General features: G+C 49.7%; 3 protein-coding genes and 1 non-coding gene across 6 annotated transcripts; 3 read left to right on the forward strand and 1 right to left on the reverse strand.

Moving 5' to 3' along the window:
* The first annotated feature begins 4,509 nt into the window (after positions 1-4,509).
* Positions 4,510-27,855, forward strand: EIF4H (eukaryotic translation initiation factor 4H). The gene is made up of 6 exons (XM_068967183.1): positions 4,510-4,616; positions 19,096-19,283; positions 21,426-21,490; positions 21,573-21,669; positions 25,718-25,855; positions 25,940-27,855. The coding sequence occupies exons 1-6, from the start codon at positions 4,558-4,560 to the stop codon at positions 26,077-26,079; spliced, it is 687 nt and encodes a 228-aa protein (XP_068823284.1). The 5' UTR covers positions 4,510-4,557; the 3' UTR covers positions 26,080-27,855.
* LOC138077315 (small nucleolar RNA SNORA32) lies at positions 20,133-20,255 on the forward strand. The gene has a single exon (XR_011144763.1). It is a non-coding gene; the product is annotated as a small nucleolar RNA SNORA32 (small nucleolar RNA).
* A 5,880-nt stretch (positions 27,856-33,735) lies between the features above and the next one.
* On the forward strand, positions 33,736-48,879 carry LAT2 (linker for activation of T cells family member 2). 2 transcript variants are annotated; one of them, XM_068968301.1, is made up of 13 exons: positions 33,736-33,860; positions 38,052-38,177; positions 38,637-38,676; positions 42,250-42,293; positions 42,476-42,527; positions 42,752-42,789; positions 43,044-43,079; positions 43,161-43,191; positions 43,749-43,804; positions 44,927-44,989; positions 45,227-45,298; positions 45,773-45,895; positions 48,205-48,879. In XM_068968301.1, the coding sequence occupies exons 2-12, from the start codon at positions 38,084-38,086 to the stop codon at positions 45,871-45,873; spliced, it is 627 nt and encodes a 208-aa protein (XP_068824402.1). In that variant the 5' UTR covers positions 33,736-33,860; positions 38,052-38,083; the 3' UTR covers positions 45,874-45,895; positions 48,205-48,879. The 2 variants fall into 2 exon arrangements, with proteins under 2 accessions (XP_068824402.1, XP_068824403.1); XM_068968302.1 differs by having other exon boundaries at positions 33,743-33,860; positions 38,060-38,177.
* A 1,805-nt stretch (positions 48,880-50,684) lies between these two features.
* On the reverse strand, positions 50,685-64,127 carry RFC2 (replication factor C subunit 2). 2 transcript variants are annotated; one of them, XM_068968343.1, is made up of 11 exons: positions 64,006-64,127; positions 60,852-60,921; positions 59,335-59,376; positions 58,913-59,019; positions 56,496-56,597; positions 55,152-55,252; positions 54,198-54,355; positions 53,877-53,942; positions 53,551-53,631; positions 51,740-51,853; positions 50,685-50,999 (listed from the first exon to the last, which is right to left on the reverse strand). In XM_068968343.1, exons 1-11 carry the CDS (start codon positions 64,110-64,112, stop codon positions 50,889-50,891), a joined length of 1,059 nt encoding a protein of 352 aa, XP_068824444.1. In that variant the 5' UTR covers positions 64,113-64,127; the 3' UTR covers positions 50,685-50,888. The 2 variants fall into 2 exon arrangements, with proteins under 2 accessions (XP_068824444.1, XP_068824445.1); XM_068968344.1 differs by lacking the exon at positions 56,496-56,597.
* Positions 64,128-69,188: the final 5,061 nt, after the last annotated feature.

Raw genomic sequence — 69,188 nt, forward strand, 5'->3', positions numbered from 1 at the left:
TCCTCCTGCCCCCAATCCCTCCCAGCATCAGAGTCTTTTCCAATGAGTCAACTCTTCGCATGACGTGGCCAAAGTACTGGAGTTTCAGCTTTAGCATCATTCCTTCCAAAGAAATCCCAGGGTTGATCTCCTTGCAGTCCAAGGGACTCTCAAGAGTCTTCTCCAACATCACAGTTCAAACGCATCAATCCTTCGACGCTCAGCCTTCTTCACAGTCCAACTCTCACATCCATACATGACCACAGGAAAAACCATAGCCTTGACTAGACGGACCTTAGTCGGCAAAGTAATGTCTCTGCTTTTCAATATACTATCTAGGTTGGTCATAACTTTTCTTCCAAGGAGCAAGCGTCTTTTAATTTCATGGCTGCAGTCACCATCTGCAGTGATTTTGGAGCCCCAAAAAATAAAGTTTGACACTGTTTCTACTGTTTCCCCATCTGTTTCCCATGAAGTGATGGGACCAGATGCCATGATCTTTGTTTTTTGAATGTTGAGCTTTAAGCCAACTTTTTCACTCTCCTCTTTCACTTTCAAGAGGCTTTTTAGCTCCTCTTCACTTTCTGCCATAAGGGTGGTGTTATCTGCATATCTGAGGTTATTGATATTTCTCCCGGCAGTCTTGATTCCAGCTTGTGTTTCTTCCAGTCCAGCGTTTCTCATGATGTACTCTGCATAGAAGTTAAATAAGCAGGGTGACAATATACAGCCTTGACATACTCTTTTTCCTATTTGGAACCAGTCTGTTGTTCCATGTCCAGTTCTAACTGTTGCTTCCTGAGCTGCATACAGATTTCTCAAGAGGCAGGTTAGGCTGGTCTCTAACTCTGGGGTAAGATATGGGGAGTTAAGGCTAAGGAGAGCAGTTTCTTCTGGGTATTGCAAATGTTCTGAAATTGATTGTGTTTATGGTTGCACAACTCCGTGATTATACTACAAACCACTGAATTACACACTTTAAATGGGTGAATGGCACGGTATATAAATGATATCTCAATAAAATTATTAAAAATAATACTAGTAAAGCACATGAATGGTGCCATCATTGAATTACAGGGTGTTTTTGTCTACAGAGCACCAGCAGTGGCTGAAGAAGCTCTCTGCAATACTACCCCAGTGGAGGGATGGGAGGAAATGGGATGATGAAGAAAGGGTCTTAGTCAAACTCCAAATATTTTCATTTGATACCCAGTTTTCATAGAAGCAACTGGTATTTATTGAACTTCCTCTGTGAATCAGGCCCTGCTTTCAGGTGCCAAGACTTCATCTGCCAGCAAAACAAACTCCCCACCCTCAGGGAAGATGGACTTTAGATAAGAAAATGACAAACAAGTAAGAAGTCAGGTTAGACAAGTTAGGAAAAAGAACCAGCAGGGCAGTAAAGAGATAACTGGTATTGGGTTGGCCAGAAAGTTGGTCCAAGCTTTTCTGTACCATCTTATGGAAAAACCCAAATGAACGTTCTGGCCAACCCAATATTTTGCATACAGGTTAAGAAGGCTCCTTTGAGCAGAGGCCCGAAGGAAGCAGTGGTGGGCGCTGTGTGGGCATCAGGGGGCAGGAAAAGCAAAGTCTTGGAGTGGGAAGGTGATCAGGGTGTTAGAGGGACAAGAAAGAAACTGGTGGCTGGGTGGATGAGTGCTGGGAGAGACAGGGAGGAGGGGTTGGGAGGGTGAGCAGACAGAAGGACCTCTGGCTCCTTCCCAGGAAGATGGTGGGGTCCCGAGCGTCCTGACTTAGGTTTTAGAAGAAACATGACCGCTTTATGGAAAATGGACCAAAGGGCCCGAGTTGAAGCATCCTTCTTCTCCAAATAGTTTCACCTCTTATTCAATAGATTTGAGATCTTTCTGAATGGTTTTTTTTTGTTTCTTTGCAAAGTCTGCACACTTTTAGCGCCACTAAGCTATGGTTTTGGTTAAAAAGAAAACATATTCAGAATTTTTTATTTTCATCATGTATAGATGGTGGTGTCATTTTTTCTCATATCCATTCACTTGTTTGGAAAGTCTTTGACCTGTGAGTAACACTCAGGCTTGTAACAGAAGCTTGGCAGTAGCTCACGACAGATGCTTATTGAGATTCACATGGGCGGATCTGCATAGGTTTATACAGTACATGTCTTTTCACATCAATTGGCTAAGTCATTGATCTTAGTCTCAACATAAAAATAATTCACATTTAAGATTTAGATAAGTTAACAGCATTTCACAAAGAAAACACCAACATTTCAGAACTCAAAAATAGCTGAATATTGACTATTGTTCTTTTACAGGCAAAGAATTGACAGATTAAAACCACTTCTGGAGATCACATAACTAGTAGTTTAACTGGTGTGGCCAGGATTTAAACACAGGCAGTTTAAAATGCAAACCACAAAGGACTTTCCTGGTGGTCCAGTGGTTAAGACTCCGAGTTTCCAATGCAGGGAGCATGGTTCAATCCCTGGTCGGGAAACTAAAATCCTACACGCACTGTGCAGTCAAAAAATAAGTAAAATGCAACTCATAAACTTCACCGCTACACTAAAGGCACCTCCCAGAAAGAGACATCTGAGTTGGGCCTTCTAGCAGGTTGCACCTCTCCACCCCCAGGATTAGGGGGAACTGGCGAAGGCTGGAATATCCATTCTGGGGAAGGAGTTAGGGGACAAATGAGGATCCCAGCTCACCAGGACAACCTCAGGAGAGGCTCAGCATCTTGTTTGACCATGGAGGCAGTCAGTGCCTTTATGGAAATTTCTAGGGTTGCCCTCAATCCTCCAGACCCTGTGTGGGGTGGAAGCTGTGTGGCTGGAGATTAAGGGAGGGGAAATGTCCTAGACAGTAAGGTCTTGGAAGATAGTGAGGATCAGGAGATTGGCAGTGGGTGTTGGCTAAGAAGAGAAAGGACGATTAAGCCTGGTGGGAGTTGGGTGGCCCTTGGATGGTCCTGGTGCTGGGAGAGCCCCAGCCATAGGCCTTCCTACAAATCCTCTCTCCTTTTACTTCATTCATGATAAATCACACTCTTCTCCCTCACACGGGGCCCTGTGGGAGATGACAACTCTCTCAACAAAGGCTCCCGTCCTTCAGGAATCTCACCTTGAGGTGGTTGTGGGCTGGGAGACTTTGGTATAAAAAACTTCTCGTTTAATCTTTCCAATCTGAGGAGGTGGCTGGTATCTTCCACCTTAGGATAAAATGATAAAACTGGGAACTTAAAGAAGCTAAGTGACTTGCTTGAGATCACACAGCTAGTAACAGGCAGAGCCCGGGCTACCTGAGTTAAAAGCTGCTCTGTCAATGCTAGCACTGGGAGAAAGTAGCAGAAAATGCTTAAATATCCCAAGAACCGACACAAAAGTGAAAAAAGTGGAAGTGTTAATTGCTCAGTCTTGTCCCCACTCTGCGACCCCTGGGGACTGTAGTCTGCCAGGTTCCTCTGTGCCTGGAATTCTCCAGGCAAACATACTGGCGTGCGTAGCCATTCCCTTCTCCAGGAGATCTTCCCAGCCCAGGGATCCAACTCGGGTCTCCTGCATTGCAGGCAAATTCTTTACCATTTGAGCCACCATTGCAAAAATTCTATGAGGTTTTCAACTTTTCCTAGACACGGACGGGTTTAAGAGCATCCGCTATTACCACAATCTCAATCACAAACCTGAGAAATTACCAGCGTAATAAATTTCCATTGCCTTTCTATTCTGTGCTATTGCTAGACGGAATTCACTCAAGATAGAATTCTTTTCCAAAAGCAAGATGCAACAACTCTCTGCTTCAAGGACAACTTACACTCCAATCACAACACCCCTTCCCCAAGACCGATACCTAGCTGGCAGTTAGAGCCTCGGCGGCAGGACTCATCCCCATTGCCTCGCACGCTCAGATCCTGACCCCAATCTCCACCTTCCAGGCCCTTCGCCCCTGTGCATTCTCAACGGAATGCTCAGCTCAATGTGGCGGGGGTGGGGGGGTGGGGGCGTAGGAGTGGGGGTGTGGGGGTGTGTGTGTTCTCCATCCTGGGGGAGGCAGCCCTTTGGTGTTAGCGAGCGACACCCTGGCCGGGTAGATGTAGGAGTAGGACCAAGTAGAGGAGAGCTCTGGGGTCACTGCTAGGTCTGGTGTTCGGAAATCTTAGACCAGAGAGCACCGCTGGCCCGGCGCAGATTCCAAGGACAGCCCGGCGAGGAGCCCTCGCTGCGCGCTGCAGCAGCCAGCGGAAAGGTTCGGGAGGTCAGGCCAGGCTTACGTCCACTGGCGGGGCGGGGCGGGGGCCGGAGGCGGCCGCGGGTGAAGCCCTGGTTGCGAGGGGCTAGCACACAATGGGCCGGAGCGCACGGCAGGGCGCGCAGCCAACGCGCCGCCGCACCACGTGGGCCGCAAAGCGCGCTGGGGCCACCAGAGGCCCGTCGGCCCAGGCCGGGCGCGGGGCGGCGTACGTGCGCGCACGCGCGCGTGCGTGCGTGCGATTTGCGATCAGGCGGCGCGGCGGACAGCCCGGGCGGCGGGGCGGGGGGAGTTATATTGCGAGGTCCTTCCTCGCTCACCCTGGTTCCTCTCGGAGCGGAGACGGCAAATGGCGGACTTCGATACCTACGACGATCGGGCCTACAGCAGCTTCGGCGGCGGCAGGGGGTGAGGCGAGCGTGCGCGGGCCCCGGCTGGGCGCGGGAGGCGGACGGGAGTCTGAGGTGGCGGGGTGGGGGGTGGCCCATGGGCGGCGGCCTTCCCGCGCTCACACCGGGAGCGGCGAGCCGTAGGGGCCCGGCTGGGCCGGCGGAGGCCGCGTAGAGGCGCCTGGAGGACCGGGGCCTGGAAATGGCGCGCTCGGGGAGGGTGCGGCGGCGGTTAGGCTCCCAGGGGCTTGCTCGAGGGACAGACCCCTCCTTGTGTCTCCTCCGCCGCCCGCGACGTGTCTTTCCTCTTCCTCGGTCGCAGGGCCGGGCTGCCGTGGCGCTGAGGGCCCGGTACGACGGGCTCCCGCTTCCAGCCCCATCCCCCAGGACGGCAGGGCCAGCGCGGGGCTCTGCTGCAGAGCGGGGGTGGGGGCCCGCTGCCTGCCCGGCCCCAGCCATGTCCCGGCCGCGGCTTCCTGTTGTCAGCCCGCGCTGCAAGTGTGCTGGGCCCGTTTGGCCATGAGACCAGCGGGCTGTGTCGGGTCGGAAGGCCGAGAGAGAGGTGATTCCCTTCCGTTTTCGGGTGAGGCTGGGATTTGGCAGCTGGAGCCCAAGACCAACCAAAACAAACACACACGGTAGCATTTTCCTTTTATCCTTCCTTAGATCAGAGTGCCTTACTGACAAGTGCTACGTGCTTACTGGCAGATAAATGTTATGACCTGGAGAAGGAATCGCATTTAGCTTCGTTCTGATTCTGGTCATGCACAGACTATATGTGCACCTTGTTTAAAGGAAAAATCCGTGTCTAGTTAATTAAAAGCTTATGGTGCTTAATTCCAGGGACCCGCTCTGCATTTTTTTTTTTTATACACGAGTAACCTCATACAGAATTTAGGAGATAGGCTATGAACATCTTGATATTTGTCAAGGGCACACTTTGCCTTTGTGTGATTTGCAGGAAGGATTACTTTCCCAGGAAAACACCACAATAGTACCTACTGAGGTGTCCAGTCTCCTGAGTTTCAATCCCAAAAGTATCTTTGTTTGGTGAAGAATGACCTTTTAATACTTCGGTTTGGGAATGGCTCAAATAAAAGCTTGTTTGGGTGCCTGAGTGCACCAAGTATCATTCATGACTGTAGAACATGGAAGTTGGGGGAGGTGGAGCTACCTGTTATTTCAAAGAATACTTTATTTGCTAATAAAAAGAAATAGATGTTGGATTACATGTACAATTACTGCCTTTGGGGTAGGTTTCTAGACATCAAATTTGTAGTTAAGTCATCTTGAAATTTAATAACTAGTATTTTTTCCTTTCTCCTAGTTTCAAAAAACATTTGGAAGTACCCAGGAAAACTTAAACAGTAGTTCAGATTAAGACAGATCCAAGGAATTTTAGTTGGTTTGGGACTACAATGTTAGTTGTATTATACAAAACCTGGGGATTTTTTTTTTTTTAATTCTTGCTTTTGACAAATGTACCAGATGTTTTGGTGACTTGAGGTGTTTGAGTTAGTCTTCCTGTGTGTATCAAGTTTTGACAGTTGGACTGCCTTAATAACAAGTTGATCAAAAGTAAAATTCTCGTTTAAGATGCTGTTTATCAGAATAGTAGAAAAGAGAAAAGACAGTGTTAGCCATTTGCCCAGATGCACTCCAAAAACCGATGTGAGAGTATTAGTTGGCACAATACATTTCCTAAGCTTTTTAACAAAAAATCCTTTTGCATTAAGCACTTTCTATAAATGACCTTGGAATTTTCCACTTGACTTCATCTTCATATAAAATACATAGGAGATATTGCTCAGGTAGCTAAAAAGTAGTTTTAAAAAATCTGTTGGTGAATTTGTGTGTTATTTTTTAAGGCAGTGTCTGGAGTGGGTCCAGAAACTTCTCAGAGGACCAGACATGTAGTGGTGTGATCTGTGCCAAAACTTTCTTGTTCCAGATGGTTAATGTTAACTTCATCAAGTCGGAAGTTATCAGTTATTGGGATCCTGGAAATTTAACAAAATGATAGGATCAGATGATCTTCAGTGATCGAGTTATGTTCACATCAGTACTTGTCTCAGGGCTTCCCGAGTGGCTCAACAGTAAAGAATCTGCCTGCCAATGCAGGAGCCACAGGTTCCACCCCTAGGTTCAGAAGATCCTCTGGTGAAGAAATGGCAGCCCACTCCGATATTCTTGTCTGGAAAATTCCATGGACAGAGGAGCCTGACGGGCTACAGTCCTTGGGGTCGCAAAGAGACATGACTGAGCATGTGTGCACAATACACATCTCGGTGCTGTTTACATTCAGATACAGCGCCTAACCATTACAGATGATTACCACCTATGGAATGGTCCTGTGTTGTTTCATGCTTGTTTCTTTTTTTTTTGGCTTCACCCTGTGTCATGTGAATCTTTGTAATTAGTCCCCCTACCAGGTATCAAACCCACGCTCCCTGCAGTGGGAGCACAAAGTCTTAAGCACTGGACTGCCAGGGGAGTCTGTGTTTGCCACTTTTGTAAAGCACCTTGTTTCTGGTCTGGGCTTCCCTGATCGCTCAGTTGGTAAAGAATCCACTTGCAATGCAGGAGACCCTGGTTCAATTCCTTAGTTGGAAAGATCCGCTGGAGAAGAGATAGGCTACCCACTCCAGGATTCTTGGGCTTCCTTCAATGGCTTAGCTGGTACAGAATCCTCCTGCAATGCGGGAGACCTGGGTTTGATCCCTGAGTTGGGAAGATCCCCTGGAGAAGAAAAAGGCTACCCACTCCAGTATTCTGGCCTAGAGAATTCCATGGACTGAATAGTCTGTGGAGTCACAAAGAGTTGACACAACTGAGTGACTTTCATTCACTCACTTCTCTCATCTAAAACACCTTAGATAGGATGTCTTAACTCTATAATCAACTTGGGTCACAGGTGAAGGGGATGGCAGGTTTGTCAAAATCTAAAAACTTGGGTTTTAATAATAATTATACATTCCCTGTAAGTTTATTCTGTAGTTGTGTGTAATAACCAGTATGGTGGTCAGGAAGCAATGTTGAACTACTGCTTTATTTCCCTAGCCTCTAAAGGCATGTTCCCAGCAGCAGAGGGGAGAACCAGGGACTGCATTGTTGCTCAGAAATCGAGTCAAAACAGAATTCCAAATTATCAGTTGATTGTACCAGATCTTGAGTGTATTTTTGTTTTGCACTTTGCTAACCTAGCTTTCTGAGGTTCTCATTTTTCATTTGCCTTTGGCAATAACGTGCCATTGACACTAATTTTACATTTCTAACTACAAAAGGCCTTTTGAGTGCTGAACCTAAAAGGAGCATCGATCCTGAGAGTTCAGTTGGAACTTAGAATTAACAATAATTGATATTGCTGGAATGGTACCTGCTAAAAATGAATTAAACTACAAAGTTAAATATTCTTTATTAAATTCCAGCGGGGGGAGGTTAGAATTCTGATCTTTGAGTCTTATAGGACTTAACCTTGGCATCTGTGTTTAAATGTCTGTTTATTTTTAAGTCTTATGATGCAGAAGAAAGTGTATGAAAGCTAACTAGTTTCACTGACGACAGGATCTGTAAAGGTGTTGAAAGGCATATTGTGAAAACCTATCAAATGGCAAATTGCTTAGGTTTACTGTCATCCTGCTCTCCCCTCCTTAGTCTCCCGGTGCTTGATTCCAAGTCATTGTTCTCTTCAAATACTTGGTTTTACCAAGAGGTCTTTGAGATGTCAGAGATGTTCGGGCAGAAGCCATGGCATTAGAATGAGTCAGACAAGAGCTCAAGTGTTCTCTCTTTCAGCTGTGTATTAGCTGTGTGGTCTAGACAAGTTCCTTAACCTCTTTAAGCCTCATTTCCCCCACATATAAGATAGAAACTCCTCTGTAGAGCTGTTGGAATATTAAATGAGATGTTAAACTGCAGCGCGGTATCTGGAACATAAATGCTTAATAATTGATAGCTGTTGATTTATAATTTTTTAATTCTTAAAATATTTCCTTTGGAGTTAGTAAGAATGGGGAAGTTTCTATTGAGAGTTAGCTGGAATGAGTTATTGTTTTCCTGGGTATATTTCTAAAGTCAGTTAAGGGAATGCTATTCATTTTATAGGCATAAAACATTTATAATAAGCATATATAATAAGTATCATAAATTAGTATCAAGTAATTCGTTCTTGTACATTATTGGTTTGTAACAGTTCATGTTGGACTATTAAAATGCTTCTGAGATTTCTTTTAAAAAAATCCTTATATGCTTTTAAAATTTATATTTCTATTTGAAATTACCCTTAGTGTTCTAGAAAGACTTCACACAGAATCAAGGCATCTTCCCAGAAACTTGGAATGTACAGAGCAGAATGTTTGGCTGAGGGGGTCGGGGCATCAGGGAGTCAGTCCTGGATCATATCCAGCTTTCCCTGGGAATAGGAGAGTGTTGGGCAGGAGACCATGCCTGGCTCTTTGCCTTTGCATCATTTGGACAGGTGGTTATACTTGCACGCTCAGGGCACAAGTGACCAGCTGATTTTGATGGGACTTCATAGCTGTAATGTCTAAGTTGTGTTTGTGAATCATTGAATATCCTTGGATTTTTTAAGTTTGCCAAGCATATCATAGTTTTTTTTAATGTTCTTGAAAGGACCCTCGGGATGTGTTCACGTATACTGATACTCTGTTGAAAACATGGCACCTCCATTGTACTCCAGCACAGGGTAGATGGAGCTGGTGATCCCCCCCTTGTTCCACATGCTGTTCTTCTATAATTGGAATAATCAGTTGCATTTTTGGAGGGAGCCCCCTGATTTTTTTGGCCAAGCCCCACAGCCTGTGGGATGGTAGTTCCCTGACCAGGAGTTAACCCTGGGCCCTCTGCAGTGAATGTGCAGAGTCGTAACCAATGGACCACCAGGGAATTCCCTGGAACCTTTTGAATATCTAGCTTAGTAGAAGACAGCTGGTTTCTCATAGCTGTTTCTGTATTCACTCTTAAGGTAGGTTGCTTGACATTAAGACAATCCAGCCTTACAGAGATAAACAGTTAGAAGTGGGAGGATTGTTTTAATGGCCTTTTTAGATTAATTGTAGGTACTCTTAATTTTTACCTACTAAAACTTGCCAGGTGGTAATTTCCATAAAGGTGAATTGTAACAATAAACATCTCTTACATTAAAATCCATATAGATTTATCTTATATTTTGAGTGTATCTTTTACCTGTGCATTTTTTTTGGTAACATGATATATTGGTCCTTTGGAAAATACCAGTTCACTGAGTTAATGCAGAGCTTCCAAAAGTTGACATATTTCACTATACAGTATCAAAAATCATGTTCATTAATGTCCCCATCCAGTTCATCAGAAAAATTTCAGGAATTGGGAGACTGTCAAGTGTATGTTGATAGATACAAGTTTTCTAAAATTCTGGGTTTTGCTTGAAAGCCTGCATTTTATCATTGGCAGCAGATAGTACTGTTAGTTTCCTGAAAGGGACAAGACTCGCTTCATTTACATGAAAGTGCCTGACACCCAAGTCTGGACCACAGTTGGTTAGTTCTTTCAGGTAAAAGTGTTGTTCCGTGAAATGAATAGCTGGTTCAGCTTGTAACTCACTCGCAGGAGGGCTTTTCCTCAAGCTAACCACGTACTTCTGTAAGCAGCAGAGTGCTTCATTCCCATTTGGTAACAGGATATTTTAAAAGTGGGTAGTATTTAATAAAGTTAATCATTTTGACCACTTTATCAAAAAAATTCTTTGCTAAGGATGGCTTTTTATTTTTTGTGTGAACCACTCACTCATGGGATCTTAACTTAGTTCCTCGACCAGGGTTTGAACCCAGGCCCTTGGAAGTGAAAGCGTGGAGTCCTGACCAACCACTGGACTGCCAGGGAATTCCTCCCTCCCCTTTTCCCCCTATTTTTAAATTTAAATATTTAAAAAATCGTTTACAATACTGTGTTGGTTTCCGCCATACAGCAGTGCAGATCAGCACATTTATACATACCCCTCCTCCCTTTCCCCTCCTCCAGCCCCTCCCTCTGCCGGCACGGAGCGCCAGCCTGGGCTCCCTGTGCCGCGCACGACCTCTCACCAGCTCTCTGGCCTACACCTGATAGTGTGCGTTTGTTGATACTTCTCCATTCGTCCCACACTCCCTCCCCTGTGTCTGTGTCCACGAGTTCCATTCTCTACATCTGCGTCTCTATTCCTTCCCTGCAAATAGGTTGTGGTACATACATACAATGGAATAGTATTCAGCCATTAAAAAACACATTTGAGTCAGTTCTAGTGAAGTGGATGAACCTAGAACCTGCTGGACGCAGTGAAGTCAGAAAGAGGAAAACAAATATAGTATGTTAGTGCATATATATGGACTCTAGACAAATGGTATTTGATGAACTGTTTTCTTTTTTTAAATACTGCAAGTGCACGAGTAATGGTACAGTGTGGTGCCCCGTCTTGACTTACATGGCGGCCGACAGCAAGATCTGTGGAGGTCTCTGCACGGTTTGGTTTAACAGGACTACTGCAGCTGGTTAGCCCATGGAACTGTTAAATGGAAGAAAGGTTTGCCTCTGGGGAGACAGAGCCAGAACCAAATAAAGGATCCTGTAATGTTCTTTTCGAGGCCATCTGAAAATCTAAATGAGTACCCATCATGGTGAAAGAGGTTACTTGCAATCCTGAAGTAGTTGGCAGGCTTGTGGCTTCATTCCTTCTACCCTGATAAGGAGCAGATACTGTGGCAGTTTTGGAGATAAAGAAGTGAACAAGAGTTCCTGCCTCAGAAGGTTGCAGTTCTGCATTGCTTTTTGTATCTTCCAGATGTGACTGAATTACGAAGCTCCCATTCACAGCAGAGAGAGCCCCTTGAAATAGGGCTCACTGAAGAGCTCACCCCAGACACTGCCCCCCACACCACCTCCAGTGTTCACCAGAAACTTGGAGAGGCTTTCATGCACATCCTGTAGTAATGATAGTTGTCAGGATAAAAGGATTTAATTTTGAGTGCTAACTGAAGGCCTTGGGAAATCCATACTTAGAGAAAGATCTACTTGGGAGTGCAGTGTCTTCAGTCGGTCCATGGGCTTGGTTTTTAAAATCTAAGCTCAAATTGAAATGTAATGTGACATCTTGGATGGGATCCTGGGACGTGAAAATGACAGACAGTAGGTGAAAGCTAAGAAAACCTGAATAAACTGAGCTTTAGTTGGTAAATGTATTGATGTTGGTTCAGTGGTTGTAATCAGTGTGTCTTACTAAAGTAAGATGTTAATAGGTAAGGGGGCTGGTAAGATGTTAATGAAATAAGGGGCTGGCTTTTGACAGCCTTACCTTTTTTGCTTATTGTCTCGAAATGAAGTAAATTACACATTTTGACCTTTCTTTGCACACTCAGAGGATTTTGTCTTTGTTGCTTCCTTGCATTTTATTCTCAGAAAGGCAGCCTTACTGGGATTTTATATAGGATCTAGGAAGAGTGCCTCATGCCACGTGATATATGCTAGTAAGTGTTTGTGGATGGCAACGTGAAAGACCAAAGCTATTGATCAGCCCTACTGGAGCCATGGGGTTCTCAAGGCAAGAATACTGAAAGATGATGCTGTGAAAGTGCTGCACTCAATATGCCAGCAAATTTGGAAAACTCAGCAGTGGCCACAGGACTGGAAAAGGTCAGTTTTCATTCCAATCCCAAAGAAAGGAAGTGCAAACGAATGCTCAAACTACCGCACAATTGCACTCGTCTCACATGCTAGTAAAGTAATGCTCAAAATTCTCCAAGCCAGGCTTCAGCAATACGTGAACCATGAACTCCCTGGTGTTCAAGCTGGTTTTAGAAAAGGCAGAGGAACCAGAGATCAAATTGCCAACATCTGTTGGATCATGGAAAAAGCAAGAGAGTTCCAGAAAAACATCTGTTTCTGCTTTCTTGACTATGCCAAAGCCTTTGACTGTGTGGATCACAATAAACTGTGGAAAATTCTGAAAGAGATGGGAATACCAGACCACCTGACCAGCCTCTTGAGAAATCTGTATGCAGGTCAGGAAGCAACAGTTAGAACTGGACATGGAACAACAGACTGGTTCCAAATAGGAAAAGGAGTACATCAAGGCTGTATATTGTCACCCTGCTTATTTAACTTCTATGCAGAGTACATCATGAGAAACGCTGGACTGGAAGAAGCACAAGCTGGAATCAAGATTGCTGGGAGAAATATCAATAACCTCAGATATGCAGATGACACCACCCTTCTGGCAGAAAGTGAAGAGGAGCTTAAAAAGCCTCCTGATGAAAGTGAAAGAGGAGAGTGAAAAAGTTGGCTTAAAGCTCAACATTCAGAAAACGAAGATCATGGCATCTGGTCCCATCACTTCATGGGAAGTAGATGGGGAAACAGTAGAAACAGTGTCAGACTTTATCTTGGGGGGCTCCAAAATCACTGCAGATGGTGATTACAGCCATGAAATTAAAAGACACTTCCTCCTTGGAAGAAAAGTTATGACCAACCTAGATAGCATATTCAAAAGCAGAGACATTACTTTGCCAACTAAGGTCCGTCTAGTCAAGGCTATGGTTTTTCCTGTGGTCATGTATGGATGTGAGAGTTGGACTGTGAAGAAGGCTGAGCGCCGAAGAATTGATGCTTTTGAACTGTGGTGTTGGAGAAGACTCTTGAGAGTCCCTTGGACTGCAAGGAGATCCAACCAGTCCATCCTAAAGGAGATCAGCCCTGGGATTTCTTCGGAAGGAATGATGCTGAAGCTGAAACTCCAGTACTTTGGCCACCTCATCAGAAGAGTTCAGTTCAGTTCAGTTCAGTCGCTCAGTCGTGTCCGACTCTTTGCGACCCCATGAATCGCAGCACGCCAGGCCTCCCTGTCCATCACCATCACCCGGAGTTCACTCGGACTCACATCCATCGAGTCCGTGATGCCATCCAGCCATCTCATCCTCGGTCGTCCCCTTCTCCTCCTGCCCCCAATCCCTCCCAGCATCAGAGTCTTTTCCAATGAGTCAACTCTTCGCATGAGGTGGCCAGAGTACTGGAGTTTCAGCTTTAGCATCATTCCTTCCAAAGAAATCCCAGGGTTGATCTCCTTCAGAATGGACTGGTTGGATCTCCTTGCAGTCCAAGGGACTCTCAAGAGTCTTCTCCAACACCACAGTTCAAAAGCATCAATTCTTCGGCGCTCAGCCTTCTTCACAGTCCAACTCTCACATCCATACATGACCACAGGAAAAGCCATAGCCTTGACTAGACGGACCTTAGTTGGCAAAGTAATGTCTCTGCTTTTCAATATGCTGTCTAGGTTGGTCATAACTTTTCTTACAAGGAGTAAGTGTCTTTTAATTTCATGGCTGTAATCACCATCTGCAGTGATTTTGGAGCCCTAAAAAATAAAGTCTGACACTGTTTCCACTGTTTCCACATCTGTTTCCCATGAAGTGATGGGACCAGATGCCATGATCTTCGTTTTCTGAATGTTGAGCTTTAAGCCAACTTTTTCACTCTCCTCTTTCACTTTCATCAAGAGGCTGTTTAGCTCCTCTTCACTTTCTGCCAGAAGGGTGGTGTCATCTGCATATCTGAGGTTATTGATATTTCTCCCGGCAGAGTTGACTCATTGGAAAAGACTCTGATGCTGGGAGGGATTGGGGGCAGGAGGAGAAGGGGACGACCGAGGATGAGATGGCTGGATGGCATCACAGACTCGATGGACGTGAGTCTGAGTGAACTCCGGGTGATGGTGATGAACAGGGAGGCCTGGCGTGCTGCGATTCATGGGGTCGCAAAGAGTTGGACACGACTGAGCGACTGAACTGAACTGGAGCCAACCCAGTTATCACCTAGAAGTACTAGAGGCAGAGAACACATGATGTTCCAGTTAGCCCAGAGGTTAATACTTGGTCTTAAATGACAGCAACAAGACAAGATTCTGTATAGTTGTTTTTTGTTCATTTTTGACTGTGCTGGGTCTTCACCGCTGCACCTAGGCTTTCTCTAGCTGTGGCGAGTGGGGGCTACTCTCCAGTTGCAGTGGGTTAGCTTCTTGTTGCAGTGGCTTCTCTTGCTGCGGAGCACGGGCTCTGGGGCACATGACTCGGCAGTTGTGGCGCACGGGTTTAGTTGCTCCACAGCATATGGGATCTTCCCGGACCAGGGATCGGACCCGTGTCCCCTGCATTGATTGACACGCGGCTTCCTATCCGTGCCCCACCAGGGATGTCTTGTTTAGTTTCTGATTCACTTAGAAGTCTTTGTAAAATTCTTCCCCAGAAAGAACAGCATGTGTCCTTCATTATTTATTATCTTACATACTTTGGAATTTTGTTTCATCCACTTGCTGATTGTAATCCCTGTCCTATTAATCTCTTCTCTTCTTTTTTCTTACAGTCACCCTTCCTCCGGTCTCCTCTCCTCTTTATCTTCGCTTATTCACATTATCATGTTGAGTTCAGTGTTTTGTCTGCTGTCTGGAAAATAGAGTTCAAGTGGCTTTTGCGCCACCCTGCAGAGATGGTGCTCATTACTGTCTCCTGAATTTTCCGTCGTCTTTTACTTGGGATGTGATTTCTTCTTTGTCCAGATGCCTGGACCCCCGTAGCTGAATTACCAGCTGCTTGCTGGTCGGAACTGAGTCTTAGGTTTGTGCCCTTTATATGGTGCTCTGTATTTAATAGACATTCAGATACTTTGTTGACTTGAGTGAAGAAACGTGATCTGTCATAGGATTATGGTCACACATGGAGTTGAAAGTTGGCTTTCTGAAATGACTGAGGATGTAATTATTACTTTAAAACTTTCATATATATATATATATATTTTATCAATAGGCTGTCCCTGTCGGCAGCAGGCATGAGTGGGCAGGACCCTTGCTCGATGGGGGCAGGTGATGGGGGCTGGGAGCGCAGCACAGACCTTCAGCTCTGTCTTTGAATTGTAGCATCGCCTTGTCTGTTGCCTGTTTTACGTCCACAGCTGCTAGTCAGCCTGCTTCTGCATGAGCAGCGTATCCCGCAGGGTGTTTAATCTACCCATAACACTTCAGAATTGTTACTAAACTTTTATAAAGCAATCAGTCTTGTAAAGTATCTTTATGGTCAGTCTCAAGCTCCTCTATAACATAAAAATTTGAATATTTATAAAATAACATGCAAAAATGGAGGTACAGAGGTGATTTAGAGAAGGTCTTTTACCAAGCTAAGGTGCCAGATGAGTCTTCTGTGTTTTAACCTATTTTAGAAAGTGCTTATTAACATAGCTTATTTAGAATAATAGTTCCCTCTAAACTTAAGTATCTCCTAAGAATTTTAGCTCAAAGGCTTTCTGACACTTGACTTTTCATTTGATTGGTTGCTGACCGCGTGCATCATTTTATTACTTGCATGCGTTTGCTCTGGGGTTTGTCTCAAGTTGCTGGCGCACTGTAGGCTCCTGGTAGAGGAAATACACTGAAATCTGTCCGGCTGCAGCCCCATTGCCCTGTAGTGTCTTCAGTGAACTACTCAGTGAAAAGCTAAAAACCACTCAAGTCCTGTAGAGCTGAGGGCATCAGGTAGGGCAGTATTTAGGACTGCCTCTGTAATTCTTGAAAAAAATCTATAGTGTTAAACCGCTGGCAGTTGTGTGAGGCTAGGGTGAAACGAGAGGGTTCATGGGTCTGAGTTGGCTCTTTCCACAGCTCCTGCTCTTAAAGTACTGCTTGCCTGAAGTGGGGTTCTTCAGGCTTCCTCTTCCCAAAGCCAGAGCTGGCATCTGACCATCCTGCGTTCTTGCTAGTCACGATCCTTATCAAGGCTCATGAGGCTCTGACCGCACTCAGTCAGAGGTCGGTCCACCCTGTCTCTTCAGTCCTCTGTCCAGCACCCCACAGAAGTTCTCACATGCCCTTTTAGCAAGTCTTTCTCCCTCCTGTTTTCTTGGGTCATTAAATGTACCCCTGCCAAATTTACCATTCTTTGATCCTCACCTTCTCACCTTCTCATTGATTTTTTTTTAAGATCATTTTAGCCCTTTGCCTTTTTTATGTATCTATGTAAATATATACACAAGCATGTGTGTATGCATTTACAGTTATTTTTGTTTTATTTGTGCTATTCAGACATAAGCTACTTGAGAGCAAGGGGCTGTTTTCCACCAGGTGTTACTTTAAGTGTTTTAAATTATAGTTGGTTCTCTGTTTTGACAGTTTTCTGAGTGTTTGTACTGTTTTTATACATTCAGTACCCAGTCCCAAGGAGTATCTTCCTGAAAATGTTTTAGGTTTTATGGTTATTGAAATGCAAAATAAGCCACATTCACTTGTAAGTCTGTTTTTCTCTTATTCAAGTGTTGTCTTAAAGGTATTTATTATCAAACATTTGAGGTATCTAGAATTCATGTCAGGCAAGTTGTGGAATTTCTTTCATGATATTTCTAGCACTGTGTGAATTTTAAAAGTCAAGTTACTTTCCAAGACCTGGTATTAATATTATACCTTACAGAAAAAAGGGAAGATTGCCTTTGGGCAGACCTTTGAGTCATGTGAGGAGACTCATTTGCTTTAAGTGTCTCTTAAAAGTGGCACCTCCCTCTTTTAAATTTTTTTCCTCTAAACATTTTATTTTGAAATCTTTCAGGTCTGCAGTAAAGTTGAAAGAGCATGATACAGTGGACTGTAGTAGATTCGCAAGTTTCACAGTTGTCTGTCTTTATAGATTCATGCACACACACATGACGTTTGTGCCAAACCCTTTGGAAACAAATGCTGTCCTGACACTTCATTCCTAAGTAAGTTTGTCTTCCTGAGAGCAGAGGCATCCTGCTAACTGTAGTACCGATTATCACGCCTATGAGATTTAATGCTACAACAATATTTATACACACCAGTTTCAAATTTCTCCATCTGCTTTTTCTCTTATGGCTGCTTGTTCTGGGATCCAAAGGTCATACATAGTTATTTCATTAGTCTCCCTGCCTTAGAAAAGTCTTTCATGACTTCTGTGCATTTGAAGAGTCTGTGCTCAAATAGAGGGCATGTCATTTAAATTTGTCCCATTACTGGAGATACGAAGTTCAGTTACCTGTTACAGTGGTAACTGAGCCTTGCCTGAATCAGTCACTACTGTGTTGGTGTGGTTTTCTAATTACATGATTCCTCCTGCATTTTGTAGCTGACATCATTATTAATGTAAAGAAGAGCTCCCCTCCCTTTCATTAGTTTAGCAGACTAGTGTAGGTTCAGAGCAGAATTGGTGAGAAAGTCCAGAGTTCCCGTGGCCCCTGCCCCACAGAGGCGCAGCGTCCCTGCTGTGGACATCGGCATTGCCGCGGCACAGTAGCCCGGTCAGCAAGCCTGCCTGACAGTGTGCAGGGGGGTTCCCTCCTGACGGGGTGCGTTCCACTCTGTGGGTTGGGCAAATGTATAATGGCCCCACTTATTTTAAAATTACCCATAAAGCATTGTAAATCTCAGGTTGTAGATGGCCGTGATGGTGGTCGCTGTCATTCTACTCGTATGCACTGTGTGTCAAGCTGTGTACGCAGCAGCATATGTAATTTCTCAGTAATTCAGTGTCTTTTTTAGTATTGACACAGTTTTCCAAATAAAGCTTAGAAAAATTGAGTAACTCCTCCAGGTAAATATCGGTAGAGCTGGGATTTAAACCACTGCCTCTCACATTAGCAATGATGTGATGGAGTCAAGGTCCTGCCGCTTGTAAGCTCTGTGAAAGGGAAAGTCGCTCAGTCGTGTCCAACTCCTTGCGACCCCATGGACTGTAGCCTGCCAGGCTTATCTTGTCTGTCCATGGGATTTTCCAGGCCAGAATACTAGAGTGAGTAGCCATTCCCTTCTCCGGGAGATCTTCCCAACCCAGGGATCAAACCCAGGTCTCCCGCATTGCAGGCGGATTCTTGACTGACCGAGCCAGCATGGACAAGTAAACGCCTCTTGTCTCAGCCGAGGAAATTGCATTGAGGCTTAAGCGAATTAGTCACATGCATGTATATTTGAGGACCCAGCGAGGCAGTGCGTGGCAGAATGGAGAGTATGTATGTACATAGTACTTGCACAAAAATCTGTATGAGAGCAAATTATCCATCAGACAGTAGCAAGAGACAGTTATATTGTGAATGAGTTAAACTTCAGCTTCAGGACAGGAAGTTGGACAGTTCATTTCTGTATGTGTTAGTATTATTGGGTGTGAGGGAGGGCATTAGCTTAGGTTCTGTTCTCCTATTCTTATTTAGGGAATAGGAGAACCCCTTTTCTGTAGGAGGATGTTCTGTTTGGATTTGATTCTCTAGGGAAATCTATGTTTACACAGATTCTGTATTTCTGGACGTTTTTGTCATCCAAAAATAGGCATGTTTTCCATAAATGAATTTTGGAATACTTGGTCACTTCAGGACAATGTAGCTGGGTTTATTTCACCAAGGTGGGGTGGCTGAGTGGGAGACGTTTTCCTTGGCCCTCCGGGGCAAGCCTGCTCGGGCAGACTTGAGTCCTGTCTTTTCCCCCCTAGGTCCCGTGGCAGTGCTGGCGGCCATGGTTCCCGCAGCCAGAAGGAGCTGCCCACAGAGCCGCCCTACACAGCATATGTGGGCAATCTACCTTTTAATACAGTTCAGGGCGACATCGACGCTATCTTCAAGGATCTCAGCATAAGGAGTGTACGGCTAGTCAGAGACAAAGACACAGACAAATTCAAAGGTGAGTTCAGGGGCGTTTTACTGTGTTATTGTAAGGGGGAGAGTGGGTCTGACGCGGAGGGCTCTAGTTAGGAAAGTGTTGGAACATTTGCCTAGTCCAGGTAGTTGAAATAAACATAGCCCTTTAACTCATAGGCCTTCAGTTCTACGTGGCAGGGAGGGGAGGTATTTATAATTTAGTTTGTAGAAAATGGGGCACACGCCGAAGTAAATCTGGAGTGTGCCTAGCCTGTGTAGCGATTCTGTCTCTGCCAGAGGAGTTCCCAGGAACGAAATGAACAAATGGAACTCGGGACTTTTCAGGTGTACATCAGCTTGGCTGACTCGTGCATTTGGGGGTGGTTTTCCTGTGAAGTCCAAAAAGTAACCTAGTACTTGTCAGTGTACATTTGTGACTTCAGCACGTGTGTTTGGGGAAGTGATGGGGTCAAATTTCAGATCAAGTTAGTGTCTGTGGATTAGTCTCTTTAGGGCTCTTGAGCAGAGAAGGGCTGGGAATGGGGAATCAAATGGCATTGGCATCTAGCTGAATGGAGGGGGCTGTGCCTGTATTTAGTGCGTGATGCAGGGTCCAAGGGCATTTGGTTTGCTTTGTTGACGCAGAAATGCACCCATGAAGAGCGCAGAGAGGCTGCGGTGGGCTGGGGGCTGCACAGGAAGCGGCGGTGCTGCTCAGCAGAGTGCTTCTCTGTTTCTGTCGTTTTGAAAGCTTTCTCACCTAAGAACCTAGACCCTTTGATCGTAAGTGATCAAATAATGAAAACCTGTGTACCTGTTAAGCTTGTAGAAGTAAGTCACACTGCGAGGAAGCATTAAGAATTCAAATTTAAGATACAGATATGTGGGTGAATGGTCATTACCAAGGCATTTAGAATACAGCTTCTCATTTGCTGTGGACATGACCATAAAAAATGATTCCCACTAGGTTTTCTTTCTGCCGCTTTGTTAGCATTCAGCCTATTTGGGAATATTTTATCTGAGGGGAATACAAATGTGGGGGTGAAGCCAGCCTCAGGGCCAAGCCAGTGGCAGCATTTTAAGAGTTTGTCTCATACAAGTGCATCTTTGGCAGCTCTACTGTGAGGCAAGTGTGAGCTCTAGAGGGACCAGGCGGCTGTTGCCTGTTTGAGTTTGGAAGTGGTTTTCTCAGTTTCTCTGAACATTGAATCCACGTGGGAGAGGCATGGATACGGAGGTGCAGTCCCAGCTGGGGATGGGGGCTCTCCAGCTGTTCTTTGTGTGAGCAGATGGTGAACAGGAAAAGTTAGGACCCAGGCTGTAGTGCTTGCTGTCCCAGTAGGGTTTGAGGGTGAATTGTAATCATACAGGAGGGGGAGGGGAGGGGGTAATACAGGGGGCAGTGTGAGCACAGGGGCAGTGGGGGAGGGGTCTTAACCCAGATTTAACCCAAGGGGCAAGGAGAGGGCATGGACTAGAGTGTGGAAATGCTAGTAGAAGGAAAGTAGAAGGAAAGGCTTATTCAGAGGTTTAAGCGGGGAGAGAGGGGGTGTGGTTTCCTCTGCCAGGAGTGTCCTCTGTTTACAGGCCTGTGTCAGAATGGAGCATCAAGGACTCAGGTTGTCAATAAAGCACCCAGACTAGCTGTCTTTAATTAATTAGCCTTCTGAAGAGGATGTGATTGTTGCTGAGGGTGTGTTTTTTAGCCTTGTAAAACAGATTTTATACCAACTACCTGAGCGGTAAGTAATAGGCACCTTCAATGTAGTGTTCCTTCAAAGCGTGTTTAGTATCCAGTTTGAAATCTGTGTCTTAAAGCCCCGTTAGATTTATTCAGAAGTTATTCAGAAGTTAGACGTCATTCAGAAGTCAGAACTAACAGCTCTTCAATGACCCAAGCAAGGTTTTAATGTTATGGTTAAAAGTTAAAGCTTTATAAAAATAGCTACTATTTCAATACCCAAATAGGTTAGCACTTTCTGATAGAATATAGTTAGGAGGAAGGACGTCCAGGCAAATTCTGTTTATTAGAAAGTAGAATATGCACTTTCAGGTTCTGCACGTCCGTGGCCATCTAGGCGCAACAGCAGTGGTGGTTGTGAGGTAGGAAGTGGTGCAGGCAGGATCCTGCTGTACCTTTAGCCTGGAGTTCCTGGAGGAAGTCAGGGTTTGTGTTCTCTTGCAGGATTCTGCTATGTAGAGTTTGATGAAGTGGATTCCCTGAAGGAAGCCTTGACATACGATGGTGCAGTAAGTATATTCGGGTCTTCTCTGTGGTGGTAGTCGCTGGATTTTTGTCTTGCCAGTACTTACCGTATTTTCCCCTTATTAGCTCTTGGGTGACCGGTCACTTCGTGTGGACATTGCAGAAGGCAGAAAACAAGATAAAGGCGGCTTTGGCTTCAGGAAAGGTGGACCAGATGACAGAGGTGATTGGTTCTTCTACAGCTGAACATAAAAGTTGTTCTATGCCCACTGATTACAAGTCTTGTAGGTTGTAGTAGACCTCTTATCTCGTGGGTCTAATTAGGTATTTATGAGCTTTTAAGAACGTGTAAAATCTTATAAAGAATGGGTGATGCTTCTGCAAGCCTGGGTTTTTTTCTTCTTCCTTTTGGCAGCAAAAAACTTTTCTAAAATTTCAGTGAGGTTCCCATCACATGAGTTGTACGTCTTACATGTTTGTGCAGCAAGGTAATGATCAACCTCAACTTTACCTTTTTTGTGTATTCTCAGGAATGGGCGGCTCTTGAGAATCTCATGGTAGATGGGATTTCCGGTATCAGTATTTAAAGTGTCACCACTTACCCTTTTTGGTGGCCTTGCTGCCGTTGTATGGTTCTTGTGAGTAGCCCGCCTGGCCGGACTACTGCCTTAGATCCTCTCACAAAAGAAACTTTCCTGAAAGGTACCCAGGCACGCATTAAGCCTCTATTAGAGCCTCAGTGTTTTGGGGTAGGACGTGAAAGCTGCTACGTCGAGACCAAGTTGAACTGATCCACCTTGTTTTGTTACCATTTCTTTGCCTACTGCTCTTAAAACATGCCTGTATCTCACAGTGAGTCTTTCTCCTTGGTGGGGTCTAGTGTGTACGGCACGAATAGATGAGTGTTACTTCTAGAAGTAGTGTGGAGGTTCTAGAAGCTTACAGAAAGCCTCATACTAGTGGTTCCTGGTGGCTCCCTCCTAGATAGTAAGAAGCAGTCCTGTTGACCTCTTTGTTTCTTAAAGGTGGACGTAGTCCTCGATAATTGCTTTTCTCAACTCATCGAAGCAGACTTGTGGGTACCTCCTTGTGTCGATTCAAGAGGTCAGTTTGCATGCCAGGCTTTGAAGAGTTGATGTCCTAAACATTTCTCATCTCTCTCTCTCTCTTTTTTTTTTTAATGATGAAAGTAGTTAATATTTGGTCAGAATGTCCATTGTAACCATAAGGTAGAAAATGAAACACAGGTCGTTTCTTTCCTGTAAACTGGAGCTCATCTGCACTGGCCACCTTGTGAGAGGAGAGCATTAGTGCCTCCCCCTAACCCTGTCGTCCCCCAGAGCAAAACTCTGTAGAAGGCAGCTGGTGGGTGTGGGAAGAACTGGTCTTGGAAGTCAAAATTTTCTTAAAGAATTTATTTCCAGTACTGCTTTAGCTAAACAGACGGCTACTTATATCTCTTGGATAATTTAATTACCCCAAGTCCTGTAGCCAATCAGAAATGAGCTTATTTATAAAAGTACAATATAATCCAGTAAACCTGTAATTTTATGTATAAGTTAGTCTCTGATTGAAAAATGCAGCAGACGTCATCTCAGAGCCAGGTCAGGTGTAGTCAGTGACTCAGTGGGTGGTGGCCGCCCGTCTGCAAGCTCTGCATTCCCTGGTACTGAGGAAATAGCAGAGCGAGTTCGCAGCTCTGGAGGTTACCGGAGGAACTAATACCTTTCTGCTGTCTGCCTAGCTTGGGTTTTTGTGACTCTGAAGCAAGACATACAGTGACTGTAGCCAGAAAAAGTGCCTTGCGACCAACCAGTGTAGACTATACTGTATCTAAAACCAGCAGTGCCCAGGAGGCGGAGTACAGCCTGTGCAGGTTATCTGTGCAGGTAGACTCTCTGACTCTAACGATGTCTGGTTTTGACACACACTCCTTATTAAAAAAAAAAAATACGAGCAGTACAAAAAATACGAAGAAGAAAGCAAATAAGGTCCCTGTCAACCAGAAATAGACAGTTTGTTAAACTAAACTTTGCAAAGGAAGCTCAGAAGTTTCTCCTGGATAGTGTGCCTCCTGGAAATCTGCCGTCACTCTTGATGGGAAGACGGTTGTCAGTGTCAGGCCATCCTCTTTATTCCCCATTGCTCATGTCAGGAGAGATGCTGAAGCGAGGGTGTCACTCGAGGCTAAGGAACGCTGGCTTGTTTTCTTTCCCCTGCTGTGCTTTTGTCTCATGATCCTGGACGGAGTACTGATAGCAGTTGTGTGTATGTGCCTTGTCAGTGTATGTGTGAGCTGATTTGTTTTATGCTAAACCCTGAAGCAAAAATTAATCTCGTTAAAGGGGAATTTACTTTCATACTTGGTGAGGAAAGGTACACTTCACAGTTTAGGTGGGGAAAATGTCAGGTGAATTGTTTGAGTACTGATTAAGCTTCTTTAATGAATGGTGAATGCTCTGGTTGTTAAAAGTGATTTCACAAAGAACCTTAGACTTGATTATATGTGTCCAAATTAGGTTTTCCCCCAGAGCAGTGCTCCTGCTGGTCTAAGTCTTTTTACAGTTGTTTTCATTACTTGTTTTGTTAAAAACGGAATTGTTCAAACAAGTAGTCTTTGAACTGAGTTTCAGATAACTTTATCAACTTAAAGATTCCTTGCTACCTTTAAAGACCAAAAAAATTAAAACCTTACCTACCAATCAAGGTAGTTGATTCTCTGTATTCACAATGTTAGGTTCTTGCAAACACCCGGTTAGCAGATCCTGAGCCGTTGTTCCTAGGGAAATACTCGCCATAGTGAGGCTCAGTCTTGTGAGCCTTTGGTCATATTTCTGTCAGCCAGTTGATACATCACCGTTGTTTAATATGTACGTAGTTGATTGGTTAACGGTGAGCTCACAGGTGACAGCGCTGTAACCCCTGCCTGAGAAAGGCTTCTCTGACCAGGCACACCCAGCCGTCTTGGTCTTCGGAGCACTAGCCAGCACTCTAAATAGCAGAGTCGCTCCCAAAGAGCGCAGAAAGTGCAGCGTTAAATCGGTTGTGAAAAGGGCACTCGTATTTGAGCCGAGGCTTGTTCGTAACTCAATTGGGAATATATGTGTCAGGTGACAAGTCTTTCCCTGCCCTGTGCATGTCAGAATGACAGCAGAAGGCCCCAAGTATTGATTTCGGGATTACAAATCAGTTTTAGTGAGTAGACAGATTGGCAAACATGAAATCAGTGAATAAGGGGGACCAACTAATGTATCAGAAGACTGTTCCTCAAGCTCAGGATCCTTCTTCAGGTATAAGTTCCTACAAAGCTTTGAGCTGTGACACCATCCTTGGAGTGAATAAAAGTAGTCACCTGCAGGAGCTTAAACATAGAGGGCAAGCGCATTTGTTTAATTATAATCTTAAATTTTTATTGAAAGCGAAAGGTTGTACTGTTAAAAGGTTATCTTAAAACAATTCGCCCCCCTCCCCAGTGACTTTCAGTTAAATACAAAACAGAGTAAGGCTTAAGGTTCTTAAAAGTCCATTGAGAAAATGTTTTTCACACTGAAGACAATGGCAGCTTACTCTAATTTTAAATGAGATGCAGTTCACTTGTGTTGGTAATTATTTTAGCGGATGCACAGAGGACTTGGGGGGAAGCCCTTTGCAGCTGTAAGAGGTGTGGGTTGGATGTGTGGTTCCTGCTCTCTGACTCCCTCTTTGGGAAGGGAGTGGGCCTGATGAGAGCTTTGGTTACACAGAGGTGCTTTGCTTTTAGAATGATCCACACCTCAATGGCAGCAGAAACTGGAAAAAGGGGAGTGGTCACCCAGGGGTGACTTGGTGTTTTTATTTTGTCTTCAAATCTAGCTGTGTGTGTGTTTTTGCATTCTAAATTGTAACTTCTAAATTTCAGGTTTTTCTTTTTTTTAACAACTATAGATTATAATCAGAAACAATAAAATGTGCTTTGAGTTTTGTTTTAAGCCTTGTTAGGATACAATCTTACTGGCTTCTCCTACAAACTTAAGAATTTAAACAGCTCATTTAATTTTTCTCTCCTAAGATTCTTTTTTTTTAATCTTCTACGATTAAAAAAGTCTGTCAGTGTTGAAATTGCCCAGCAGATTCACATTTAAACCCGTTTTGAGTGCACTTGATCTCGGAAAAATTTCTGATGCTGGACAAACTAAGGAATTTTAAATGGAGCGCAAACAGTTCACACAGCTGTATAATCAGCTTTGAGACGGGAGTATAAAAAATCCTTTGTGGTTCTCTTCCTTCCACAGGTTTCAGGGATGACTTCTTAGGAGGCCGGGGAGGGAGTCGCCCAGGTGACCGGCGAACAGGCCCCCCAATGGGAAGTCGTTTCAGAGATGGCCCTCCCCTTCGAGGGTCCAATATGGATTTCAGAGAACCCACAGAAGGTATGATGGTGACGTGTAAACGGGCGGCTGGAGGGCGCCTTCTCGCGATGCCTTGGTAAACCACGCTGTGTTTCCCTCCCCCAGAGGAACGAGCACAGAGACCACGGCTCCAGCTCAAACCTCGAACAGTCGCAACGCCCCTCAATCAAGTAGCCAACCCCAACTCTGCCATCTTTGGGGGAGCCAGGCCCAGAGAGGAAGTCGTTCACAAGGAGCAAGAATGAGCTTGTGGTGGGGAGGGAATGGGGTGTGGGGGGCGTTCGCGCGAGACCACAGCCTGGCTCGCCCCCCGGACCGGCAGTCCTGCAGTTACCATTCCTGCGCCTGACCTTTGTCCTCCTTACAACGGAAACACAGAGCTTGTGAGTGCATGTCAGCAGTTAACAAGTGGTTTTTAGTACATTCTTGGCTTTGCTGTATCTGCCTAGTGCCTGTTTTGTGCTTTTTTTCTTCCCTGCCACTCCTTTCCCCTTTCCCTTCTGTCCTTCTCCCTCCCCGCTCCTTGTCTCCTTCCAGCACGCGAGTTTCTCTGGAGGGGCAGAGGCGGCCGCCCTGCCGGAGCTCTTTGGGTTGGAGTGCTGCGTTTCTCTCCATTGCTTTCGCCTTTTCCTTCTGCCGCACTGGCCTTTTCCTTTGCCTTTTCTCAGTGCTTCTCTTCTGACCTGCATGTCGAGTTCTGTATTGCTGTGGCTTCCGAGGAAGAAAGCAAGTCCCACGTTGGATAGCCCCTTGTTTTTAGTCAGCTGGGATCAACAGACAGCCTTTGGGACACCTTGCTTTCAAAACAAGGATAAAGTATCTGTTGATCTCTGCAGATTCCTTCCTATAACTATTTATAGGTAGTCCTGACTCCACTACCCGCTTCCCAGATGGGCTGTTCACGCGGAAGAGGCTCACGTTTCAAACAGCAGAACCTGAGAGAATGGTGTGAACTGTCGGTGGGGCGTGCACGCAGGAGGCAGACTCAGTGCCCTGCTGCGCTCGCGTGTTTTTATCACTCTTCCAGCACTGTGTCCAGGCTGGTCTCCCTCGGGCGCCAGCCGTCCTAGAGGCCCCTCTGTGGCTGGATGTGGTGAAATGCCGTCCAGCTTCCTCCCCGCTGGGCACAGAGGTGCTTTGGGGGCCGCAGGGGGCGGCGCTGTGCTGGGCTCACCCCTGTGTGGACGCGGCTCCCTCTCAAGACCCCCACTGTGTGTCCTGCCTCACTCTGTGCTTCTCTGTCCCCCAGCATTAAGTCACAGTGAGAGCCTGTGCTTCCCACCGTCCCTTAATTTTGGAATGAAAATGGGCCTAGGATCTGGCACTTTACTCTCTGACTTGATGAACTGAGAATTTGACTATGCAGAGCTGTCAGGTAACAGGGAGGTGGCCCAAGGTCACCAGGTCTCAGCTTCAGGACGTTCACTCCCACATAGAGTGTTCAGCTCGCACCCAGGGCCGGGCAGCTAGGCAGCAGCTTTTGAGCTCAGACACCTATGTGTGAACACATTTTTCAGCACCCGAATCCCAGTTCATCCCACTGGGAGCAGTCCGGGCTCGGCTAGAGCCCCGGAAAAGAGAGACCCTCACCAGCAAGACTGGAGGGCCGGGGCAGCCGGGCCTGGGCGGCGCACTTAGGAAACAGCTCCTCGTTAGCTGCCGCCCTCGGCTTCTCCCTGTCCCCAGGTCTCAGCAATTCACAGAACTCTGCCTCCTATCCTTCCTTCCACCTGTCATCTTTGCTTCTGAGATAAGAACCATTTGTGTAACACCAATACTTACCTAAAGAAAGACATGCATTATGTGGTTGTAATCAAACCTGATGCTTTCAGATGACCTACTTACATCTTCAATGTGGAAAAGATTAAGAACAAAACAAATTCATCTAAACTTCTGGGCAATCCAGTTGACTTTTAAATGTAAGAATGGAATTCCAAACACTTAACACATTCAGCTATATGACGACAGAAAGTAAATCTATGGATATGGTATTTTGTGAATGATCTTTTAAATAAAAGAAAACCTTACGTAATATTTAATGCTTGTCTTTATTTTTTTGAGTGTTTTAGCTGTTCGTAAAACTAACAATTTTACATTTGGAAAGTCATGTCCAAATTTAGTAGGATGTCCTGTTCAGTGGGCAAAGCCTTTTGCTTTCAGAAGTTACAAGATTTGTGAGCTTATTTTAGAAGCTTGTAATGATTAGAAATGGGATGCCAGGGTTTGGTTGGGTAATCCTGGGTGCGCCCTCATGTCAGTGCTGGGTGCTGCTTCTCGGCAAGCAGATCGTATGCTGAGGAGGTGCCGCTGGGTAGTTTGCTGGCTTCTGTGGCCCAGTGGGCAAGGTGTAGGGCTGCAGACTCTGTTTGGGAGAGGCCCGACTGCTGGGGAAGGGGGTGAATCGGCTTACCTTGCGGTCGGAGCCTGACTGCAACTTAATCTGGAGAAATGAGCGGGGAGGGTGGGTGTGTGTGCCACCAAGTGCCTGAGCGACTGTTGACTTCAGTTGCTCCCCAGCAAGAGGACTTGATTTCAACTGGTGTTTTCGTTCAGAGGGGAGCGGGAGCATCTCTGAGGCTGAAAACCCCCTGCCCAGAGTTAAGCAGGTGGGACTTGGTCTCCTGGAGGGGTTTCCTGGAACTGGTGGGCAGAGGCTTGAAAACCAACTCTCATGATGAGAAGCCTTCCCACGGATTCCGTCTTTGCAGGCCTGTGGACCTCGGAAGGGTCCTCTAGGTCTCCAGTCGTTCAGAGGTTTCTTGTAATTGAAATGAGACTGCAGCTGACTCTGCCTCCCCCAGATGTGGCTGTCACTGCAGTGGTCGCTTCTTCACAAGCACCATTTTTAGAGACCACGGGAATCATTTTAGTACCTGCATTGAAGGTATGTCTTTCCCCCAAATAAGCACCTGAGTAAATAGGGTCAGTTTTGCAAATATCTGTACTAACTATGTGAATGTTCCACAGGTCGTTCAGACGGATCGTTGACATCTGGTTTCTCTCTGCTATTCTTGAACTGGCTTCAGAGAAACCAATTTTAGTAGAGTGCCAATTGAGGCCCTTTTAATAAGGGGTTCGGGTTTCTAAGAATGTTCTTACCCTGGAGTCCATTTTGTCAAGAGGCCGAACTGTTTCTCCAGGTCCCGGGAGAGGACAGGTTTCCACAGCAGGCATCCAGAGGCCTGAGTTCCCCATCCTGTCTCATATTCCTTCAGGGAGGCCCCGGTGAGCGGGGAGCAAGAGGGCAGTGTCAGGAGGCCTGTATGTAGAAGGAAGGTGTCGGGAAGTTGTTACCTAGCGTTCCCTCTCAATTTGTGATTGCTAAGGATTAGCCTGGTTCTCTCCGTGAAGGAAATTTCTTGGTGGAGATTAAGTCTAGAAGAAGAACTGATTCACTTGAGCTTTGTAAAGCCACTCTGTGCTAGAAACAGCGTTTCTTTGCTGTGTCAGGAGATGGTGCAGTGCAACCTCTAGAGACTATGCCTGTTTTTTTGTTTTGTTTTGTTTTTTTAAACAACCCTACTGTAATTAATCTCTTGTCACAAGTTGCACTTTGAGTACGCTTTGGCTTCCCTTCAGTCCTCAAATTCCAAATGGCTGTTGAGGTTGTGCAGGGTCACTTGCACCACGACAGGGCTCGCTGTTCAAAATGATAGCCTCACTAGGACCTGACGGCCTCCTGGAGGATGGAGTCAGCGAGCTGTTTCCGGCTCAGCTTGCCACATGCTGTCTGCAGAGCAGGACTCCTCACCAGCGCTTTTGTAGGGCCATCAGGGAGGGAGACCGACAGAGCACATCTCGAGCTTTCTGATGTCACTGATGGTTCTCCTGGTTCTCACCACCCTCCCCAAACAGTTTGCTCAGCCTGTAGGGCAGTGAATCACCCTAAAAGGTTCCCCTGAGGGGAGGCTAGGTGGACAGCAGGCTACTCTCGGCCCCTGGGCCTGGCCACTTCTGCCCTTATTGGTGAGGAGCTTTGCTCTGTCTTTCACATTTTCTTGGCCAATCTTTAACGCCATTGAGATGTTTGCGTTGCTTTTTATTTGAGGATTGGAAAAGACTTTGATGCTGGGAGGGATTGAGGGCAGGAGGAGAAGGGGACGACAGAGGATGAGATGGCTGGATGGCATCACTGACTCTATGGACATGAATCTGAGTGAACTCTGGGAGTTGGTGATGGACAGGGAGGCCTGGCGTGCTGCAATTCATGGGGTCGCAGAGAGTCGGACATGACTGAGCAGCTGAACTGAACTGAACTGAATAGGCTTAAAAACACAACTAGTATCTAAGAGTTTTCCTTTTGCAGCTTTTTGTCATGAGAATGAGTCAGAATAGTGAAAGACTGTTTATTTAATTATAACCTACGACTAATCTCTTCCCACATCTGTAACCACACTCTAACTGTAAAATATTAAATATACAAACAAAAGCATGCTCCTTTGCTGTGGTGGGCTCTTTGGTTTTCAGTTCAGGAACTTAGAGAAAATGTTTCCTGTACCTGTTCACCGTGGGACAGAGGGCAATAAAATCATTACTGGCCTGGAAACTTATCTTTTCTAAGCGGGATAGGGAGGCAGGGAGATCAGAGATGCTTTCCAGGTCACCAAAGGGTTCTGTAAGTAGCACCAGGATTCCTCGGAATTACTCTTGAAATACAGAATATGCTCACCAGATTTTTTTAAGTAATGTTTCAAAATATAAATGAAGATGCTACAAACTAAAAACACATGAAGTATATGAAGATTTCCTGCAAATTGGTAAGAGAAAAAGAACTCGGTGGAAAACTAAGCAACAATGAACAGGCATTTCACAGAAGAGGAAATAAAGTGCTCAACCTCCGTAGTCAAGGACCTGCATCAGGACTACAAAGAAAATACTATTTTACACCCATCCAAACAGCAAAGATCGAGAAGCCTGACAAACCAGTTGCTGCTAAGTTTGTGGGTCTTCACATGTTACAAATGAGAGTCAGTGAGTACAGCCACTGTGGGAATTAATTTGAAATGAGCGTTAGCCTGAAAATTGAATGGTCCCACACTCTAGCCCAGCGGTTCCTCTCCCAGAGATGCACCCAAGAGAAATAGCCCCACAGCTTGTGTTAATTTTATACACACACACACACACAAACACTTTACAAATACCTATATCCAGAATAGAAAACAGTTTTTTAACTATGTATAGCACAGGGAACTATATTGAGTATCCTATGATGAACCATAATGGAAAAGGATTTTTTTTTCTTTTTTAGAAATGTGTATGTATAACTGAATCACTTTGCTGTGCAGCAGAAAGTTATATAACACTGTAAGTCAACTATACTTCAATTTTTTTAAAGTACTTTGAAGGCTAAAAAAAATACACATAGATGACAGAAACATCACTTAGTTACGAGGGAGGCAGAAGAATGAAGGAATATTCTTGGTTCTGCTGGGTAGTGAGCTTAGGACCAAAGAGAAATGTCATAAATGCCTGGGCGTGAAGGGGGGCAAGAGTGATTCTCATTTGCATCATAAAGGTTGAGAGTGGCAGCAGCTTTATAGACAGACTCCAGGGGCTTCGAGAATGTTGTATATGCTTCTCAATGTGCATATATCTGAAGAAAATCCATCACTTCCCATCAGCCTTGAAAGGATGCCCCAGAAGATTCTCAGCGTTAGAACTTCAGATCTTAGAACTGCTGTGTTACTACTTAGCTTGCTTCTGTAACAATTGTGCACACAACTGACACTCAGCTGTGAGCTGAAAAGCCGGACAGTCCTGTTTGGAGTGATGAAGACAAGACGGTGGTGATGGCTGTACGGAGCTGTGAATAATTAATGCCTCTGAGGTGCCCACTTAGAAGTGGTAAAAATGGCAAATTTTATGTTACATGTATTTTGTCACAAAAAAAATACCAGAAACCACTGAATTGAAAAAAGAGTTGGGGGCACTAGTATTTATATAACGACACAAAATGGCTAATGTGGAGAGGGGTTGAAATGTCTAGTTTTTTAAAGCTTATCTTCTAACTCACATCTGAATGATCTATAAATAGAACTTGGAGGAATTAGAATTGCCTACAAGGGGGCAGTGGAGCCTCCTGGATTCAGGAGTGGATTCAGATTGAGTGGCTCCTCCTCCCACTCAATTTCAAAAAGCGTCTTTGGGTTGAGAGACCCTTGTTTCTTATAGATGGAAAATGGGCTCAGAGAGGATCCTGGGTGCCACTGTGGAAGGACCCTGCGACTTTGCTGGCAGTCAGCAGTCGACTCCGCATCCTCCATAAATAAGAAGGCCCTTGACAGAAGCCAGCATGTGAAACAGAGCTCCATTCCCACTAGACACGTTGGACCTCCTGTCCGTCTCTGCAGATAGAGAAACCTGGGCAAGCACACAGCCCAACGTTGGATGGAAACCAACACAGACTTGTCCCAGTGGGTGAGGAGGGGCCAGGCAGGCGGTCCCAGCGAGCCCCTGAACCCACGAGTGGTGAAAAGACAACAGGCTTTGGGGTCTGGGTTGAAATCCAGCTTAGCCTCTCAGCCTCCAGCCAGCTTGCCTAAGAAAACGAAGGTCTTCTTGCAAGAGTTGCCAAGGGACTTACACATAGCGCTGCCCCCACATGGAATGAGGGAGGCACCCGCGGTTCTCAGGCGCAGGTTTGGAACTCAGGTGAGGTTGGCTTTAGCCCTGCTGACCCCACTTGCAGGGGTGAGGACAACCAGCACTCGGGGCCCACGAGGTAGCCCAGGTCCCCGCGCCACCCTTCTCCCCCACAGGGTGGCAGCAGTGAGCACCCAGCCCTGGCGGTTTTGGTCTGCTTCCCACTGGGCCTCCCGGCAGCATTCCTAGCCTCACCTGGCAGGGCTGGACTGGGACCAGAAGAGAAACCCCGTCCCAGCAGAGAGGGGCCCAGAGCTGGGGAGCTCAGGCTCTGAGATGCCAGACAGATGGGGGGTTGAGGTGCGACCCCTGTGGGCTTACCTGGGGCCCCTAGCAAGTGGGGTAAGAGTCCAGTGGCCTTGGGCAAGTTGTTCGGTGACCACTAACAGGAGGTGCTGGGGGACCCGGCCACCTGTCCAGCACCTCCTCACCTCTACAGCTGGATGCTGGGGCAGCAAGTGGAGAGAGTGGCCGGCTCTGCACCTCTATGAGCCTCATCTGGAAAATGGAAGTAAGGGGGCCCCCGGGTCTGGAGGAGCGGCCATGCGTGTCCCTCCTTCTGCCCTTCACCTGGGTCTCCCTTCCTCTGGTGCCGGTGTCTGTCCACTCCGTCCATCTGTCTTTGCCTCTAGCCGTTCGTTACGTCTGCCCTGGCATGTGTGTTTGTGTGTCTGTGTTTCTCTTTCTCATTCTTTAGCACGTGTATCTCTTTCTTTGTGTGTGTGTGTGTCTCTAGTGTGTCCGTGTCTTACTCTCTGGCTGCCTGTGTGTGTCTGTGTTTCTCATTCTTTAGCATGTGTATCTCTTTCTTTGTGTGTGTGTGTGTGTGTGTGTCTAGTGTGTCCGTGTCTCACTCTCTGGCTCCCTGTGTATGTCTGTGTTTCTCTTTCTCATTCTTTAGCACGTGTATCTCTTTATTTGTGTGTGTGTGTGTCTCTCTCTCTGGTTTTCTTCGTGTGTGTGTGTTTTGGTGTGGGCGTGTATTTCTGTGTGTGTGTGTGTGTCTAGTGTGTCCGTGTCTTACTCTCTGGCTGCCTGTGTGTGTCTGTGCAAGCACCCCCATTTCATTCTTCATTGCCTTTCTCCTGTCTCTCTGTGTGTCTCTTCCTCCCTGAGACGGGGTTTCACGTGTGTGTATTCAGCGTGCATGTTGCGTGAGTTTGTGTTTCCACGTCTCTCTCTGTCTCTGGGTCTCCCCGCCTCCGTCTATTGCAAGCAGGGCCTGTCCGGCAGAGCAGCGGATGTGTGAAGGCTGATTCAGTGGCTGACAGGAAGCCCGCCGCCCTGCCTGCTGCCCGCCAGTGTCTGTGGCGTTGGCATCGGCTCGGGCAGGTGTGCGTGCTCAGGATGAGGTGGCCACGGTGAGGAGGCCCCCCGCTCTCAGGTAAGCCTTTCCCAGGGGTACCTGGAGCCTGGGCCTGAGGCCAGGGTCCTGAGGCTGCCCTCTGACACCCCAGGGGGATGGGAGAGGCCCTGTTGTCCTGGCAGGAGCATCTGGTTGCCTGTTGGGTGGGCCGGGAAGAAACCAGGACGCCCCACACCTCCTGTCCTGGTGCCCCCCGGCTAGGGGCCCCTTGCCCCACCCCCTGCAGCACCCCGAGGGCAGTTGTTTCTGGGGCTCCGGCCCCTCTCCTGCCCTCACCTTCCCCGGCCCAGCCTGCACAGCCCTGGGAAGCACCCAGGGTGGTCCCATCACTTCCAGAGACTGCTGAGGGGCCAGGACAGGGTTCCCGGGGGGGCTCAGGAGCTTTGGTTTCTTCATCTGTAAAATGGGACTGTAACGACCCTGCTGTGGAGCTACGGGTTGATGGGAGAGGCGCTCCAGGCGAGGAGGCCGAGGTCCTGCCCCAGGCCTGGAGGAAGAGCTGCCCCGGCCGCCCCCACCCAGCCCCCAGCCTGGCCACCAGGTCCCTGCTTGGGGGGCTGTCGAGAAGATACAGGCCCTGGCGTGCTCCCAGGGCTCTGCTCTGTCAACGGGAGGCCATGGCCTTCCCCTTCGCCTGCCCAGAACAGGAGCTTCCCTGGGGCCCTGCACCAGGCACCTGAGCATCAGGCACCTCCATTAGAGACCTCTGGTGAGCCTCATCTGAAGGCCAAGGTTCTTTGGGGAAACAGAGCAAAGCCCAGCAGATAAAGCCTTCCAAGGGCTGGGATGGGAACCTCTTGACTCCATCCCTACCCTGCAGCCTGCCCTTTGGCCCCGGCGGGCCTCAGTTTCCCCATCCACAGCAAGAGGAGGGCTGGGGGGCTGGGCAGGAGGGACGCCAAGGGCCTTTGGGGGCGGGAGGCTGGGTGCTGGGGCCGCTCAGCCCAACCCTGAGAGCTCTTCCGCCGTGGGCTTGTTGCAAACCTTGTTCATCTGAAAACTGCCCACTTCCCTTTCTGCTATTTTGGCCTGCAGGCCTGGGGCTGCGGTGGCCTCCTCTCCCCTCCCCACTCCACCCCGGGCGGCCTGGCCCCCGGGGGCCCTCCTGGCGCTGCGGGGGCCCAGCCCCTCTCCTTTCCCCCGCTGCCACCCCACCTGTTCTCAGACCTGGGTGGGAAAACAAGCAGAGAAGACAAGTTGAGTCCGTCTTGGTCTCGGGGAAGAGGCAGTCCTAGTTTCTTCCTCAAATGGATCTTTTTTTTTTTTTTCAAATGAATCTTTTAAAAACCATATTGTAAAAAAAAAAAAACCATATTGTGTAAGTCTTTTTAAAAAATGTAATTTAAGAAAGGATTTACAGTAAGGAGTGTAGGCCTAGAGTCCACCTGCCCTGAGTACAGGTCTTGGCTCTGACTGCTCAGCTGTGTGACCTTGGGCAGAGTACTCACCTCTCTGGGCCGCCCTCTCCTCCCTTGGAGAAGAAAGGAGCCGACCTCTCCGAGGGGATGCCGTGTGGCTCTGTGACAACTGTGGGGCTGGGTGCAACAGCCACGCTCGCCTTCAGATCCCAGGGTCTCCCAGGGTCCCAGCACGACGCCCCTCCTGGGGCAGGCTCAGGCCTGTGTGTCTGGGGGAGCAGGCAGGGAGGGCTTCAGGCAGGGTTGCCCCACGCTGTCCAGTGCAGGCCAGCCAGCCAGGATGCAGCTAACCCCTTCCCATCCTGCGGGGACCGTGATGATGACAAGTCACGGTGGGCACAGCCAACTGTGCCCCACACCAGCCATCAGCAGCGCCTCCAGGTGTCATCTCAGCACTGGGCCTCCTATGATGAACCCGAGGGTTGTGTCATTTTTTCCCTCCATTAACAGGGTGACCGGTGGCATTGGGACTCAGCTGCTGGGGCAGAATTTGTGTTCTCATGCCCTGCCCCCTTCCCTCACACAGTGCCAGGCGGGGGGAAGATGGACCAGGGCTAGGAGCATGCCTGACTGTGGCTCATCCCAGAACAGCAGAGCCAGGAAGCAAGAGGGCTTTCTGGTGGTTGGGGGTCCTCGGGGAGGGAGGGCAGCAGAGCTCAGCAGCCCAGATCCTCAGCTTGAATGCCAAGCTGAGTGTGTGGACTTGCCCCTGGGGTCTCAAGCAGACCCCAAGCGTGGCCAGTGCTGGACCCTTGTCCCACGGGAGTAACCCGCCGTGGGTCTACCCCCAAACCTCCTTGGGGGCAGAAAGAGCCTTCATCTCGACCCAAAGATAAACGTGTCAAGGGTGGGCACTCGAGGGAACTGTCCAAACCAGCTGGCCGGAAGTGTGACACTCAGCAAGTTTCTCTTCCTGAAACCCTGACTGTGGTCCAGGCTGGATGTGTGTGTACTCTCCACAACTGTTGGAGGAAGGCCCTGGTCGATCCCAGTTTTACAGATGAGAAAAGTGAGGCCAAGAGACCCTGAGATACAGGTAGGGGTCCCCCTGTCCAAGACCAGGGGCTCCCAACCTCACCAGCCCTGGATGGACTTGGGCCTTGGCTGGAGGCCCAAGAGGGAGGCGGCCCTGGACCAGAGGGAGGTCTGGGGAGGGCGGAGGGTATGCGGCCTGGGAAGACGGTGCCCCAGCTCCTAGAGGACAGGTTGCTGAGGTCCCCTGGAACGATATCCCGGGGGTGACCGGTCCATCCTCTCTCCTTATATGGAGGCCACTGGGTCCCGAGGTCTGGGAATGGTGGTGTTCCCACAGACTCACTTGGCATTTGCGGGAAGGAGAGGTAACTTCTGCATGACGGGCCGCTGACAGAGGCTGAGCCCTGCACGGAGATTTCCTGTCAGCTTTGAAACGGGGATTCAGGAAGCTTGGGGTGGTGAGCGGGGCCACAGGGTATGGTGCAGGCCTCTGGGGGAGCCAGAAAGAAGGGGGAGGCCTGCACAAAGCTCGGGTCTCCTTCAGCCTTGCCTCCCGCAGCTGTGAAGCGAGAAGCCTCCTCCCAGGTGGCCGAGGCGGGAGGCACAGGTGTTCACAGAGGGGATGCTCCATAGCATGGGGTCCACGTGCCCACTGTGGGGCACAGGCCCCGCAGGACCCCTGCTGCCCTGTGCCCACTGTCACTTTGCAAAGGAGGCTGAGTCTCTTTAGAGTTGCAACAAATCTCCCTGGAGGGCCCCTCAAGAGGGCTGAACTTGCACTCAGCAGGCCTTACTAGGTGGCTGCCTGCAGCTTCACTGAGGCCCCGAGGCTGGAACCGGCCACTGACCACAGAGTGGCCTCTTAACCCCATCTCCCAGCACATTCCTCTACCAGCCACCAAAGTCCCTCCGCCCAGGCGCCCTTCCCCCCTTCCTGGTCTCAGGCCCACCTCCTCCGAGAAGCCTTCCTGACCTTCCTCCCAGCTCCAAGGACAGGAGGAGCCAGAGCATCTGGGTAGACAGGCATTTTAGGAATGGAAAACGCACCCCTAGCTTCCCCGGGAGGCCTTGGGTGGGAGCAGAGAATCACCCTAGGGTGGATGGGGGCTCTGGTGTAGAAGGGGCAGTGGACTCTGAGCTTGGGGAACAGCGCTGGGTTCGCAGGAGGTTTTATCACAGGATGAAAGAACAGAACAAGCATTAGGGTCTGGAGTCCTTGCATGCGTGCTGGGTCACTTCAGTCATGTCTGACTCCTTGCGAAACTGTGTGGACTGCAGCCCACCGGGCTTCTCTGTCTATGGGATTCTCCAGGCAAGAATACTGGAGTGGGCTGCCATGCCTTCCTCCAGGGGATCTTCCTGACCCAGGGATCGAACCCTCATCTCTTATGTCTCCTGCACTGGCAGGCAGGTTCTTTACCACTAGCGCCTCTGGGAAGCCCCTAGGGTCTGGAGGCCGGCATTCAAATCCCGCCTTTCCCCTTTGCAGCTGTGGAATTTGAGGCTTCCGTTTCTCTGTTTACGAAATGGCTCTAGCCTCCCCCTCGCTCGGTGGCTGGGTGGACTAAGCAAAGGTGTGCGTGGGAGTGTGCGCTTACAGGCAGGTTTCCAGAACCTTCCAGCACTTGATGATGGCCCTGGGGGACCCGAGGTGCGGGTCTGGGGTCAGATGAGCGGACAGGGCTGGTTCTGACCCGTCTGGTCCCAGAGCAGGGAGGGTAGGGGACGCTGGGCTGTCAGGGGACAGTTGGGGGAGGGTTCCTAGCAGGGGCAGCCCTGTGGCCCCCACCCTGGCTCACAGTGCCCCCTGTCGCAGCCCTGCAGGAAGAAGAGCGCCCCGGAGTGGACATGAGCACGGACACAGAACTGCTGTGGCCGGGGGCGGCTCTGCTGCTGCTGCTGGGGGCAGCGGCCGGCCTGTGTGTGCGCTGTTCCCGCCCAGGTAAAGCCTGGGGGTCGTGGGCCTGTGGGAGGAGTGCGCGGTGTCCCCAGAGAGCCGCTCAGGCCCAGACCCGGCTGCTCGGAAGGGGCAGTCAGATAAGCCTGGGGGCGCAGAAGTGAAACCCAGGGACACGGCCCCTGATCGTTCTCTGAAGACCACTGGTCTGACTGAATGGGAGTGTTGGTTCTCCCAAAGGCATCTGTCTGCGCATGGATTGTGCCGGACAAGGGAGGGGAGAGGGGGCTGGGCTGTCTGCCTTCACGGTCCACTCTCCTAAGTAAATGGTGAGCAGACCTCGCCAGGGTCAGGTGGCCCCCAGCGATGAGTGGCTCAGCCCCCACGTCTGGTCTGAGGCCTGCCCAGGGCAACAGGGGAGATGGTTGGGCCTCGGATCTCAGCTCCCACCTGGCCCCGGGGGGCGGGATCAGGGAACTGGCTAATCTGGTCCTGCTCTTGCAGGTGCAAAGAAGTCTGAGAAAATCTATGAGCAGCGGAGTCTGTGAGTGTCTCCCCAGCCCAGTGATGCTGTGTGTGCTGCCTGGGCGGGGGCCGTCCCTGTGGGCCTCCCCTCAGGCACCTCGCCCCCACCCCTCACCCCTTCACTTTCACCTCCTCCATGCCGGGCTCCAGTGGGTCCTCAGCACTTAGGGGAGGATGAGGGGGTGCCCAGGGACCGCCCAAACCCTGCCCCAGACTAGTTGGGGAGGGTGGGAGGCACGCTCCAGTGAGCCCAGGAGCGTCTCCAGAAATCCCCGCCGTGACCCCACCCCAGTGGGAACTAGGCTGTGCTGGGGGGTTGACAGAGGAATCCCGCCCTCCCGTTGCCGGGACAGGGACCAGGGACCAGGTGCTGGGTCCGAGACAGCATGTGGGCATGAAACTGGGGGGGATCACGGAAGGCCTCCTGGAGGAGGCAGGAAGAATCTGAAGAGACAGAAGGGAAAAGGGGGACATTCCAGAGAGAGAGGGAACAGTGTGGGCAATCACTGACTTCAGGCCGGGGTGGACACTGCCTCGGGTTTGATGCAGCTGGACTGAACATGTCTTGAGAGTAGTGAGCTGAATTCAGAGGAAGGAGAGTCTTGACCTTGGCCAGAGGCCTTGGCCTTTGTCCAAAGGGCCAAGGGGAGTCGCGGGAGAGCCGGAAGCAGGGCAGTGGTCAGGGGAGATGAAACATGAAACGCTGGCACTGACCCCAGAGCGTCAGGACCCCGGCAGGAGGGCTGCGGCCAGCGGTGTGCTGGTGGAGGGCTCCGAGGCCTGCGTGCACACACGTGCACAGGCCTGCACGCCCACGCACACCCGCTGGCTCCCCCGGCGCTCATTCATGCATGCACTTCTCACACACACGCAGGGCCTGCTTGCACGCCTGGGCAGGCACTCACATACAAACTCGCTCACACACCCTCTTCTCATTTCCTTTTGCAACTGAAAAACCACAGTGAGATTTGAAAATAGAATTTTCCCATCCATGCCCACTCCAAGGGCTGGGGCTGGACCTTCCCAGCCTTTTGGGGTCCCTTGGTCCTCTGGCTCGCCAGCCCACAACCTCCACCAGGGGCGTGGACTGGACTACCCTGGTGCCCTCCCCACTGGCCACACCCCTGCCCCAAGGCAAGTTCCTCAGTATCTTCCCTCTCCCCTCCTCCCTTAGCCCCTGCCCACTCCAGTCCCCCGATTAATCTTATACCTGAAGATCCTCAGAGGCACAAGCTAAACCTCCCCATGTGGGAGGTGGAGAAAGAGGCCTGAGTGGGAGGAGATCAGAGGGGAGACTTGGGCTCTCCCCGCCTCACTTGGGTTCAGTCCTACCAGCCTGTGCCAGGCCCAGCTCCTGTCTCATTTCCTCTGGGAAGCCAGGCCAGACTCTCTTCTGTGGATTTAGGGCCTTGTTCCTAAATCAGATCACTTTCACCCCTCAGGAGCTCCTGGAAGACTGGACCAGGTCGCCATTCTGGTCCATGGAAGAAACCCAAGAGGCTTTTATAATTAGCTAATCTGCTCCACTATCCTTAGTGGTGGCATTCATTCCCAAAGGCACTTCATGGGCCAAAATGTCAGCTAAAGCTCCAGCCCTCGTCTCTGCATTCCATGCAGCAGTAAGAATGAAGAAGGAAGACAAAAAGGGTGCATCCCAGTTGGGAGTGCCTCCTTATTTAGGTTTCACATGTAGAATATTTAATTTCTATTTCTGTATACCCTATATCAAGCGTACCAAGGAACATTTAATTTCCATCTGTCATCACACAGTTCATCCCCTTTACCAATTTTGCCCTCTCAACTTTGGTAAACACTACTCTTCTCTCTGTACCCACAAGTTAGTTTTTGTTTGGTTTGTTCATTTATTTTGTTTGTTTTTTATATTTCATATACGAGTGAAATCATACAGAATTTTTCCTTCTCTAACTTATTTCACTTAGCATAATACCCTCAAAGTCCAACCACATTGTCACAAATAGCAAGATTTTGTCTTTTTATGGGTAAATAGTATTCCGTGGTATATATACGCCACATCCTCTTTACTCACTCATCTATGTGTTGATGGACACTTAGATTGTCTCCGTGTCTTGGCTATTGTAAATAGTGCTGCAACAAACATAGGGGCACGTATCTTGTTGTTGTTCAGTTGCTAAGTCGTGTCAGACTCTGCAACGCCATGGCTTGCTGCATGCCAGGCTCCTCTGTCCTTCACTATGTCTCAGAGTTTGCTCAGATTCAAGTCCATTGAGTCAGTGATGCCATCCACCCATCTCATCTTGTGCCTCCTCCTTCTCCTCCTGCCCTCAATCTTTCCCAGCATCAGGGTGTTTTCCAGTGAGTCAGTTCTTCGCATCAGGTGGCCAGAGTATTGGTGCTTCAGCATCAGTCCTTCCAATGAGTATTCAGGGTTGATTTCCTGTAGGATTGACTGGTTTAATCTCTTTGCTGTTCAAGGGACTCTCAAGAGTCTTCTGCAGCATTGTATACAGCTTTTCAAATTAGTTATTTCATATTCTTTAGGTAAATACCCAGAAGTGGGATTGCTGGATTATATGGTAGTTTTATCCTTAGTATTTTGGGGCATCTCCATATTGAATTTATAGTGACTATACTAATTTATATTCCCCCCCAATAGCACACAAGAGTTTCCTTTCCTCTACATCCTTACCAACACTTTTTATTTCTTGCCTTTTTGATAATATTGTTGTTCTATCAGGTCTAAGGTGAAACTTCACCATGGTTTTGATTTGCATTTATTTCCTTCATAATTAGTGATGTTGAACATCTTTTCATATCTGTTGGCCATTTATAAGTCTTCTTTAGAAAAATGTCTATTGAGCTCCTCTGCCCAGTTTGTTAATCAGGTTGTTTTTTGGTTGTTATGAGTTGTTTATATATTATATTATAAGGGACATTAAGCCCTTATCAGATATATCATTTGCAAATAGCTTCTCCTGCTTGGCAGACGGTCTTTTGGTTTCATCGATGACTTCCTTGGCTGAGCAGAAGGTTTTTAGTTTGATGTCGTACATTTATTGGGAAATAGAGCCTTATAGATGGGTGTGTGATTGTCTAAATATAAATCAGGTTCTGTTTGAAAGGAAGAAAGTGATAGTTAGATATCTAGCTGTGTTTGCTAAGCCCTGAAGTTGCCTCTAAGCCCTGAAGTTGCCTCATCCGTTACTGGGGAATAAATGGCATGTTTGAACATCTCCAGGACACCGTGCTCTCAAAGGAATCTTAAACATTCCTGGGGTGGTAGGTGGTGGGGGCAGCCTCTTTGTTGCTCCTGGTTGAAGTCATCGCCAGATCCCTGAGCAGCTCTCCCAGCCCTGCCCACAGACCTTCCTGACCATCTACGTGTCTGGTTGGCTCCAGCCCAGGCCCGTGTGAGAAGGGTGGGCACCAGTGGGCAGGCAGGGGGGCTGTATGGATGAGGAGACCATCAGGAAACCCAGGATCTGAGTCGTGGAGGGCTGGCAGCACCCCCTCACTCTCGCCGTGGTCTGTCCATCCCTGTCCGTCTGTTCTCTCTGTCCCTGGGGCTGTGGGAAGCCAGGCCCTGACTCAGCACAGCTCTGTGTGTTTCCAGGCAAGAGAATCAGCAGAGCTTTGCAGTGGCCCGGACCTACACCCGTGAGTCCCCTGGCAGACGGGTCCCAGGCTGGGCTCAGGGTTGGGGGTGTCAGCCTCAAAGTCCCTTTCATCCTCATTGTTCTAAGGCTGTGGCCAGGCCTGATCGGGCTGGGTGATGGGGTGAAGGGACTACACCAGCCAGCTGGTCTGGGGCCCGGCCAATACCCCCTCATCCTTTGCAGTGGTCAGGGAGGCCTGGCCCGGGGACACGGCCTCCAACATGGAGTTGACAAGGTAGGAATGAGCCCCCAAACCCACACCCAAGGGAGGTGATGAGGAGGGCCCTGGGGAGTCCCCACCTGGCAGAGCCCAGGCCAAGACCCTGCTCCTTCCTCAGACTTCAGAGCCCCAGTTCTGATTCTGAGGGCACTACCAGGGGGGCTGTGGGCTCCAGACTCCCAGGAACCCCAGGGGCCTCCTCCCAGCCCCTTCTCAGCCCTGCCCCCGCTCCCATGCAGGAAGGACAAGCTGTTGCGGTTCTCGCCCAGCCTCGAGGGTGAGTGACCTGGGACACAGGGGTGGGGGCTGGGGCAAGATGGGACGGAGACAGGTGAATACCTGGTGGGACAGGTACTAAGCACGAGGCCTTCCCAGAGGAGAGACATGCCAGCTGGGCTGGGAGGCCTGATGGCTGGCCCAGTGGGGCAAGGGGACAGAGAGCAGGTGTGAAGGTGTGAAGACTGGGAAACACCTGGAGGGGCCCAGGCTGGGGAACCAGCATTGAGCCAATGGGCGTGGACTTTCTTCCAGATTCTTCATCCCCCAGGTACCAGTACTTCAGCAAAGGTAGGTGGGTTCTGGGCAGGAGGGGGCTGCTGTGCGGGCCCACAGCCCCTGCCGCAGCCTGATTCTCGCTCCCTCCCGCAGGAAGCAGACCCAGATCAGAGGAATCCTACATGTGAGCGGCCTTCTGTGGGCCCTGGCCACCTCCGCCCCGCCCTCAGCTTCCTTCCGCGAGAACGGCCTCCTGCCCTGGAAACCCGTGGGCCCGGACAGGCTCCCTGCAGCACCGTGGTCCCTCAGAGGGCCTTGGCTTCGTGGGGACGAGGCCGGGGCACGGCCGCGGCCGGGGCAGGGCCGCAGCCCTGCTCGGGGGCGGGGCCGTCTGGAGTGGGCGGGGCCGCCTGAGTGGGCGGGGCTCACCCTGCGTCGGCTGACCCTCCGGAGGAAGGGCCCCCCAGGACATCTCCTCCTGGGCTCCCTGTTGGGCAAACAGGTTCCGGGGCGGGAGGCGACTTGCGTGAAGTCACCCGGCGCGGTGGCTGGAGCCAGGCCACCACGCTGTCAGCCCCAAGGTGGCTCAGGGGTGAGACCCTGGCTGAGCCCCGCACGGGCTCCGGGAGCAGTGACGACGGGGGAGGGGGGCAGCCGTGGTCTCACCGCCCCCACGTGAAGCCCGCATCCCCACCACGGGCCTGCCCCGCAGCTGGTGCTGTGTCTGTGTTTTCTTGTCAGAGACCCCACCTCCACGGACTATTACAATTGCGATCCGTTCCAGAAGCCCGTGGAAGGTGAGGCAGAGGAGGCAGCGAGGGCACATCAGCTTCAGAGGCCACACCCTCGGGGCTGGGCCAGAGAGGGTTCGGAGGACCCGGGAGGATGGAGAGGACTGGGGAGGATCTGGGAGGATCCGGGAGGACTGCGGAAGACGAGGAGGACCTAGGAGGATCTGGGAGGATCTAGGAGGACCGAGGAGGCCTGGGGGAGGATCGAGGAGAATCTGGGAGGACCTGGGAGGATTGAGGAGGCTGGCACTGCGGGCAGGAGCTGAGATCCAGAGGAGGGCAGGGATGGGAGGGAGCAAGAGTCAGGGAGCAGAAGGGGAGCTGAGGGCAGGGACCAGGGTCAGGCTGGTCCCCTTGTCATTCAGGGCCCCCCTCAAGGCTGGGGACACATGGGTCCTTGGAGGGAGGCCCTGGAAGGGGCAGACTTGCTTGAAGGATGCCAAGCCCTGCTAGCCCTGAGGGTGCTGGAACCCTGGGCTCTTTACACCTTGGCTTTACAGAACAAGAGGGTGGGCAGTGCCTGCTGAAAGGGGCATAGGCCTGGACCCCCGCCTAGGCCGAGCTAGAGTGGGAGTGAAGGTCTTCTCCCCCACTGCGCTCCTATATTGGGGGGGAAAGCCCTCACTTCTCAGAGCCTCTTCAACAAAGATGGAAGCTGGGTGGGGTGGTGTTTAGAGCTTAGCTTCCTCGTTGGGGTGTGGGGGTGGGGTGCAAAGCCAGGGTACCAGGCTCTGATATGCCACACCCAGCCTAGGCCCTGGGCAGAGGATCCTCAGTCTGCCCCCACTGCCTGAAGGGTTAGGCAGGTCCCTGTCTCCTGTGCCCCCAGTGGTTCTGCCTGCCCCTCTTGCCTGCAGAGAGATGGGTCTCCCTTCTCTTTAACTATCCACGCTGGGCCTGCCCCTCCCCAGAGCGTTCAGGGGTAGCTTTGAAAGACAGAAGGAGCCCAGGGTGGAAGCCACGGAGCCAGGCCTGTGCCCATTAAGACGCTTGTCCAGGAGAATGTTCGAGGCCCTGCGGGACCCAGAGGGGGATTGATGAGACAGAGGGAGGGAGGAAGAGCCAGGCTTGCAGGCTTGTCAGGCAGGACCCACCAGCACCCCCCACCCTCTCCCCTCTCCCTGGCAGATGACGATGACACCAATTCCTATGAGAACGTGCTCATTTGCAAGCCAAAGAGAATGGACTCGGGTAAGTTTGCGCTGCTGGGGTCTGGAGCTCCCGCTGCAGGGTTCACCATGACCAGACCTTGTGTCCCGGGAGGAGGCCCCGTCAGTCCCTGGATCTCCCTCCCTCCCTCGAGGGTCTGCCAAGTGCATGAAGGATGCAGGCTGCCCCTCTAGAGGGGCGGCCACAGCACCTCGCTGGCCTGAGGAATGGCCCTGGTGGCTGTCCCTTCCTCAGCCCGTCCTGGTGCTCTCCCTGCAGGGGACGAGGGGTCTGAGGATTATCAGAACTCGGCATCCATCCAGCAGTGGCAAGAGTCCAAGAGAGTCGTGGGTATGTGGCCGGAGCCCAGGCATTCCCAAATGGTTGCCTTCAGCTGGCTTGCACTGGAGGAGGGCTGCCCTAGCCTGGGACACACAGTCAGGGGGAGGGGGAGAGAGGGGCGCTTAGGGGATCTGGGAGGACGAGGCCAGGTGGGCTCCCCCGAGGCCCATCCAGCTGATCCCACGGCAAAGCTTCTGGTGCATCAGCAGCTACAGCGGCTCAGCCATGGCAGGACCTCCTTTGGCAGCACCGTGGCCTCTGAGGTTGGGTCCTCCTGGCCTGCTGCCCCGTCCAGCAGCTTGGATGGAATCGCACCTGCCCTGCTCCGGGCGGGACAGAGTGCCGGCAGATCCCAGAGGGGATGGGACGGACACACTGCCCAGTGTAGCCTTTCCCGTGCGCTGCTTGGTGCCATCTGCGGAGACAGGGCCGGGCTGAGTGTGTCCGTGTGAACCCTCTGACCATCTGCCCGCGGATCCGCAGAGCCAGCCCCACGGGAAGCGCCGCTTTCCCTGGCAGGAAGCCCAGACGAGGACGGGGAGCCCGATTATGTGAACGGGGATGTGGCGGCCACCGAAGCTTAGGGAAGAAGGTGCCTGGAGGAAGGTATGGTCCCGGCTGGCGGGCTGCATGAGGGGGACCACACCCCCAGGGCGAGGCAGAGCACCGGGGCTGGAGGAGCCACAGCGGGGGCTGTGGACAGCACTCATGGGTGCTGACGTGGGGTCGTTTCTTGGGGCACTGGACCTCCCGACAAGTCCCTGCCCACCCCCAACTCTTGTGGCTGGTGTGGTGAGGTAACATATTTACGTCGGACACAAAGTCTCAGCCCCGGGGGTATCAGGCAGGGCAGGCTGGTGAGTCTGGGTGGGCCTCTGCAACCTTGGAGGGTGATTTAACCTCCCGTGACCCACTTCCTCCCTTGCAACGTGGAGCTACTGGGACCTGCGTCTTAGATGGGACACGCAAGACCCTCACAGAAAGCAGGGCCAAGGACTTCCCAGGTAGCCTGGTGGTTAGGATTCCGCGCTGCCGCTGCAAAGAACATGGGTTTGATCCCTGGTCGAGGAACTAAGATCCTGCATGCCACGTGGTGTAGCAGCAACACCCCCCCCCCAAAAAAAAAAGAAGCCGCAGGACCAGGATGACTTGCCCATGTTGGACTCAGGAATGGCGTGGGATGGGGGGCTGGTGATGGTGCCAAGTGCTCACACACCACCCCTTGGCGCCCCCCAAGGCACAGAGAGGACAAGCCACCTGCCGAGGTCCCCACTTAGAGTGCGTGGAGAAGGGGATGGACACAGGAGCACGAAGATGTAGGAGCCCGGGCCCTGCCTCCGGAAGGGAGGGAGTCTATCTGAGGGTCCTGCAAAGGCTGCCTGAAGTCCTGATCTGGGGGACACGGGCAAGCCTGTCACACTGGGGGCAGGCCTGGGCCGTTTGAGAAACCAGCAATAGTATCAGCCACAGGCGTTTAAGCTCAAAGGGCAGAGCCCGTGGTTCATTCATTCACCCCGCATCTAGGGGGCACCTGCCAGGGGCAAGTTCTGCCTTAGGGGCTAGGGACACAGTGATAAAGAGAAGATACACAAATCCCTGTCCACTGAGAACTTCCATTCTGATGGGAGAGAGGAACAAGAGAACTAGCTGGAAGAGGAGAGGGGAGAAGAGGGAAGGGAGGAGAGGGGAGGGGAGAAAGGAAATTGAGCAGTTAGGATGTTAGAGGTGGGGAGAGGCAGGAGGAATGCGGTGGGGCAGGGGAGGGTGCCGTCATTTAAGCTGGGAGGCAGTCTTTCAGAGCTCCCCTCCTCACTCTTCTAGGGGAGGGAAGGACCCCCGACAGGAGCCTGATTCCTACAACAGGAGGGGAACAGAACAGAGCGATGGGGGAGTGGCAGAGGTGGAGGGCAGGGCCAGCAGCTGGGTTTTTTCTGAGATGGGGATGTGCTCGGCAGGGGAAGAGCAACTTGCTGTTTCTCGGGTATCAATGCCCACCATTGTGTAGAGACGTGAATACAGGGGAAGAGGAGGCAGGGAGGCCAGTGCCTTCGGGCAGGAACCCGGGAGGCCGCGGTGGAGGCAGACCGTTTGTGCAGCTGAAGGGGCTCCCTGACGCGCCGCGTGTCAGCTGCCAGGTGGAGTGAGGATTGAAGAGGCCTGGGGGTTTTGCCCGAGTCAAAAGAGAGGGCATCACTATCTGCAGCTGAGATCAGGGAGGTGACCAGCAGAGCGGGTTTTGTGGGCAAGGCTGGTTTATGTCTGGGCCTGCTAAGTTGGAGATACCGTGCAGGAGGTTGTACGAAGTGGGGAGTTAAGAGCCCTGCATCTGGATTCAGGGAGAGGGCAGGAGCAAAGAGGCTGTGCAGGCTCCTAAGAGGAAAGAAATTAGAGTACGCTGTCTGACACACAATACGGGGAGCCTTAAGTTTGGGGTCGGACTCTGGCTGGCTGGAATTTACACCCTCGACCTTGCACACAAGAAGGTCTGAACTGCACAAGCTGGTGTCCAAAGTGGCCTGACAAGACTGGAAAGGCCTAATCCCCGTGTTCAAGTAAGTGAAAGGGCCACCAGGCAAGGCTGGGGGCAGAGTGGAGTTAGGGCCTGGCACCTCTAGTCAAGTCCCTTCAGGAATTCAAACAAAAAGCAGGCACCTCCCTGGTGGTCCAGTGGTTCGGACTCCGAGCTTCCATGGGGATTCATTCCCTGACTGGGGAACTAAGATCCCCAGCCTCTCACCTAAAAAAAGAAAAAAAACGGCAGCTCCTGGCTCCTGGAAGAAGAAACACGCTCGTTTGATGGGCAGGTTCTCTGCTCACTGACCATCACTGTGTATCCTCCTGGGGCCAAGGGGACAAAGCATCAGGCCAGGCAAACCTTTCCCTCTTTTAACAAATACCTTTCCTCTTCATTGAAGGAGCCAGGGAACCATTTATCGCCTCCCCAGGACCCCTTCTCCAGAGCCGCTCAACTTCTACACTCCCTACTGCACTCCTGGGAGGGGCGTCAACGTGTCCTGAGGACCAGCCGGCTGGCCACAGGGCACCCAGCCCGGGAAGGGACAGTTATATGGAGCCAACCTCTGACCGGCTCCCACGGGCAAGGCAGGAGCCTGGGGGGCCCGAGCCCAGAACTGGGGGCAGCCGCATCCCCCTACCTGCATTGAAAACATCGTACTACATGGGTGTTCGTGTCCTTTTTTTTCTGCTTTGGATTTTGATCCCAAATTGCTTACTAACGTTGGTTGCCGGGATTTCATGATGGATAAGCTTGTACAGTTAATTTATGCAGGTGGAGTCGTATTTAATATTTTGCGTTTCTGGGTAGAGGTTGTGTAGTAACCTGTCTCCTTTAAGCATTACGTGTACTTCATTTCGACAGTTGGGGGTGCCCTGGCGCTCCTTTCTCTGGGCCTTGGTTGACTGAAGCAGAGATGAAGCCGCAGCTAACTTCGTGAACCTCTCGTGGGAGCATCCGCTGCGGGCAGACTGCGGAAGGGGCAGGCGGGGAGGAGTGGCCGGGGCCCCGGCTGACTGGGCAGAAACACGACCGTCTCATGGGACGGGCGGGAGCCTGAGGGACCTTCTGCCTCAGAAAAGCCAGAGTCAGGGAGACAAAGCGCCTCCTCCAACGGAAACGTCTCAATAAACATTTCCAGTTTAAGAGCAGTGATGTTCCTGTCTGCTTTCCCCGCCTCACTGGAGCCTTCTAAGGCGATGAAGGTCAGGCTTGTTTCATACAAAGGGGCCCTGAGGGATGTCCCAGGTGGTCCAGTGGCAGACTCTGTGTTCCCAATGCAGGGGGCCTGGGTTCCATCCCTGCGGTCAGGGATCCCCCAGGCCGCAACTAAGAGTTCGCAGGTCGCAGCTGAAGAAGTGCCCAATGCCACAAAGAAGATGGATGATCCGGCATGCCGCGACCTGACGCAGCCAAAGAAATACTTAGAACAACCCCAAAACTCTGAGATCTGGAGAGAGAGCTGGGGCCAAGAACCTCTTTCCAGATGTCTCATCAGACATGAGACTGTTCTTTCCATGAGACATTAATGCTGCAAGTTTGGAAATTAGAGGAAAAAAACACCTAGGACATAGCTGTTGGCCACCCGTCCCTTCACGCCCTGCAGCCCAGCCTCACCTGCAGGGAGGACAGCTTAGTCCTGAGCACAGGTGCGGCGGGGCTGCGGTGAGGCTCCAGCAGGAAGGGTCCTGCCACATCATTGAGTGTGGGAAGCTGGGGTGTCACAAAAAAATGGGCCCAGGCATCCCTTTGCTTCCCAAGGATCCCAGAGCTCCAGACAAAAAGTAAGACTGAGGAGGCAGGCAGCTCTCTCATGCTCAGCATTTTCACTGCAGGGGCCTGGGTTCAACCCTTGGTCAGGGAACTAAGATCCTGCAAGCCACGCGGTGCGGCCAAAAAATTCATAATAAATAAATAAAATTGAGAAGATGCGCTGAAGTATTTTGGAAAATTTCTGCTTGCAGTTTTTGAGGACCTTCATTTTTTTTTTCCCCCCTCTTAATCAAAACCCTAACCCAAAGATCCAGTGACTTTGGAGACTTTCCTGTGACCATTCAGCAGCAACGTGGTCTTGAAGCATTTCTAACCCCACCTGGGGATTTGCTTCAGAACAGTCTGGGAGTGGGGTGGTAGGGTTGCTGGGCGGGAATACAGAAAGAACAAGACGGGGACGTGTTGGTAAATTGTTAAGATGAGTTATGTGAAAGTTCACCATATCATTCTCTATATTATCTATAATGATTATTTTCCATAATTTTTAAACATGGGGAAAAAACCCAGCATTTTGCCGACAAACAAACAAAAAAGCAATTCTACAAAATTCACTGGGAAATTCTAAAGGAACAGATTCACCCAGCTACACAGAAAAGGTGACCTGGAGGGAGGTTCCTCCGGGTCTATCTGTACTACTCTCCTAGGTGACTTTTTTTTCCCCCAATTTATTTATTTATTTTTTTGAATTTTCTGGCTGCCCCTCAAAGCATGCTGGATCTTAGTTCCCCGATCAGGAATCAAATCTGTGCCCCTTGCAGTGTTAAGTCCAAAGTCTCCACCACTGGACCGCCAGAGATGCCCTCCTCGGTGGTTCTTGCCAAGCCCTTTCTGAAGGGCTCAGGGCCCCGGGCTGTTCTGACAGGCTGGTAAATTATAGCAAACTCTGCCTCACCCTGTGGGATTGTCCTTATGGCTTCCAGAAAAACTGAGATTAGCCTGTCCAATCTATGATGAAAACCACCTCTCTACCTGCAGGACGCTAGGCGTATACATGGGAGATAGGAGGCTGCTTTTCCTTGTGGCCTGGCACTGCCACCTTTCTGCTACAAAACTGTAAAGTTTTATTAGTAAAATGCCAACACAAGCACAGACGGGGGGCCATGTCCTGGAGGATCTCCTCCCACCCTCTCACCCCATCGTGAGTCTGAGGCTGAGTCTGAACACTCCACGAGCAGGGGAGATGTGCTGGAAGCAAGGTGAAGACCAGGAAGATGCGCTCCAGGGTTGGTCCAGGGCATCACTTTTCCCAAAGCAAAGGCTGTGACTCTCAGCAATAAGGACTCTCGTAACCCAGCAAGAGAGGCTCCTGCTCTAACTGGCCACTGGGGCCATTGTCTTCTGACACAGCCTGGCCAGGAGCCCTGCCATCTGCAGAAGGGAGTTCACACCTTCCGCTATTTTCATATGCGTGTATCCAATTTCCTGGGGGGAAAAAAATCCAACTTATATCTGGTTAATAAGTGAGGGAAGAGTTTTAATTTTTAAAACCTGAACATCTGAACCAAAGGTTTGCTCAAAATCGATGCAGGGAACTCAAACTCCAGCTGGAAAATGAACTCTGAGAAGTCTACCTTGTTCCCTAAAAATACTGATAGTTCTTTAATGGGTGCAAGCGCGCTCAGTCGCTCAGTCATATCTGACTCTTTGCAACTCTATGGACTGTGGCCCGCCAGGCTCTTCTGTCCATGGGATTATCTAGGCAAGAGTACTGGAATGGGTTGCCATTTACTCCTCCAGGAGATCTTCCCTACCCAGGGATCAAATCTGTGTCTCCTGCATGGACAGACAGATTCTTTACTACTAGTCACCTGGGAAGCTCTTTGATGGGTACTGCTAAGAAAATGAAAAAAAAAAAAAAAAAAAAAGCCAGATTGCATTTGTCAACAGAATGCACCCAGGAGGTTGAATTTTACTCTTATTTAAACTACATCTCAATTAATCTCATTTACATGACAAGTAAATAAATACCTCTCTCATGAACACAGCCATCCCAAGGAACATCAGGTCACTGCCTGGCAGGACTGGCGTAAACAAGCCCCCAGCCCCCAGGACGACACCTGCCATTGACTGAGCATCTTCCAGGCGCCTGGCCTGTGAGTGAAACAAAACCTCAGCGTGGCCCACATTCTCGGGGAGAGAGGCACTGCTCTACTCTCACTGACCTTGATAAACTCCAGTTTCAAGTATTCTGCCATCTGGAAGGTTTTACACACTCGAAAAATGTTGCTGATGATGTCTTCTGGGGAATAGCCAAGATGCCACAGGTGAGCAAGGATCTGGACAAAAGAAAAGACACGGAGGCCGTGCAACTGTGGACGACGAGGGTACGGGCGGGCGCGGCTAAACCCGAACCAGGGTCGGCCCGTCACACAGCACAGGTGCTTCTGAGAATCGGCCCCACGGGGCAACCCGGCTCAAGGGCCATGCCCTTTAGGTCCTGGAGGGTGGGGTGATCCATGTTCCCAGCGGGCAGACAGAGCCCTGCAAATGTTCTAAACCATACTGAAAGACGAGTCCACCACTGTGCCCTGTGACGTCTTAATCCAAGGCTCTTACTTTTTTCTTTCCTTGTGTTTACTATTTTTTTAATTGCAGGACAATTGCTTTACCATGTTGTTGGTTTCTGCCATACAACAATGAGAATCAGCCCTAAGTATACATACGTCCCCTCCCTCCAAGGCTCTTAAAACGCCTTATTAATCATCCCAGGAAGCACCCTGGAGTGACTGAGCTGTGCTGAGCTGTCACTCGTGACACATACTCACGGCACAGTTAGGCCTGAACAAACCCTGACCAGGGCAGAGATGACGACAGAGGTCACAGCCTCCTGCCTTCTCAACCCCAGGCCCCAGTTCCAACCCCAACCCCATCCCACCCAGCTGCAGGGTGGAATCAGTTGCCTTGGCTCCCTGGGTGCATTCAAGGGTTGGGGAAGCTCTGCGTCCATAAATCTGACGGCTCCCTTCAGTGCCTGGGAGTCTGCCTCAGTCTCCCGGCCTTGTGCTCCAGTTTCACGAGAGGTCTGCGTGTGTGTGTCCAACTCTTTCTGACCACATGGACCGTAGCCCGCCAGGCCCCTCTGTCCGTGGGGATTCTCTAGGCAAGAATGCTGGAGTGGGTTGCCACTTCCTCCTCCAGGGGATCTTCCCAGCCCAGGGATAGAGCCCAAGTCTCCTGCAATGGCAGGTGAATTTCTGACCACTGAGGTCTAGCCCTGTCCTAAGTCCAGTCAATTTCTAGCTTGGTTTGGTGGCAGTAGGAAGAAGGAACCCAGCTGCCATCAGACCAATGACCTCAGATCACACCATGACCCCATGTGGATCTGAGGGCCACCCGAACTTCAACGATGCCCTCTGGAATTGGCTCCCAGGACCAGGCTCCGGGTCCCTGGATGTCCATTCCCAGGCTCTTCCGAAGACAGAGAGGCACAGCTCCCCTCCACTGAGACAAAGATGGCTTCTCTACAAAGCAAGGAGTTGGGGACTTCCCTGGTGGTTCAGTGGTAAGAATCCTCCTTGCAATGCAGGGGAGGCGGGCTCGACCCTTGGTCAGGGAACTAAGATCCCACATACCTCGGAGCAACTAAGCCTGCGTGTCACAACTAAGATACAATGCAGCCAAATAAATAAATATTAAAAAAAAAAAATAGGCAAGGAGTTGGGCTGTTCTTTCCTCACGTCCTTGGTGGACAAATTCCTCTCATAGAAAATCTAATTAGAGCAGAAAGGCATGATGCTGAATTCCAGGTGGATTACTTTTAAGCTATGTGATTGACAGTAAGGAGTCTAGCTTCTGAGCCAGTTTTCTCACCTGTAGAGGGTACCCAACTCTTAGCATCAGTTAGAGGATACTCAACTCCTAGCATCAGTTAAGAATGAGATGGAGTAAAGCACCCAGCCCAGGGAGCACCCCCTCTGCCCTTCTCAAGGAGCCAGAGGTTTCCCCTGAGTCAGGAAAGGGCGAGGAGACCCACCTTGTAGGCCTCGTCGATGTCGGCACTCACACAATGCTGGATCATCTCCTTTACCAGCAAGGGGTGGGGCTCATCACAGACCTGCCCAAACCAGAAAGAAAGGCCCATCAGGGGTGGACAGGGCCCGTCCAAGGGGGAGCCCTGGTAGAGCCATGTCTGGGCACCCTAGGTAACCCAGGTCTTCACTTGCTCTCTGCACTGTCTCCAGCAAGCAGAACCAGGTTTGGGACTGTCTCTCTCACGACCCAAGTAAAAGCTGGGCAGTTCCACCGGCCCCGACAGGTAAATGCCGCCCTGTCGACTGTGACGGCCACACCGGCTCTTACCTTGAACACATTCTCACTGTTGATGAAGCCAAATCCCGAGTAAGTAGACTGCAAGTTGTTCAACGCCTGCCGAGGAGCAGAAACACGGCCAGGGAGATTATTCAGTCTCTGCCCGCCCCCCTCTCTCCTCTTGAGAGTCTGCGTTTAACCCGTTCCTTGCAGGCCTGCTCCCCCGAAGCCCGAGGCAACCCCACCACCAGTGTGTCCGGTCAATGTCCCCTGGTCTGGCTATGTTCATCCCCCGTGCAGCAGTCACCTCCTTCTCCCTGTAAAGCGAGGGGTGTGGCCAGTCCAGGAAGCCGGGGCGGCAGCTGCACGCACCTGCCTCATGTCGCCTTGGGCGGTGAAGATGATGGCTTCCAGGCCGTCGTCCGTGTACCGGACCTTCTCCTTCTCAATGACGCTCAGGAGCCTGGCAAGAATCTGCGCGTCGGTCAGCTTCGTGTAGCGGAGGACGGCACACCGGGACTGAATGGGCTCTGGACCAGGCGGGAAGAGAGTCAGGCTCCAGGGCAACGCACAGTGGGACCGCCGGTCCTTTAGTTACTGGGAAGCAGCCGCACGATGCCCGTGGCCCAGCCCTGCGGGCAGCACTCCCCCGCCACCCAGCAGGTGCTTAAGGGGAACTCAGCAATCAGGGCTCGACTTTAATCATCAACCGATAAAGGCCCCAGCCTGCACCGCCTGGGCTGACCTTGGCTGACCTTCCCCAGAAGCAGAAAAGATCTTCGAGGATAGAGACACGCATGAGCCACAGCCCACAGGAGGGTCACTGCCGGCCCACCTGGGCTCCGGAACCACCGTGTACACTGTGTGTGGGGGCCCTTCTGGGCAGGCCACCACCCAGCCAGGCGGAGGTGAGAACAGGGCACCTGCCTGGCTTCTTTAAGCTTCCCTGGAAGACTCGATGCATGTGAAAACCACCAGGTGGACGAATGCGGAATTCTGGGAGCTGTCCCTGAACGCGAGTTCAGACTGTGACAACGGCGACTCCATGATCGCAAAGCCCTGGGTGGGTTTCTCTCTCTGATCGATCCAGTTCTGCTGCCCCACTGGCTTTCCTCAAAACGTTCTGGCCTGCCCAGGCAAACCTTTTGGCCACCCCCTGAGGTCACAGTACAGTCCACCTCTGACCCTCGTACGTAAAATCTTCCACAAGCCTCACCCGTCTCCACTCTCCAAACCTCCCCATCTGGTACCATGCCTTCTCTTCTGCTGCTAAAGAGCCCACGTGAGCGCCACGAGGACCCCGAGCCACGCAGAGCTGCCCCTCACCTATGATTTTATCTGAAGCGTTACAAGCGAGAGCAAAGCGGGTCGTCTTGGAGTAGATCTCCATGGTCCTCCTCAAGGCTTGCTGGGCTCCATCAGTCATGCTGAGAAGAACACAAGGGGCGGCCTGCAGCTGAGACCCAGGTCCCCTCCAAGGAACCCTGGGAAGCCAGCTCTCCTGACTAAGCATGCCGAGTCTCCCTCCGGGACCCCGTGTGGGTCTCACGCCCGCAGGTTGTACACGGACGGCACAGGCTGCCTAGGACCGCCCCGAAGCTCCTGCATCCGCTCGTGTGGGGACTTGGGGCTAATTATCTGAGCCTCAGTGTCATCGCCGGTAAGAAGACAATGCTACTGCCCACCTCAGAGTGTTGGTACGACAAATAAGACAATAACACACTGAGTGTGCAGCAGAGAACCTGGCAAGATGCAAACGCAGGCATATAAGTGCTGGATAAATGTTACTGCTATAAAAATGTTACAGTAAAATAAAATGGCTAATGTTACGAAAATGGCTAAGATGCAGCCCCAGGATGGAACAGAAAACAGCAATTAAAAACTATGCTGATGACAAGATTATAACAACATGGAACTCTACTTTTTATAAGAAAAATCCAGGATATAAAAATTATACTATTATTATCCCAATTATGTAAAAATGCATAGTGTAGAAAAGCTGTAGATGAAATAAAACAAGATTGTGCTCATATCTTCTAAAATTTCTTCAAAGAACACGAACTCTGTTATTTTTCTAAATTTCACTTAACAGTTTTTCATTTATACTGTAACAAGTGCACAACACTGTGAATGTCCTCAATGATCATTGTCACTGAAAGTGAAAGTCGCATCAGCCTCTTTGCGACCCCATGGACTACACAGTCCATGAAATTCTCCAGGCCAGAATACTGGGGTGGGTAGCCTATCCCTTCTCCAGGGGATCTTCCCAACCCAGGAATCGAACCAGGGTATCCTGCACTGCAAATGGATTCTTTACCAACTGATCTATCAGGGAAGCCCACTCAGCGTCACTAATGGTATATTTTAAAGCGACTGAAAATGGTAACTTTTATGGTAGGTGTATTCCAACACGATTAAAAAAAAAATCATTTAAATTACGCATGTCAGTGACGCTGGAACAAACGGTGAACTAACTGTCTTAGATGGACGTTTGTAAGTTACTTAATTAAGATCGGGTTTAAGGCTCAGGCCCGTATGGAATCGCATTTCAAGATGTGATGAGCAAATCTACCACAGAAGCACAAAGGCGTGAGCTTTTCCCTCCTAAGTTAGTAAATCCAGGCAGGAGACCTGGGGATCAAGGTGTCGGGTTCTCGTCGAGACCCCTACCTGTCTGCTTCATCCAGGATGATGATCTTGTGCCGTCCTTTGGGCAGGGTGACTTTCTGCTGGGCAAACATTTTGATTTTGTTCCTCACAACATCGATGCCCCTGGAACAATGAGCCACAAGGTTATTGTCACTGAGACCAATTCAGTTACCTTCATGGGGGACTTTCAACCCTCAGGACACCACCATGTACCAAATTTTAGTTTTTAAGTCTGTTTCTTGGGGGCAACTCTCATTATTTACAAGGACTGACACTTCATTACTCTTATTCCTTCTTGGAGGTTTTCAGAACAACAAAGGGGAAAAAAATTTACTTCCTTTTGAAAGATGGAATGAAACTCATTTTATCTTGCAATTATCATATGGGCCCACTGGACCCTTTTACAATCTAAGATATATTTTGGGGGTCTCCATAGTCTTACACCTCCCATACTGTACCTGGAAACATTTGCTATTTCATCATCACAGTAACTGTTTCATCATTACTCATCAATAATTCCCAACTATGCTGCAAAAGACTAAAATAATAAGAAAATGAAATGATGATGGAATTGCTTAGAATATTGCAATATTAAGGGGAAAAACTGTTACTAACTACTGCCCCATCCCTCATTTCTTATTGTTTTGTGAGGTTCTACGTTATCTTTCTAGAAGATACAAAAGTAGTTCAGATACACCACCTGAAAGCTCTCACTGACCACAGTGGAAAATTCAAAATTTTTCATTTTCTACCCATAATGTCACAGGGAAGCGGCAGAGGAAGATGTTTCGCCCTTATCAGACAAGTCAGAATATGAAGCAGGGAGACAGGATTCTAGACTCTGATGACGACAGTGAAATTGATCACACAGACAAAATTTCAGGGTTTAAGAGTCCTTGGATGCCAAAATCCTCCATGAATTTTCTCAACCTTACGAATCAAGGAGTGGGACTTCCCTGGTGGTCCAGTGGCTAAGATGCCGGGCTGCCAGTGCAGGGGCCCTGGGTTCAGTCCCTGGTCGGGGAACTGGATCCTACGTGCCGGAACTAAAGATTTCGTGTGCCACAACTGAGACTCGGTGCATCCAAATAAATTAATTAATTAAAAAAAAAGAATCGAGGAGTGACATATTTCTAAGGACAAAACCTGAACATATTTTCATCCAGTTAGTCACTTAACAGGAAGGACTTAGCTCCCCAATGTCTGGTAACAAGAACACAGACCATCCCATTTTGCTAAAAGAACATTTGACAGTATTCATTCATCTTTGATGAGGTTTGAACACCCACGTTTACATACAGTCTGTAAGTGATCAAAAGCTGAAGGCAGGTGTGTTTGACAAGGTGACTTGGAAAGAAATAGATGATAAAGGAACAAAAAAAAACACCATGGTACTCATCACTCTATTAAATCTAAAATTACATTTATTTGCAATTATGGGCTATCCTCTCTTCAACAAAATGAAGAGTCACTAAAGTTTTCAAAACTAGTGAGTCTGATGATATATGGGTGAGAAGAAAAGGAGGTAATGGTAAGCTTGAGTCAATTCTTATCTGCTACCTGGAACTGGCATTTACAAAAAGGCGCAACTGCAGGTGTGCTCCTGATGGCGGGTGAGCAGTTAGCTGCACTTAGAGCCTGTTTCCGGTCTACACACATCACCCAAACCAGGAAAACACTGCAGCGTGAAGAGCCACGTCCTCAAGGGAATAGCCAAAGGCAGGCTTTGCAGACATTTTATTCAACAGGTCCTCATTTCATAATCCTCAACTATCCCGTACTAAAAAGGAAACTGGGGCGACTTCCCTGGTTGTCTGGTGGCTAAGACCCAAGCTCCCAATGCAGAGGGCCTGGGTTTGATCCCTGGTCAGGGAACTACTGAAGACTGTGAAGTCGGGAGGAGAAAGGGACGACAGAGGTTGAGATGGCTGGATGGCATCACTGACTCAACGGACATGAGTTTGAGCAAGCTCCAGGAGATGGTAAATGACAGGCGTGCTGCAATCCACTGAGTTGCGAAGAGTCAGACATGACTGAGCGACTGAACAACGGGAACTAGATCCCACATACTGCAACTAAAGTACCCTGCGTGCCTCCACGAAGACCCAGCACAGCCAAATAAATAAATATATATTTTTTTAAATGGTTAAGATGGTTAATTTTTTTTTTAAGATGGCAAGTTTCATGTGTATTTTAGCACAATTAAAAGCAATTTTTAAACTCTCCCTTAAAACAAACTACAGCAGTAAGTCAAGTGCCTATGATGCCACATCACCAAGCCAGCAATCCCAGTTCTCTTTTGTTGGAAAGATTAAAGGAAAGAACAAAGCTGGTGAAACAAGCTCTACGTGCTACAGAGATCTCAAAAGTTGCTGTTTCTATGACAACCCAAAATGTACAACATGCGCTATCCTTCAGGCCTAACTTCTAAGGCGTACCTGTCGTTTGAGGCATTGAGCTCCAAAACCGCATCCTTGAGGGCTGGGCCCAGCAGGGCTCGTGCCAAACACAGGATGCTGGTGGTCTTGCCGGTTCCCGGGGGGCCCTAGGAATGAGGTCTCCAGTAAGTGCTTTGAGCCAACAGAATGAGGGAACCGGAACTCCCTCTTTACTGCTCACCACTGTACCCGCTCACCCCCGCCTAGAACTGTCCTGACCCAGATCTGCAGCACGCAGCCAATCTCCACAGCAACCAGCCCGCAGGTTGGGAGGGAACTGTCTCCCATGGTCAAGGGGAGTGGTCTGGGCTCCGTGATCATGAGTCTCCTTGAGGAGGAAGCTCTGTGCGCAAGAATGTATCTAAGAGGGGGGTGAAACCCAGACTCCAGGACGTCGCACAGGACCAGGACCCGGTACTCACAGCAATAATGATGTTGGGCACGTTCCCTTCCCTTGCAAAGACCTGAGGGAAGAAACACTTGTGAAAACTGGCTCACCTGCCAACTTGACCAGTCAGGGCCGCCAGCCACACAAGCTCTCTCGCCTCAGGGTCTCTTCACATGCCGTTCCAGCCTCCTCTCCTCTCTCCACCCCCTGCCCCGCCAGGTCTGACTCCCAATCACTTAGCTTTGGTCACTTCTTCCACTTGGGGCTTAAGGCACTGTAGTCAGGTTAACCCTTTCCAGAACTCCTCCCATGTGCGCCCACAGCCCCTGGACTTCCCCTAGAGGAGTGTTGATCAATGGCCTGTTGCTGTTAACACTACCCTGGTGAGACTGTGAGTCTCATACAGACTCGGGATCAGTTCTATTCTGCTCACCAGGATATCAACAGTTCCCAAAACCACATCGCATCTGGCCCAGAGAAGATACTCCAATATCTGCAGATAAATAAGTCTGTAAAATAAATAAATACATTGGTACCCACTGACGTCTAAGCCCCAGTGACAGCGGAGACCCCCTCTGTCATATCTCAAATGGCTGGGCTTCTAGACTCTGCCTAAAGACCTCTCAGGCTGGAAATTCAAAGCTTGCTCTACAGCTGAACATTTCTGCTTGTCCTCTGCTCACGTCACCCTGAAGCCTGTTGCCTTGTTAATTAGTTCCTTCAAGCAGGGCTGGCCAAGCTATGGTGGAAGGGAAGGTGGTGGGCGGTGCGGGGGAGTGGGGATAACCCAATCTGAGGCCTATTTTTATAAGCCCCCTAGCTAAGAATGGTTTTCACATTCTTGTTTAAAAAATAAAAGAATATTTGGACCTCCCTGGTGGTCCAGTGGTTAAGAATCTGGCTGCCAATATAGCGGACATGGGTTCAATCCCTGCTCTGGGAAGATCCCACATGCCACGGGGCAGCTAACCCGGTGAGCCACAACTGCTGAAGCCCGAATGCCCTAGAGAGCCCACCCCACAAGAGAGTAGCCCCCGCTCGCAGCTACTAGAGAAAAGGTCCAGCGCAGACAAAAGGAAAGAAACAAAACAGTTTTTAAAAAACTTAAAAAAAAAAAACCCAGAATATTTGACCCAGACTTTCTATGGTTTCAAAGTCTAAAATACCTATTCACTGGCCTTTACAGAAAGTTTGCCACTGATGCTTCTGAAGAATACAAAACAATCTGGTAAGTCCTCTCTAACAAGCCAGCCCTTCAAACATCTGAAGTCACCCACTCCAGCTTCTAGGTTTCTCTCCAAACTGAGTTATCTCCTATTCCCTTAGTTCTTCTAGATTCATGCCTGTCTTCCTCCAAATGCCTTGAGCTTAGCAAAGCCACAATAATGAGATGTTTAAGATCATCTTTCAGGGACTTCCTTGGTGAAGACTCCACGCTTCCAATGCAGGGGTTAGGAGTTCCATCCCTGGTTGGGGAACTGAAATCTCACAAGCTGCATGGCATGGCCAAAAAGTACAAATTAAAATCAATCACCTTAAAAACTCACTCACCTCCAGCCTGCTCACGGTGTCTTCATTCCCGACAATTTCATTCAACTTCACTGGTCTGTATTTTTCAACCCTGTTTTTAAGAAAATGCAGAAAGATGTTGACGAGGCTATTTTCACACTACCCCAAAAGAAAGCACAAAAGGGCGATGCTGGGAGCTTTGTCAGAAGATGAAATACTTTCAGTAAATATGTAGCAAATGGTTGCAGGTTTTAAAGAGGTGTTCGAGTGCTGTTTGAAAAGTTAAGGGCATGTGAATCGTGTACCAAAGGCTTCAAACCCGCCACAGCAGAGAAATACCTGTTGATGCTGGAGGAGGGCCAGAGCTGGCCATCTGGAGCAACGTGACACTGTGGCATCATAGCCTTCCTGTCACAACAGAAGTCCAGTGCACATGGCACTGACCTCATTTGCTCTGACAGACGCCGAAGCAGCCGAGCCCCCGTCTCACCCCTCACCTGCCGGTGTCTGCAGACTCATGCCAGGGGCCCGGCAGGGCCGGCTAGACAGAGACCACAGGCCTATCCTGTCATCCTTTCAGGCTGTGGACTGGACAGGCTGGTGGCCTTAGGACAACATTCTCTTTCTTAAAAAATTAAATTTTTTTTGGCTGTACCATGTGGCTTGTGGGATCTTAGTTCCCCGATCAGGGATCAAACTCTCGTCCCCTGCACTGGAAGCTCAAGAGTCTTCACTGCTGACTGCCAGGGAATTCCTAATACTTCTCTCTTTCAATTAATAAGCAAGCTATGTGATGAGAGACAAATGATATTCTTCAGCTCTGAGAACAGAAATGGAAGTAGACTTGCCGGGATTTGACCATCAGGATTTCCTCTGCCCTTTACTATACTGATTTACTCTGAGCTGGTACCCACTCCAGGTACTGGTCTTGCCCGAAAAGCAGCAGGACGCAAAGAAGCTTGTTTGCCGTATACTGCAGAAAATAAAGGGACACCTCTCCTTCCAGGTCAGCAGATGAGAGCATGCTTGGTCCTACTCATTTATTCTTCACATACAGCCCCCCTCCGGGTACCAAGTGCCGTGGCAGGAGTTAGAACTCTCAGGAGAAAAGTAGAAGGTGCAGAGATGAACAAGACATGGTTCTTGTCATCAAGGGCTTTCCCACTAGAGGGGAGATGAAAGTGAAAGTGAAGTCGCTCAGTTGTGTCAGACTCTTAGTGAACCCGTGGACTGTAGCCTACCAGGCTCCTCTGTCCATGAGATTCTGCAGGCAAGAATACTGGAGTGGGTTGCCATTTCCTTCTCCAGGGAATCTTCCCGACCCAGGGATCAAACCCAGGTCTCCCCCATTGGAGGCAGATGCTTTAACCTCTGAGCCACCAGGGAAGATTGGGGAGATAGAGGGGAGATAGAGCTTAGTAAATTCTACGACACAGCTAAGCTGCTTATATAAACCACAGGCTGTGGAAGCCGGGAGAAGGAACAATTGTCACCTGGGGATGTTTGGAGCTGAAATTTGAGCTAGACTTTGAACAAAGCAAACATACTCCTCCTCAAGGGACTTCTCAGCTGGTTCCCCTGCCTGAAAGCTCTCTCTCTGCACGGCCAAATGGCTTACTCCCTGAATTCAGGTCTTTACTCAAATATCATCTCATCACAGGCCATCCGGAGCCTGTCACCATCAGATACTGTTGTTGTTCAGTCTGAGCCACATCTGACTCTGCAACCCCAAGCGCTGCAGCATGCCAGGCTTCCCTGTCCTTCCCTATCTCCCTGAATTTGCTCAAACTCATGTCCATTGAGTGGGTGATACCATCCAACCATCACATCCAGTCACCTCCTTCTCTTGCCCTCAATCTTTCCCCGTATTAAATATACTATAGGTCCACTTGTCCATTTTTCACTTTGTTGTCTTTCTCTATCAAATATGAGCTCTGTGGCAACAGGCTGCTTTGCACACTGAAATATCTTTGCTGCTGCTGCTGCTAAGTCGCTTCAGTCGTGTCCGACTCTGTGCGACCCCATAGACGGCAGCCCACCAGGATCCCCCGTCCCTGGGATTCTCCAGGCAAGAACACTGGAGTGGGTTGCCATTTCCTCCTCCAATGCATGAAAGTGAAAAGGGAAAGTGAAGTCACTCAGTCATGTCCGACTCTTAGCGACCCCATGGACCGCAGCCTACCAGGCTCCTCCATCCATGGGATTTTCCGGGCAAGAGTGCTGGAGTGGGGTGCCAGTGCCTTCTCCGGAAGTATCTTTAAGCATCTAAAATAGGATTGTGCCTGAAATTTACATGGCAAACCACATATGTCATTTTACACTTTCTCGTAGCCACATTTAAAAAGGTAAAACTGGATGAGCTTAATTTTACTAACATAATTTAGAGAACCTAATATATTCAAAGTATTATCATTTTCAACATGTAATCAAAATTACTAATGAGATTAAAAAAAATAAAAGAAGTCCTTGAAATAAAGTGTATACTGTACACTTAAAATCCATCTCAGTTTGGACTAGCATCATCCCCATTGGCTGGGGAACTGCACGGCGCAGCGTATATATTCCAGTAAGTTATACTGTCCTTCATTTAGCTATCTGTTCTCACCCAGAAATGGGGTGGGCTGGAGGGATGGGGGCGCGGTAGGGAGGAAACCATTACCACGCCCAGTGGAGAGAGTTGTGAGAGGTGCGCACAGGGAGCGGGACACCAGCAGAGAGCCTGCCCCACACCTGCGCCAGTGGCGGGTGACTCCCCACGTCACCATTTCCTCCCAACTCCCCAAGATGCTGCTATTTAAAGTGAGCAAGCCACGGAGAACAGGCAGGTGCCTTCTGCAACACTATCCCCGATTCCGAACCTGCGTCCGACACTTTCCGCTCAGCGATCATCAGAGTCCCAGCTGGCAGAGCGCCTGTGCAAGAGTGGGTGGTGGCAAGGGGTAGCTGTTATCGGTGAACACTGTGGTGATCAAAACGCCGCTTACAGAGTCCAGACTGGCCACTCTACACCCCAGATGGGCTCAGCGACCCACATCTCTTGCCGCCTTCAAATAATAACCCACTGGACACCATCCCGGGACCTCCTGCGCTGCTCAGGTGAATTAACTCCCGCCCCTGCGTCACCCTGGGACACACGGCCCGCAGCTCGCCCACCCACACGTCCAGGGGCCCCATCGTGGATGGCCTGGGTCCTCACCACGGCAGCTCGTAGTGGCCGGCGCTGCCGGGGCCCTTGCTGGGGCCTGGAGCAGCGTCCTGGGCCCCGCACTCGGCAGTGCCACCACGACTCTCCTGCGACTCCATTCTCGCGCCGCCTTTTCCCGCCGCCGGAGACCCCGGCCCGTGACGCCATCACGCAGGCCCCGCCCCTATTTCCAAAGGACGCTGGGCGCGAGCGGAAGCCGTAGGATCGCCCCCTCTCCGCGCCTGCGCAGAGGGCACTGCCCGGGCTGGGCACCCGTTGCTATTGGCCGCAGTTGCTATGGGAGACCTGGCGTCCGGCCTCCTGAGTAAGAGGAAGGCGAGACCCAACTGCGCGGCTTTTCGAGATCGCTGGTCGCTCCGGGAAGGGACGTTGGTTGGTTTTCGTCTTTGATTTGTCTGGGAGGCCCTCTCCGCGCGGCGCGTCGGGAAGCGCTGTGGTGAGATGGGGCCTTGCGCCGGGCAGGCCTGGAGGGGTAGGAGCGTCCTGCCTGGTGCGGGTAGGAGCCGGGGCCTCTGGACCTTCCGGCCAAACTCAGGACCCGGCAGCGAACACGCACAGAGGCTGACGTCCTGCGGCCTTGGAAGGGGCAAGGCCGGAACTGGGACGTGCCCTTGGCCAGTTTTCCCGATTGCCCAGAATTCTTCTAGCGGAACACCAGCTTCCATTGGGTGGGCTCCTGCACTCAGGAACTTGTTTACTATCAGGAAATGGTCACAATGCTACAACATGGGACGTACTCTCATTTTGCCTGGAAGAAACTGTCCCTCTGTAAAATGTGACTCAATTTCATTCTAGAAAAATAGGTACTGCATATTCACAAGTGCTTTGAGCATTCTTTTGGGCTGGTTTTCAACCTGTTCAGCTAATCTTTCCTCCTATAGCCTAATTGTCATAATAATGACAAATAATAAAAATAACTTTGAGTAGTGACTCTGTTTACTGTCCTCTATTATGCATTATATTGACTGTCCTCTATTATGTACTAGTCCCAAAGTGGATACTCATAGTATCCTCGTTTTACAAGAAACGCTTGAGAATGATTAATTTGTCCGGTATCATGGGGTTGTAGTGGTGGAGCCAACCCACCATGTTGCCAAAAGAGTTTGTATAAAATTCTGTTTTATTGCGCTTACCATATTGCATCATAGTTTCAGGATAAAATCCAACTTTAATGTCTGAACTGGAGAATTCCCTGGTGGTCCAGTCTGGTTAGGATTTTGTACTTTCAGTGCTGAGGGCCCAGGTTCAATCCCTGACTGGGGAACTTTGATTCCTCAAGACTGCCACTTGGCCAAAAAAAAAAAGTCTGAATTGAAGAAAAGGATTGGAACTTCTTTCTCTCTATCCCTGTTGCTTAGCAGAAGACTCTGTAAGTTTTCAGTATGAGTATCTTTAATGAACAGTAAGGATCCATGTTTCCACAACAGCTTCGGTCAGCTGTGAGGAACTGGGTTGCTTTATTCAGAGAGCTGATTAAAGCCTCATGGTTGTCTTCTTTCATCATAAGTTAAAATCTGTATATATTACAGAGAGATGACCTTATCTTCTAGGCAGTTGATTGGTCATTCAGATAAATATGGGCTCCAGAATCTATGAAGGCTTCCCTGGTGGCTCAGACGGTAAAGCGTCTGCCTGCAGTGTAGGAGACCTGGGTTTGATCCCTGGGTCAGAAAGATCCCATGGAGAAGGAAATGGCCACCCACCCCAGTATTCTTGCTTGCCTGGAGAATCCCATGGACAGAGGAGCCTGGCAGGCTGCAGTCCACGGGGTCGCAAAGAGTCGACTGAGTGACTAACGCATACCAGAATCTCTATTGCAAGTAATTGTTTTCTCCTTTTATCCTTTCAGTTCTCTTTCCTCTCAAGAAACCCTGCCCATTATGGAAATTTATTGGGAAAGACAATACTGCTGTTCTAGTCAGTTTTCCTGTGTGAATTCTGTGCTTCATCTTTCCAACCTGAGTGTTTATTTAGCTCCTTCAGGACGTGGTACCTGCCCCTCGATTCCTAGTTTCTTCCTCTGTATGCAAATAGGGGCATGGAATTGATGTCTGTCAGTTGCTTATTCCAGTTATGCAGCCAGGCTCGCAAGTTCAAGGCAGTGGGCACAATTTGCCATTGTGTTGTACAGCTGGGAAGAAAATACGTGCTTCCTCATTCTTTTCAAGTCATTGCCAGTTGGGTAAAAACCTCAAATGACTCAGATTCTGAAGCAGTTTGTTCTAATGACAGTAATTACTCAAGTCTCCAGGTTCAAAAACTAACTCAGTGTTTTTCTTCCCTTCTTTTATACAATTTCAGAAAAAATACTTGAAGTTGGCTATATCTCTTCTATTCCCCTTGAAACTACCAGAGCCATCCTGTATATTTTTAGAATCACTATTCACAGGTCCTTTATTTCTCTGCAGGAGAAAATACAAATTTTCTTGAAATCTAAACTTTTTTGAAATGTCTCTTTGTGGTTTTTTTCCCTTGGGATTGTTCCTCTGTGGTTTAATATTCATATTTTCCTTAGAGTCAGCTATCATACACACACACACACACACACACACACACACACACACACATTCCACCACATGTGCACTTTAGAAACTAAACATCTTCAATAAATGCAAAAAATGGTGCATAAATCTTTCCCCTTTCCTGCTTCTCCAAAAAAACCACTCCATTCTACAGAGGGCCTGTTTGTGCTCCCAGGACCCCAAATCCACTGATGTGCCTGGAATACCAGAAGAATCAGAAGGAGGCAAACTTCGGGGGAACTATACCATCAGGACTTTTTTTTTTTTTCTAGACTGAGCCTTCTGTGATTTGTTGGACTTGGGCCCAGACAGAGCTTAGATCTTAAAAACTCTGGCCACTCCTTCAGGGCCACACAGCAGCCACATGGGGGGTGGGGACCAGGGAGTGATGGGGAAACCACAGGTTCTTGTGAAAGGGCAAGGGCTCTCAGACTCATCACAAGAGGGCAATTAGAGAAAAGAGCAAAGATGTGGAAAGGAAATAAAACTGAAAACAAAATCCTTTACCTAAAGGCAGAGGCTTTCAATCCCATTTATCAAACAGGACAGGCAACAAATCTTGGTTAAAGTGACACCTTTTGACTTTGACAGTTAAAGTGTCGCTCACTTCCCCCGTGACACCGCAGGATCTGGGGTTGGAAATCTGGTGGCATCTCAAGCCCAGGATGGGCGGACTCTCCTGCTTTCCACCCAGTCTTAGTCTTGATTGACCCAGAACGTTGAACCGACTTGCTGCTTTACTTTGTTTACACTGAAGTTTTTTTTTAATTTATTTTTGGCTGTGCTGGGTGTCCGTTGGTCCTTGGGCTTTCTCTAGCGGCAGCGACTGGGGGCTGCTCTCTCGCTGCGGTGCTTGGGCTTCCCGTGGCGGTGGCTCCTCCTGTTGCACAGCGTGGGCTCTAGGGCAGGCGGGCTCAGGAGTTGATGCTCGAGGACTTAGTTGCCCTTTGGCACGTGGAATCTTTCTGGACAAGGGATCAAACCCTCCTCCCCTGCATGGGCAGGCAGATTCTCAACCCTTAGACCACCAGGGAAATCCTACACTGAAGTTTTAAAAATTCATTTGTTGCTGTCCAGTGGATTTCCTTATGAATTTTAGCTATCTTTCTAATGGTGATACTGTCACTGAAATAATTGCCCTCAGACACTGCAGCCTTCCGTCATCAGCACAGTCTTCCTAACATTAGCATGTTCCATATCAAAAGGCTCATTATGTAGTGAAAAAGCATATATCCTAAACATCTCTACAGTATAAGGATTTGTCCTCAGGAGGTGCTCTGATTAGAGGTGTGGGGTTTGAAAGCTGGGAGCCATTTAGCCTGACTCTCAGTTTCTGTCAAACAATATCAACTGGGAGCCTGCAGCCACTGTTAAAAGCACTGGATGGGTGAACAGGGCACCTTGGAGCTTACATTGTAGGAGGGGAAACAGACAGCCAGCAGCCAGTCGTGATTATGATGCGTTAGGAAAAGGACTGATGGGGCTTCCCTGGTGGCTCAGTGGCAAAGAATCCATCTGCCAGTGCGGGAGACTCAGGTTCGATCCCTGATCCAGGAAGATCCCACATGCCGCAGAGCAACCAAGCCCGTGCACCGCAACTATTGAACCTGGGCTCTAGAGCCCGGGAGCTGCAACTACTGAGCCACGTGCTGCAGCTACTGAAACCTGCGCACCCTAGAGCTGGTGCTCTGCAACAAAAGAACAAAAGAAGCTTCTCATTGCTGATCATCCCGGATCGTCAGCCTCTCTCTCTCTGTCGGTGGCTCATCCCTTCAGGATAAATGGAGTGTCTGCTCTTGGCCAGAATTACACGCAATGGGGAGAAGGGGTGACCAGGACTGACAGGGCATCTGTTCTTAACAAACTGTATTCTAGGAGGGGAAACAAACAATAAACAAGGCAATGAGAAGCCCTGGAGCCTCAGCTAGAGAAAAGCCCACACAGCAATGAAGACCCAGCACGGCTAAATAAATAAATAAACCCCATGGACCACACGGGCCATGGAACTCTCCGGGCCAGAATACTGGAGTGGGTAGCCTTTCCCTTCTCCAGGGGATCTTTCCAACCCAGGGATCGAACCCAGGTCTCCCACATTGCAGGTGGATTCTTTGCCAGCTGAGCCAGAAGGGAAACCCAAGAGTACTGGAGTGGGTAGCCTATCCCTTCTCCAGCAGATTCTCCCACCCAGAAATCAAACCAGGGTCTCCTGCATTGCAGGCAGATTCTTTACCAACTGAGCTATCAGGGAAGTCCTAAATATAAATAAATAAAATTATTAAGAAAAAGCACTGGTAGGCTGTTAGGATATCAACCCTAGGGTACCACCCCTTCTGGGAGGTAAGGAAGGGCTCTGCCAGGAGAAGGCATTTTACCTGAGATTTGAACCCTGAACCTGATACCTGAACTTCAGTTGATTTTGCCTGGCAGGCAAACACAACACAATACCTCCTAACACAACACCCTCCTGCTCCCCGACTGGTGTCTTTCCTTCACCCTGTTCATTTCTAAACTGTACTTACCCACAGTTATCTAGGTTTATTGCCTTGTTTGGGCTTCCCGGGTTGCCCAGACAGTAAAGAATCTGCCTGCAATGCAGGAGATCTGGGTTTGATCCCTAGGTGGGGAAGATCCCCTGGAGAAGGGAATGGCAGC

This window comes from Capricornis sumatraensis, chromosome 3 (genome assembly GCF_032405125.1).
Source record: "Capricornis sumatraensis isolate serow.1 chromosome 3, serow.2, whole genome shotgun sequence".
NCBI lineage: Eukaryota > Metazoa > Chordata > Mammalia > Artiodactyla > Bovidae > Capricornis > Capricornis sumatraensis.

Coding starts and splice junctions, on each gene's coding strand:
- EIF4H (XM_068967183.1), top strand. CDS start 4,558: ATGGCGGACTTCGATACCTACGACGATCGGGCCTACAGCAGCTTCGGC. Junction 4,617..19,095: donor AGCTTCGGCGGCGGCAGGGG/GTGAGGCGAGCG, acceptor TTTCCCCCCTAG/GTCCCGTGGCAGTGCTGGCG. Junction 21,670..25,717: donor AGGTGGACCAGATGACAGAG/GTGATTGGTTCT, acceptor TTCCTTCCACAG/GTTTCAGGGATGACTTCTTA.
- LAT2 (XM_068968301.1), top strand. CDS start 38,084: ATGAGCACGGACACAGAACTGCTGTGGCCGGGGGCGGCTCTGCTGCTG. Junction 38,178..38,636: donor TGTGCGCTGTTCCCGCCCAG/GTAAAGCCTGGG, acceptor CTGCTCTTGCAG/GTGCAAAGAAGTCTGAGAAA. Junction 42,528..42,751: donor TCCAACATGGAGTTGACAAG/GTAGGAATGAGC, acceptor GCTCCCATGCAG/GAAGGACAAGCTGTTGCGGT.
- RFC2 (XM_068968343.1), bottom strand. CDS start 64,112: ATGGAGTCGCAGGAGAGTCGTGGTGGCACTGCCGAGTGCGGGGCCCAG. Junction 59,377..60,851: donor ACACCGTGAGCAGGCTGGAG/GTGAGTGAGTTT, acceptor TTCTTCCCTCAG/GTCTTTGCAAGGGAAGGGAA. Junction 51,854..53,550: donor ACATCGACGAGGCCTACAAG/GTGGGTCTCCTC, acceptor TCTTTTGTCCAG/ATCCTTGCTCACCTGTGGCA.